Genomic DNA, 72,089 nt, shown 5'->3' on the forward strand with positions numbered 1-72,089 from the left:
AACTTGACACAAAATTTGCATCAAGTTTTGCACCAAATCTTACACCAAGTTTAGCACCAGGTATTGCAATAGGTTTTGCACCACGTTTTGCACCAAATTTTATGCCAAGTTTTGTGTCATCCTTTACACCAGGTTTTGTTCCAGGTTTTGCATCAAGTTTGGCACCTAATTTTGTTTGACATACTTTTTCATCCTCATTTGCATCCACTTTTTGCACCTACACTTGCATCAACTTTTGCATCGACTTTTGCATCCTTTTTTGCATCCTTTTTTAAATCATTTTTTGCATCCATTTTTTCATCCATTTGTGCATCCCTTTTGCGCCAAGTTTTACATCGAGTTTTGTGTCTAGTTTTGCATCTACTTTTGTTGCATCCACTTTTCCATCTTGTTTGGCATCCATATTTACATCCTCTTTTACATATATTATTGTACCCACTATTGCATCTAATATTTTTGTGCCACAATTAGCGCCTAGTTTGGCACCTCCTTTTGCACCCACTTTTGATTATAATTTTGCATCCACGTTTGCATCCTCATTTGCGTCTAGGTTTTCATCAACTACTACATCTATTTTTGCATCCCTTTTTGTATCCAATTTTGGACCAAGATTTGCATCGGTTTTTGTGTCTCGTTTTGCATCTACTTTTGCATCGACTTCTATTGCATCCACTTTTGCACACAATTTTGCATCCACTGTTGCACCCATTTTAAATTTCACTTTTTGCATCCCTTTTTACATCTTCATTTGCATCATACTTTGATTCTTTTTTTGCATCTATCATTACATCCACTTTTGTTATGCCACAATTTGCACCATGTTTTGCACTCACTATTGTATCCACGTTTGCTTCCAATTTTGCATCCATGTTCACATCCTATTTTGCATCAAATATTGCATCTATTTTTGCATCCACTTTTGTGTCAGGTTTATGCATTGGGTTTTGCATCTCGTTTTGTATCTACTTTTGCATCTACTTACATTGTATCCTTTTTTTTCATCCAATTTTGTTTTGCCTGTTGCATCAATGTTTGCTTCCACTTTTACATCCATTTTTGCATCTTATTTTGCATATTTTTTTGTCTATTGTTACATCCACTTTTGTTGCACCATATCTTGCGCCTACTATTGCAACCACATTTGCTTCCACGTTTGCATCCCCTATTGCATCCACTTTTGTTTCATCCATTTTTGCATCTGCTTTTGTGTCCGTCGTTGCATCCACATTTGTTTCACCACAATTTGTGCCAAGTTTTACACCTACCATTGGACCCATGTTTGCTTCCACTTTTGCCTTCATGTTTGCATCCAAGTTTGCATTGACAACTGCATCTACTTTTGCATCCACTTTTGTGTCAGGTTTTTCATGTTGTTGTGCATCTACTTATGTTGTATCCACTTTTCATCCAATTTTACTTCTATTGTTGCCCCCATTTCTATGTTCGCTTTTGCGTCCCTTTTCCAACACTCATCATATTTTTTGCATTGATGATATTCCTTATGGCATTGAAAATTATGAACAATTGATGACAATGTCAATAATATTGACAATGATGAAAATGAAGATGATGGCGATGACATGAATTGTGATTATGATGATAAAGACGATAGTGGTTACAATGACAATGATGATGATGGCAATGATTATGATGATGACGATGCTAATGACATTGGCGAATCTTCCCAATTTTAGATGTTATCATTGTCATAATCATAAGCATTATCTTTGGTGTCATCATCATCATTTTCATCTAGGTCATCATCAAAAACAATAATGGCATGAATGATGATGATGATTACAACAATGTCGATAGAAATTACATTAATGATGATGATGGGGATGATAAAAATGACAATGACGATGATAATGGTGGTGATGATGATCATCATCGATCATCTCTCAAAAATAGAGTTGTTATTTCTCTTACGTATATCAATGTGTCCTAAACAACCCTTTTCTAGCACTGATCACATTTTTTGGGTTGATGATATTTCTTACAACATCTACAATTATGAACAATTGCAAACAATGTCCATAATGATGATGATGATGGCATGAATGGTGATTATGATGATAATGTAATGATGGCAATAACAATGACAAGGATGATGGTGATGATGATGACAATGATTATGATAATGAGAATGACCTTACAATCTTATGGATTCGTGAACAATTACTAGTTTCAATACCATCTTCTGGATACGTATTACTATCATACTTTTTAGATTTTCTGACTCTCTTGAGGTATCTTACTATAATGGTGTTGTCAACACTAGAAAGATATCTTGTTGTAATGGTGGTTCTAATGTTAGCACTAGCAAAGTTTTTGCTAAATTTTGGTTAAAAAAACCCAATTTATGCAATTATTTTGACAATCTATGTAAAAAAGTAAATAACATCCAATTATTTTGACTGTAGTCCCGTTGATTATCATGAATTCACCAGTCTGAACACCATCTTCTACATACATATTATTATTAAACTTTTTGCATTATATCCCTCTTATATCTTGTTGTAATGGAAGTATTAGCACTAGAAAATATCTTGTTGTAATGGTGATGTTAGTATTAGCACCAAAAAAATCACTAAATTTTGGTAAAAAAAAGTTTATCATTTATTTATTTTTAATTTGGGAAATTTTTGTTTTTATATTTTTTGTTTTTAATTCTATTTTTATGCAGTAATATTTTTTTTGGTTGAATTTTGGTAGTAACTAGTTTTTTGTCTAATCATATGTATTAACCATGTTCTTTATGCTACAAGTCTAATTGTTGGGACAAAATTGCTCTTTCAAATAAGTTGCAAAAAGCATATAAATGGCACAGTCCATCCATTGCAAGTCCTAACCTAATACTGCGAGGTTCATCCTTGAATTTTCTTGGCCATTTTTCCTCTATATGTTTCATTGCTTTGGAGTCCATAGGAATTCGCATGAATCCATATTTACTCCTATTCTTTGCATGCCAATCCATCAATTGCGCAAGAGATTTACAACGAAACATCCGTTGTAGTCTAGGAATAATTGGCATGTGTCGTAAAACCTTATTTGGAACTGTAGAACCTTGTACATCCGTACGATATATTTTCTCTTTGCAAACAGGGCATTCTTCATTGTCTTTATATTCATCTCTATATAAGATGCAATCATTTTTACATGCATGAATTTGCTTATATATTTCAATCCCCAACTTGACTAACAATTGACGCGCTTCTCTACAAGTTGATGGCAGCACATTATCTTCAGGGAATATTTTATCCTTTAGAGCCCTGAAAGTTTTTTTTCAAACCTACACGTTAGAAATGTCATTTATAACGTTGTTTATATACCATAATGTAAAATCCACCTCAAATTAAATTAAATGAAGTTATTACTTATATTCTAATTGAGGACACAAATTGACAGTGCAAAACTAGAAAAATAATTCAAATAATTACTTTAGTAAGGTAGTGAAGCTCTTGTCTGACCAACCAAATAATGACTTGATTTCCAATAATATTAATGTGCATGAAAGCTTGGATGTTCTACTTGCACCCGATTTGAAAACCACTGTCTTTGTTGCTTGCTTAATTGATGCATTGATGTTGATATCATCATAATTATGTTGGCGGTAGTTTCCCTCTATATCAGCATCATCATTATTATGCATAGGATCATCACCCTCATCATTGTTTCCATCCCCAAAGAAACTTGTGAGCATTTCGTTCAATCCTTCTTCATGCATTACATTTTCATCGACATCTCTACTCTGAGTAGTGGATGGCATGTCATCAATGTATGCTAATTTCATCAATTCCTCAAATTTTTCACGTGGTAGTGCTCTCTTCAATGCTTCTCTTCTTCTCCTAGTATGGTTTAAAGGATGAATTGGATCATCTCGTTGAATTCTTAATGGTCTAGTTGGATCTTGATCATTAATAGGTGTATCATCAACATCGTTTACCTATAATTAAATGCAACCATTATTTAATGTTAGATAGCAATTACTGTATAGAACATGGATCCATTTCAAAGATATACACAATAAATTACTCAACAAAACAACATTATACATATATACAATAAATTAAAAATATTATTTTTGAACACATTATTTTAAAAACAAGCCACATTAATTTCATATTCTTAGATTTTCTACCCTAGGAGCATCCAAAAACAACAATTGTCTCAAATTATTCATCTATGCATGTAGTATCATCATGACCAACCTCTTGTTCATTATGTTGATTTTCTATTTCATTTACAAACTCCATTGCCATATCCTCTTCCACCCATTTCTTTTTGCATGATTTAATTGTACGGCGTAGGCCACATCCATATGCAGGTATTTGTATTGGTCTATCAAAATGATTAAACTCCTCATTTGTTCTGATTCCGTTGCCAACCTAAAATAATTGATACATGCAGTATTTTTTCCAAGGTTAGAGATTAGACTATATGATGTACTTATATCGTCCATTAATTTATAACTGAACTTATTTATAACACCCACAAAGTATAAAATTGTATCAAAGTATTCATTCCATGTATTATCATCATGACTAACCTCTTGTTCATTGCCACCAATTTCTATTGTATTTGTAGACTCAATTGTCATATCTTCTTCCACCCACTTTCTCATGCGATGTGCTTTAACAGTATGGTGTCCACCCTTGTGTGCATATTTTGGTTGTTTTACAGTAAAAGGGTTCAACTTTGTATTTGTTGAAAACACATTTTCCACCTAAAAGAATCAACGACATGCATTATTTTTTTTCAAGTTTGAATAATAAACTATATAAATTACTAGGTTTAGGAAAACAAGGATCAGGAATTAAATTTCATTTTATTATATTTCATAAATTAATGTAATATTCAAGTACCTGATGCCCTAAATCATGTTGTGTGTCTTCATTGGAAATAAATTCATTTGTTTCCATGGCCTCTCCTAGCACCTGCAATACACAACAATGATAACAATTTTTATTAAAGTCATCTATGGAATTGTTATAGTCTTATTTCTTATTCCATTGTTTCAACCATTCTATTTTTCATGTTAGGTATTTGCATTTTCAATTATGAAATTCTCCACCATTGTTGTGACACTCTTATGATAATGATTGAACCCGAGTTGAAGTCTTAACTTTTCATGCAGATCTACACTTCTGATTATTAGGGTCATATCTATTGAATTTTGGATACTAGTTTTTAACATGGATATCAAGTTGCTTATCTAGTTTGAATGTACATTAGGAACATAGCGTTGTTTGAATCCTATGGAGATTTCAATATTTAGCAAACATTAGATGTTGAACATATTATACTGCCATGTCATACATGTGAAGCATATTTAATATATGTTAGATGATCTAAATTACACCTTTGCATTAATATTAAAACACAAATAATATTTTTTTCTTATTGGAAAAAAAAACACTATGGCATTTCCAACCTAAGTCAATAATGACTAAAAGAATTATTGCATAAATAAATAAATCCTAAAATGATGCCTAAGTGATCTATTCCTCCCAAAGAGACAGGAGTAAAGTATAAATGGTACAACTATGGGCACTACAATGTAAACAACACATGTTCAAACCTTTACAGGGGTAGAGCCTTTATGCACCGTGCATGAGGGAAGGTGTTTGATATCTTATAGTTGGTTTCCCTTCATCACCAAAGTGGATTAGGTTATGAGTAGATTAGCAAAGCAACCCTTATTTGTTCCTTTTAGTTTTTGAGAAATCTCAAGTTCAACTAGTGCTAGTAAATGGTTTCAAAGATGTTTGCTAGGGTTTTTCAACAAGGTCACTAGATCCCAATGTAACATAGATACTTCATATTTGTTGAAAAGTAAAACCCCCACATAGCACTGAATAGGTCATTAATGACTACCTAGAGAACTTAGACTAAATTAATCGTGGAAGTAAAAATTACAACCAAATTAATCATGAAAGTAAGAACTACAATTGAAAAAAAACACACTTGGTAATATACTAGAATTCATCCTCGCCAAATCCAAAGTTGATGAATAATATGTTAAATCTTTAATTGGTTGTTGAGTTAATAGATAGCTAAAAGTATTAACTATTTAATAAATACATAGAAAATATAAATATTAGAAAAAACGTATAATTAACTAGTTATAGAAGTATAACTAACTAATTATAAATATATAAATATATATATATATATATATATATATATATATATATATATATATATATATATATATATATATATATATATATATATATATATATATATATATATATATATATATATAGATATATATATATATTATATGTATATATATAAATATAAAAAGAATTATAAAATTAGTTGTTAAGTTAATAGTTCTTTAAAAAATAAATATAAAAGAATTTTAAAATTGGTTGTTAAGTTAATAGTTCTTTAAAAAAAAATTAGAGATGATGAATATATCTATATATATATATATATTTAATTATTTGATTTATTTATTTCATGTGTAATTGTTAATTGGAGATAATGAATATGTATATATATTTATTTATGTATTTATGACATATTATTGTAATTTCAAGAAATAAATATAGATGGCCAATAAATAGATTATTGTTTTTTGGCTTGCCCTAACTACACTGGAACCTGAACCTATGGCCCTCATTTCCATGTTCAATGGGCTGACCATAGACCGTTCACTCCAGAAAACCCCGATTTCGAATAGGAAAGAAGGCGGAAGGAGGGGAATTGGGAGGATAACCCGAAAAAGAGGCGGTGGGAATGAAAAAAAGGCCAGTGCTGGAACCTATGGATCTCACTCCCATGTTTGATGTGCTGATCATAGATCATTCGCACAAGAAAACCCCGATTCGCTCCAGAAAACCTCGTAGATCATTCGTGCCAGGAAACCTCAATTCGCTCCAGAAAACCTCGATTTTGAATAGGAAAAAAGGCGGAAGGAGGGGAATTGGGAGGATAACCAGAAAAAATGCGGTGGGAACGAAAAAGGGCTAGCGCTGGAACCTATGGATCTCCTCCATCTTCAATATGCTGACCATAGAACATTCGCTCTGGGAAAACCCTGATTTGGAATAGGAAAAAAGGTGGAAGGAGGGGACTTGGGAGGATTACCAAAAACATAAAAGGACGCGATGGGAACGAAAAAGGGCCAGCAATACCAGATCATCGTTAGATTGAAGCTATTGAAGCTATTGGTGGCAGGAGAGAAGGAAAGTGCACGGGTCAGGGAGGCAGTGGGACAAATCTGTGTGGCTTATAAAGATGCAGCACAGAGGTTAGTTGATCCATTTGAACTTACCCTCACCAACTTTGACATTGTCCGCGCTGTTTATACACATTATGTGAACAACTGATGGAATCCCCTAAACTTTCTGTGCTTAGAGTTATTTTTCAGTATTGTTAATGAATGGATTATTATAAGCCCTAACTCTCTATTGCTAGATTAGCATTATTTTATCCTAGGGCAGAGGAATTGTAGACATTCTATTAGCTAGCCACTTCTAACATAAGAAATTTGTGATTATCTGAGACAGTTATTGTATCCTTTAACATTGGAAAATACCTTGGAACCTTTTGCCTCCCATTAGACATAGTTACTGGTTGGTTCTTTAGGCTTTGTCTCTAGAAAATCTATCACAGCTGGCATCATATAGTGAAGGTCAAGCACCTGGGGAATGCAGTGAGGAGAAGCTTAGTTCTAAATGATGTTTAGCAAAGTCACATCTCACTAGTTAATGGTGAAGCTCAAGAAGATGAATTGAGTGATCCCAAAACTAGCGAAGGATTTCATGACTCTGTATATCAAAGGAAGGATCATTATGAACTTGCTTCAATGGCTGAAACTCAGTATTTTGAAGAAACTATATTTCAAAAGCAAAATGATGGCTCTCCTGATGCAGTTTGCATGAAAGTGAGAAATCCTGAATAGGTAGATATGTCCAACGAACTTCAAGGAACATATGAGAACATTCAAGCTTCAGAGGATGAATTGCATCAAGACAACTTTTCAGACAATGGAAATGAGTTTTATAACCTCAATGAGTTGTATGGTTCAACTCCTCAAAAGGAGGAAGATATAATTGAGCAGATCACCAAGAATGTTCAAATTCCCTTAACAGATGGTGATCAAGTAGAACATGGATCTTACAATGTAGCTCTGGAAAAGAATGCAGTTGAAGATGAAGCATATCAAGAAAGCATTAGTATTTTTGATGGCATAACTGATGCAAGTCCAATTAAAAAAAATTGTTTGATATGGACAACCATGGAAAACATGAGGGATTCATTGCCCCAGACAAAATTGAGGGAAAAGAGGATGACGAGGAAGAACAATCTATATAGAATGGAGCTAAAGAGACACAACCCAGCTACTAATGATTTGTTGCAATAATTCTAGAACAAATTAAATGAGCGAAGCTTCCAGATAATAATGATATGTTCCCTTGTTCAGGTATAACTAATTCTATTCTTGAAACAGAAGCAGACATTTCAATCGATTTTGTAGACTGCAAGAATGTGTTATCTCATCAAGATATGTATGATTTTGTTCCAGATAAAAGATGGATTGTCTGGGTAATGATAGTACTGATGTGTTGTTCCCTTTGATGTAATGACTGGTTACAAATTTTGTAGGTTTTTTTACATGACTCTTGCCACAGGAAGTCTCTCGCTCTAAATCTTTATTGTTCTTAAGGGACCTTGTTATTGCTCTCAGTTACAGTCTCCCATCTCTTGTATACTACATTGTACACTGTTCATCCATTCATCAATGATCACATTGACATAGAGACATTGTTCCTCTGCGACATAGTAGGCTTCACTGCACATATGTGTCTCACTATCCTCTGTATATATATAGATGTGTCTTTGGCTCTACACAGTTCATATGGCTCATGATGTATAAGACTTTGTTCCTCTGCATTATGTATAAAATTAACACACAGGTTGATTAACACGTTCCTCTATAACAAAGTCAGTTTGAATGAATCTACATTGCTTCTCTGCGACATATGTTGGCACTGATGCATAGTTAATATGGAATCGATACTCCATATACATGTAATCTAACTAATAGCATCAAATGGTATCATCTTATATGACCATGGAAATAACTCCTAATGAAGACTGTAATCTTACAGAGACCAGCATAAATAAACATGTTGAATTTAAGATCCATAAGGCACTGTTCAGTATTTTTTAAGTGACAAGACACCATTGTTGAGAATTCAATGTTTATATGTAACCTAACCAATAGCATCAAATGGCATCATCTTATATGACCATGGAAAGAACTCCTAATGAAGACTGTAATCATACAGAGACCAGCATAAATAAACTCGTTGAATTTAAGATCCACAAGGCACTGTTGAGTTTCTTTTTAAGTGACATAGAGATCAGTGGTAAGATCGAGTCTGACACCAAAGACGCATTTGTGAGAGGTTCCTAGCCATGTAGTGAAGAAAAACTCCTTGCTACCTCGTGTTGTATGCCCAAATCTGATGGCTTTCATACAAATCCATAAAGAAATCAATGAGTTATTTTGCCATAGTGAAGGATATATATACACGCACACACACATGCTGACTGGGAATGTGAAGAAGGCATGCCATTAATCAATGAGGAGAATGATCCATCGAAAGAAGCTGGAAAATTGAATCCGTCCTAAGAGTATAGAGGACCCCATAAGCACTGTGTGAACCCACAAACTGAGCACTACTTCCTCGCCAAAGGCATCTACATTTTTGGAGAATCTCTTGACCCCCCATTTTTGTCTCTTAGAGCAAGAGGATTAATGGATTTTCTTGTTTGATAAGACTTTTCACTTCTACAATCCTTTTTTAGTCTAATTCCTTATAGTTCTAGGAGATTATCTTCATTATTTACTATGAGATTTGACCCCCCATGAACAAGGGGAGGGCTGCTTCATTTTCAAGTTGTTTTTGTCCCTTTGGAGAAGGAAACATCCATTGTTTGTTGAATCCCTAATTATACGTCCTTGTCTACTCAATCCTTCATCAAATATTTGTTTGATTCCCTTCCAGCTTTCTTAGAAACACAACTTTTTCCTTTCTCTTGTTCACATTCCTCTTCATATCTTTCATCCATAAAACTTGCTAGAAAGGGTCCTTGGTTTGTTTGCTGAGTTTTGGGAGAGATAAATACTTCTTCCTCTTCTGATTCAAGTTCTTCCTCATTTCATTCCTAGGTTGGAATATTGTCTAATAGTGGCATCTCCTCATTTTTTTTTCCATGCTTTTTTTTTAATGAATTCATATAAGTTATCTTGGATGATGACATCTTGAATTTCTCCTTCTTTTACATGCTCTAGAGTCTCATATCGGTTACCAAGTTGGGATGGATTCTTACTTTTACTTGAGGAAGAAGATTGAGCTCCTTTAGGGGAAATGGTCTTTTTGGGGGATTGGGGGGGAGGTGTGGGTGGCAGAATTTTATTCCCCCACTATTTTTCTCTTGGCCTCTAGCTGCTACATTTTGATCACTTTCTCTTCTTCTCTGGTTTTTGCCATTGATCTCCCTCTTTTCCTAGTTCTGTTGCTCCTCAAATTGTTTACACTTCCTCACAAAATGCCCATATTCATGGTAGAGTTTGTTTTCACAAGGCAATAGGTCATAATCCATCTCTTGGATGAAGGGATAATTATCTAAGGATAAAAGAACAATGGAAGGAAAACCTTTATTGAGAGCCACTTCAACGCAAATTGAGCATAGGCTAGCATTCCTTTACATTGTTTAACTTGATATATATAGTTTCCCAACACATTCCCAATAGATTTGAAGGTTCCATTGTTCCAACAATGATGAGGGAGATAAAGAAACTTAACCCAATCTGAAACAATTGAGGGAACACCATTCTATGAATTAAAGTTTGGAATCTAACGATCCAAGTATAAACCTCGAGTGCCCAAGAAGTATGGAAAATTGTAGACTATTAGATCTACCTTATTTTCAAAGAGGAAGATGAAAAATCCATAGCCACAAAATGAGACAGAGAGTTGGCCTTTAATGAGAGGCTTCCAATTTTTGTCGATCCATGAATTTAGTGGTTTGGGGAGGGCCAAATGCCCTTAAACTAGCCAACCAGCCCCTATTTGCCAGTTTGAGATTCACCAAATGCGATTGAGCAATGTGCACTAATATCTTGGGAATTTCTTCAAGCTTTTTGACAAATTGATTGAGCTTAGCCCAATAATCTTGTGAATTGCCCAAAACTAACACATTGAAAGTTGCAATGTCAAGATGCCCTACCAAGCTTGAAGCCAAAAAAAAGTCATATTTGCAACAAATATTTAACAAAGCAACAAACCTTAACACTGAAAGTGCAAATAAATTCCAAAATTAAAATAATTAAAATTTAAACATCACACTTTGTTACACTAAAAAATGTCACCTTGACTACTTACAGTTAGTATGGCTCAAATCAACAGTCATGCTACCCTCTTAGGCAAGTCTCATGCCTCTGTTATCCATCTCAAACTCAAAGAAGAGAGAAAGTCTTGTAAAAACTATGTTTATCTCTGGGGTCGCAGGTTCTCTCTAGCCTTACCTGCGGGGACGCTGACCTTGTTCACAAAATCTGCGTCCATGGACGCTCTGTATGTTAAGGGACAGGTGCGTCCCTCTGTAAAAGGCAAAATGCGCGAGTTTTATCTTGAAAAAGTTACTTGTGGTTACTTCTAGAACATTCTAGAGGTCGGTTTGATGAAATGGATGCGCCTCCAGTTGGTTCATGTATCTCTATTAAGGGGGAACTAATCCCATCAATAAGGGAGCTATCCCACCCATAGAGGGGGATGATCCCATTGATAGTGGACCTGAATAACCTCTTTACAGCACTATAAATAAAGGCATTGAGCCAGAAGGAGAAGAGGTTGGAGCTATACATTTTCTTTGGGTAAATGCTGCAGGATTTAGGTCTTCCATTAGAGCCTTTGTGAGGAGAGATTGTCTTCACTTGATTCTACTTGGGAGAGGGTGAGCTTTGTCAAAGTAGAGGAAAACCCTTGATGGACCCTGGGAGGAACTTGCACAACACCAAGGCCAGGTTGTAAGAGTTTCTTTGTTTCGTTATTAATACAAACTGGTTTATTTTTCTCAATAGCTTGTGTTAATGAGTTATTTCATGTGTTCCTTGGTCTGCATGTTGAATATATGTTTTATTATATGAAATGCAAGTGCTTGGTAATTGTTTGATTGTTTGTGGTTGCAGGAATTGACTTGAAGGAGGAGCTCATCCGGATCGTCAAGAACAGACTTCAACAACAGCGTTTTGGAATAAGGTAAGCCTAAACACTTGTAGTTTTCATGTTGTAAAAGGTGTATTTAGAGAAAGATCACTCCATTTTGTCTTGTTTGTCATTAGAATGTCTTAGACTTCTAGGAAGGTCAGTCGTGTCCGCACCCTTGACAGATTCCGTGTGACAAATTGGCGACTCCACTGGGGATAGATTCCATTGATGAGAAGAGTCTTTTCTTTTGTATGAACTTTGCTTTGAGAAAATTGGTTTATTTTTCTAGTTTTTGGCTCTGTGTTTCTGTGTCTGGGTGGGTTAGCTTAGGATTAGTTTTATTTTGGTTTTTCTTGAGTTTTTCAGAAGGACGCACCCTCTGAGTGCTGCACAGTGCGTCCCTGGACGCACTTTCGCAGTGTGCACAGAGCGGGCCCGCAGCTGGTGTAACTGGTTGCCTGCGTCCCCTGCTAAAATTTAAGAAAATTCCATTTTTTGCATTTTTTCCTCTTAGATTTTGCTTTTTCTTAGTTTTTACTGCCCAGATCCATTAGTCCCTTGCCAAGGATCTTCACCTAAGCTTATTTCATTGGCATTTCTACTCTAAGCTTTCATCAATTGGGTGTTTTGAGTCTCTTTTTTGAGAAATTCTTGATTTGTTTTCCTTTGGTCATTACTTGGAGGTTTGTCTCAGTCCTTTCACAATTTTGCATCTTTTTGCTTTCGTTTTTGCAAAAAAATTTCCCCCTCATTCGCTTGGGGGGGCTAAATTGTGTATGAGTGTTAATCGCCTTTGAGTGTTTTTATTTTTGATCTTTGGAACTCTCACCCAATTTTCTCAATTTGCACTTGATTGGTTCTTAGATCACATTAGAATCGTCTTGTGTTTGAGAATTCTCTTGCATAGATCACATTTGCATAATTAGAATTCTCATTTTCAGAATATGATGTGCATAGATTACATTTGCATACTTTTCAAGTGAATTGTGCATAGATTACAATTGCATAGTTTACATTCTGAAGAAGCAATTGTAGATTTAGATCAGTTTTCTTTGATTTGAATTTACACAAAATAAAAAATAAAAAAATGGTTTGGAATTGATTTGCATTAGTTTTTCTTGATAAAATTAGTGCATTAGAGAATTTGTTATACTTTCTCTTAGTGATCAATTTTTTGCATTGTTGGAAGTGAATGGAAACTCTCTCCTTACTTTAGTTAGGATTCATCGAATTGAAACGATTACATTATCATATTTGATTGCATTCAATTGAGTCGGGTCATAACACCATTGGTTTCATCTCCATTTACCCATTTGAGTAATAACAACCTTAATAACACAACGCTTAATTAAAATTCATCTAGTAATTTTTACATTTCTAGGGCTCTAAAACACCAACATAGCTTAGGCTAGTGTCTTGGAGTAGGTGAGTACTTAACTCTCCAAGACAGTAAAACCAAACAAGTAGCTGATCTTGTGATAGAATCAAATCCAATTGTTACATTTACACTCTGGGAAAGCTCCTCTTAAAGGAGAAGCACGAGCTCGTGTCTGAACCAGTGAGGGGATCATTCCCCCCTCGTTGGGAACGACGCCAGACAGTACGTATTACAAACGGTAAACCTCGGATTAACCATTGTCGAGGAGCCAGGGGTCACTTATCGGTAAACCTTGGATTACTGTCAAGGAGCCGGTAAGGGGATTGAGCTTGCTACTCTGCCCTTGCGTGCTGTCGGAGTTTAGACTGTTCCCCCAGGTGTACTTGTGGCCGTTGGTAACCTTAGTGACCATAATCTTTAGGATTCTACCCAAGGTGACGGTGGAGGGAAGGTCCCACTGTACCTGGAGCAGATGTCGGCTATACTCACTTGGATTTTCTGGGGGGTTCACTTCACTCGAGACGGTTAAAGTGGAGGAACTTGGTCCAGTCTATTCATTAAGCAGGTTGTTGGGGTAACTGTTCCACCCACTATTTCTGTACTGGATTCTGCGAGGTTGGGCTTAATCACCAACTAGTGTTTTCAGTCCGGAAGGCTACTGTTTGTGTGTGGTTTGACTCCTAGATTTGATAGCGCGTGTTAATTTGTTTGTTTTTACTGTTAGAGACCATAGGTGTGAATTGTGAATTTTAGTTGTTAAGTGTGAATTGTGAATTGTTAATTTTAGTTTTAAATTGTTAATAAAATTCACTGAAGTTGAATATAATGGCAAATGTTCCAGAATTTATCAACCTAGGAACCCCTCCTAATGAGAATCCTAGTACTTTTCCTTACTTTGGAAATGTTGGTCCTCCTTATATGGCTACTTTGTCATTACCTGGATTTACAATAGGTTTACCGATATGGTTATTTTCAACTTCGTTGGCCCAAAATACTCCAATTGTTCCATCTCAACCGGATGCTTCACCTCAACAGAGTTCACCATCTCAACATCACCAACCTTCTGTTGACCCTTTACCTTCTTCGCCTAATTTTTCTTCCTCCATTTCTTCCTCTTCGCCTGGTAAAAGCCTTGATGTTAGTAACCAGGAGGCTAAGAAGAAGAAGAAAGGGAAGAAGAAGAAGAAGAAGAAGAAGCAAGATAAGAAAGAAGTCAACCAACCAACCATGGCTGTAAGTGTTAGTTGTGTTGAGGAAAATTCCGACATGCATCGTAAACCCAAGTACCCTTGCAGGCTTTGTAAGGGTGACCACTTCCTTGTCAATTGTCCTGGTATTCCAAAGGTCTTGGAAGTATGGTCAGAAAAATCTCATCAACTTTCCGTTGATCCATCAACCAGTGATAGTCAGGTTCCTGGGAAAAAGGGTAAAGTTAGGTTTCCTTGTAAGTTATGCAAAGGGAGTCATCAAACTCACATTTGCCCTCACATGGATGAAGCCTCAACATCGTTGGAAAAACTTACTGTTCCACAGCAAGAATTTCCAACTGGTTACCGTAAACTTTCTCCCAACCTACCGTCAACTGACGGAGTGATTGATTTAAATTCAAGTACAGTCGATCACACTCTCCCATTGGAGAGTGAAACTCATGTCACTCAGGTTGATGATCCGTTAGTTGATCAAGTGGTCGATTCAATTTCACATTCGGTCGATCACACTCTCCTTTTCGAGAGTAAATTTCATACCGCTGATGTTCTTCTTGTTACATCGGATTCTTCTATGCCGGGGGGCATTTCACCTGTTTCTACAGAACCCCCTCCAAGTACTGAGGTCTTTTCCTTTGATTGGAATAGACTGACAGAACCTCGTCTTCCTTCCTCCATCCCTTTCCAAATCATTGTCAAGGCTGGTGGTAGGGACATACATCGTACTCAGGTAGATGAAGGTGCTTCTGTTAGTATTTTATCCTCAGCTGTTTGGAAAGCTTTGGGTTCCCCTCAGCTTGCGCCTATTACGCAGTATCTGAAAGCTTTTAACAGAACCATTAGTGAACCTTTAGGGATCCTTCCTAAGTTTTCTATTACCTTGGAAGGTAAAACTGTCTGTATTGATCTTATGGTAGTTCGAGGTCCCTTGGATTTCAATTTACTCCTTGGGCGAGACTATGTTTATGCAATGAAAGCTGTCGTATCGACACTCTTTCGCGTGATGTCTTTCCCTCACAATGGCAGTATTGTGACTGTAGACCAGCTTTCGTTCCCTAGTCTTGTCTCAACTACCAATAATATGAAACCCCTAAATGTTCCTGATTCTAAAGTGGTCTCTACCCTGCCACGGGTTAATTATGTGGCAACTGGTCCCATGTTTTCAGTTACCGATGTAAGTGAGCCTCTCACTGTTGATTTAGATCCGGTAATTGACATGGAAAACTCTATGGGATTACTTGAACACGATGTTCTTATCCCTTTTGAGTCCCTTGACATGTGTTCCTTCCCAAGAAGTATTCTTCCTTCGGATGAAGACCTCTTGGAAGCCATGATCAAGGTGTGTCCATTGACATGTGTTTCCTCCAGTTGGAAGCCATGATCAATGCTGCGAGGAAAGTTCCTTTTACTGTGTCAACCTCGTTAAAAAATGAATCAGTGTGTTCGAGGACAGTTCCTTTTCCTGTGCCAACCTCGTTAAAAAATGAAACAGGCTAGCATGAGGATAGTTCTTTTACTGAGTCAACCTCATTAAAAAATGAATCAGCTAGATTTTAGGCTAGGTAGATTATAGAAAGTAGGGTTATGAGGATAGTTCCTGTTACTTAGTCAACCTCGTTAAAAAATGAATCAGGTTTGAGGATAGTTCCTGTTACTGAGTCAACCTCGTTAAAAAATGAATCAGGTATGAGGATAGTTCTTTTCTTGTGTCAACCTCTTTAAAAATGAAACAACTCCCTTTTCAAGTTAAATATTGAAAGTAAACCTTCATTTCATCCAGCTGGTTGAATGCAATGAAGCCTGGGGGGCATGTACCTCGCTTTGCATCATTATGCTGGGGGGCATGCGAACTTTTTGAGCATAGTTCCTTGTCTTGTGTCAGGCTCGTTAAAAAATGAAACAAGGGTAGGTTAAGTAGGTAGATTGTAGAGTAGTTACGAGCATAGTTCCTTATCTTGTGTCAAGCTCGTTTAAAAAATGAAACAACTCCCACAAGTCTTTCCAAGATCTTGAAAGTAAAGCTTCATTCCATCCACCTCATTGAATGCAATGAAGCTTGGGGGGCATGTACCTTGGTTTGCATCTTTATGCTGGGGGCATGTGAACTTATAACAAGCATAGTTTTTCGTTTCAAGCTTGCGTAAACATGAAACCGAATCCGAGCATAGTTCTTTTCCTGTGTCAAGCTCGTTAAAAAATGAAACAAATCCTCCTCTGCTTGAGTCGAGAGATTGACTAGATCTCGTAAAAGTTAAGTTGTATGTTTAGGTTAGTTATTTCAGTTTTTTGCATAATTTTCTTACAGTGTTAGGTCAAGTCTTTCAAATGATCTCGTTCATGAACCTTCATTTCATCCAACTGGTTGAATGAAATGAAGCTGGGGGGCATACGCTCTAGCAGTTACGCTTAGGGGGCATCAAGCACAGTTTTCTCTCTGTTTCAAGCTTGTGTAAAAATGAAACTACTTTGAAGCATAGTTTTTCTCTGTTTCAAGCTTTTGTAAAAATGAAACCTATGTCGAGCCAATTTCAGTTATTTTCAAGACTCGTTAAACTCATGAAAATACCGAGATTATTTTGCTAACTTTCATTCTCGTAAAAAAAAAATGAAAATGCCGAGTTCTTTCCATCTTTTCCTGCTCGTAAATTAAATTGAAAGTCGGCCATATGAGTACATTTTTATCATTTTTTCAAACTCATTAAAACTTACGAAAAAGTGAAACCTCAGAGTCATCTTTTAAGCCCTTTTCTGACTCCTAAAACATGAAAAGATTGCCGAGCTTTTCTTTTACACTCGTTAAAATGGAATTAAAAGACGGTCCCCTTATAGCTCTTTTCTGACCGTAAAGTCAGGAAAAGATTGCCGGGTTTTTGTCGTTTCAAACTCGATACGGAAATAAAACGATGTGTCCTTGATCGCTTTTTACTTTTCAGGTCAGTGGCACTAATTATGAAAGTACTCCTTGGTCGCAAGATCAAGCGGTTCCCCCAGGTATTATTTTATACTTTTTCGGGCTTGGGGGACACAAATTTACGAAAAAGTTCAACTTGGAGTCTTCTTAAGTTTTTCAGACTCTCTAAAATTGAAAAACGCCGAGTTTCTCCTATACTGGGCTCGTTAAACATTTCACAGTAAAGGACCTGTTCAATTACAAATGGGAACGAACCACTCCTTCCTAGGGTTCGAATCAAAACTAGGTTGGACTCATCCGAAGGATGAGCTTATAATCAAGCATATGTTATCCTCCTCAAGCTTGTTAAAAATAAAGAGGTACTTACCAGAAATGGTGGGGGAAAAGAGAGAAGAATGAACCTGTTTGTTACCTTTTGTCTCAGAAGAAACTTTATTACCACTCTTGAACACGACACTTTTCATTCACCTGGGTTGGGAAATCTTTTACCTCACAGTTGATCAAACCACTTTGAAAGTCTTTAGCCGGGTTCCGGGGATTAACTTTGAGTTATTCGTCACCAAGCCATCTGTCGTGTCGTTATGTGTTCAAGAGGTCTGCAAGCAAAACTTTCATCTGCAAAATACTTGTCATCCATTTGACCATCCCTGAGTCAGTCCTTACAGCAACATTTCTTCAACTTGAACAATGATTTCGTGTTGCGGGCTTGCCTGCAACGGGTCGCTTTCTATCGACATCGACACATTATCTAGAAAGATGACTTAGGAATCGATAGTACCTTGAAGTCTGCATGCATCAATGGCAGGTTTCTCGCCTTTGACGTCAGTTTACATCATTGACTTTCGATCAAAGGATTCCGTGAAGTGTTCGACATCAAAACATCTATTCACATTTCACGGGTTGTGCTTGGTACTTTGAGAACCATTGACATTACTAGTGGTCTCTCTCACGCTTGTTAACAGTTTACATCATCGACTGGTAATCAAGTGGTTTCTAACATGTTCGACATCAAATCATTTAATCACATGGCTAGAATCGTACCAATTCGGGAAGTAGAAGTGAAGACCCTGGATCTAGTTTCTACCATCCAGGCTGCGAGGAGTTTTGTATTCATTATCTATGTAGACTAATCATAAACAGATGGCTGCGTCCATACTGTGTCTACAAAAGTCTATAAAAATGATGTACTGCAAGATCATTCCTGTATCAGAGTAGTTAGTCCATTAGTTAAAGTTTTGAATCTGAGTATGGGAATGCCTACCTCAGTGATGATATAATCTTATCCATGTATTTTGTGTTGAAAATTGTAGGTTCCAACCAGGCCATCCACAAGGCAATCCTTGAAATGATAAAGCGCTTCACCCTTCCTAGAATTACAAAACCCTATTCTATTCCAGGCTTCGCACTTTAGGGGGCAATCTGTTACACTAAAAAATGTCACCTTGACTACTTACAGTTAGTATGGCTCAAATCAACAGTCATGCTACCCTCTTAGGCAAGTCTCATGCCTCTGTTATCCATCTCAAACTCAAAGAAGAGAGAAAGTCTTGTAAAAACTATGTTTATCTCTGGGGTCGCAGGTTCTCTCTAGCCTTACCTGCGGGGACGCTGACCTTGTTCACAAAATCTGCGTCCATGGACGCTCTGTATGTTAAGGGACAGGTGCGTCCCTCTGTAAAAGGCAAAATGCGTGAGTTTTATCTTGAAAACGTTACTTGTGGTTACTTCTAGAACATTCTAGAGGTCGGTTTGATGAAATGGATGCGCCTCCAGTTGGTTCATGTATCTCTATTAAGGGGGAACTAATCCCATCAATAAGGGAGCTATCCCACCCATAGAGGGGGATGATCCCATTGATAGTGGACCTGAATAACCTCTTTACAGCACTATAAATAAAGGCATTGAGCCAGAAGGAGAAGAGGTTGGAGCTATACATTTTCTTTGGGTAAATGCTGCAGGATTTAGGTCTTCCATTAGAGCCTTTGTGAGGAGAGATTGTCTTCACTTGATTCTACTTGGGAGAGGGTGAGCTTTGTCAAAGTAGAGGAAAACCCTTGATGGACCCTGGGAGGAACTTGCACAACACCAAGGCCAGGTTGTAAGAGTTTCTTTGTTTCGTTATTAATACAAACTGGTTTATTTTTCTCAATAGCTTGTGTTAATGAGTTATTTCATGTGTTCCTTGGTCTGCATGTTGAATATATGTTTTATTATATGAAATGCAAGTGCTTGGTAATTGTTTGATTGTTTGTGGTTGCAGGAATTGACTTGAAGGAGGAGCTCATCCGGATCGTCAAGAACGGACTTCAACAACAGTGTTTTGGAATAAGGTAAGCCTAAACACTTGTAGTTTTCATGTTGTAAAAGGTGTATTTAGAGAAATATCACTCCATTTTGTCTTGTTTGTCATTAGAATGTCTTAGACTTCTAGGAAGGTCAGTCGTGTCCGCACCTTTGACAGATTCCATGTGACACACTTCTTTTGCTCAATCATTCATATTCAACGTTAGGATTGCATAATCCTAAAGAAAACACACACACACACACACACACATATATATATATATATATATATATATATATATATATATATATATATTTCCTCCTAAAAAGTCACAAGCTCAAAACCAGAAAAAAATAGAATATGTATGTCTTTATAAATTTTTAACTGTGATGTTAAAATTAGATAATGATAATAATAATATATTTAAGGTTATATGATTTTTTCACTACTATTAATTAGTAACCAATATTAATTAGTAATAAGTATAAGAAAGAAACTTTGCCCAGCAATCGGTCGTTGAGTTAGATTTTACCTTTCTTCATAATAAAGAAAGTCCGCCGAGCAATGGTGTATTTTCATTGATCCTTGCCCTGGTTGGGTTGATCCGCGTGTGGGTGTGTTTGTGACGTCGATGGGCTCTTGTGAATCTGACGGCTGAGATTCATTTGGCGCCAAAGTCATAGGAATTTGAATTTTCAGGTGGATGTGTGAGGTGAGCCGGAAGATTTCAAAGCATTACATTGAATTGAATCTGTTGTTGAAGAAGAGGTAAAGAAGAAAAGCAGGAAAGATGTCTGGTCGCGGAAAAGGAGGGAAGGGTTTGGGAAAGGGAGGAGCAAAGAGGCACCGTAAGGTGTTGAGGGATAACATTCAGGGTATCACAAAGCCTGCCATCGGACGACTGGCTAGGAGAGGCGGAGTCAAGTGCATAAGCGGTCTCATCTATGAAGAGATGAGGGGAGTTCTCAAGATCTTTCTCGAGAATGTTATCAGGGATGTCGTCACCTACACTGTACACGCCCGGAGGAAGACAGTGACCGCCATGGATGTCGTTTACTCCTTGAAGAGGCAGGGCAGGACCCTCTACGGCTTCGGCGGTTGATTGAATCAATTTTTCAAATGGATTCATCAACTAAGTCTGTTGATTTCTTTCCTTCTTTCTTTTATGGTGTCTCTTGACACTGCCCCCTCGCGTTTCTGGAATTTGTTTCCTCGTCTGTGAAGAATGCGGTGCAATTAGGGTAAAATGAGCGAAACAATATTTTCTGTTATGTTTTGTGTAGGAATTAAGAATGCTAAGAATGCTAAGCTGTTAAGTTTTAATTTGGTCATTTTCTTGCATTTGTTTTTTGATCCTATTCTTTGTTGGCCTCTTATTCAAGGAGTTTATATCATAATAAGATCCGTGGGAATCCTTCAGATGATCATTTGCTTAGTCTGAGAAATCACATTGAAGAACAAACGATATTAAATGGTGTCTCTTGACACCGCCCCCTCGCGTTTCTGGAATTTATTTCCTCGTCTGTGAAGAATGCGGAGCAATTAGGGTAAAATGAGCGAAACAATATTTTCTGTTATGTTTTGTGTAGGAATTAAGAATGCTAAGAATGCTAAGCTGTTAAATTTTAATTTGGTCGTTTTCTTGCATTTGTTTTTTGATCCTATGCTTTGTTGGCCTCTTATTCAAGGAGTTTATATCATAATAAGATCCGTGGGAATCCTTCAGATGATCATTTGCTTAGTCTGAGAAATCACATTGAAGAACAAACGATATTAAAGGTCTTTAAATATAGATGTGTTACGGTATTGATGTTGCAATTCCACGGCTTATCTGATCATGTTATTCGGGCCATTTTTGGAGCTGGATACCTGTTTCGAGGGTTTATAGGCTACATATGGGCCATTGTGCCTCATTTAATAATTTTATGTTATGTGATTAATACTAACATGTAATATTGATTTTTTTTGTCAGAATGCTATAGGTAATGATTGCCAAGACGATGATCCAAATTATGTTCAACATATATCACGAGATGATGAGGATGATGGTGGTGAAGGAGGAGATGATGATAGTTGCGGTGTTGGTGATGATGTGGATCAGAGTAATGAGGATGGTAAAGATGATCATGAAGATGATCTTGGTGGTGGTAGCTAGGGATGCACATGCATTGTTTTTTATGAAGAAATTATTGTGTAGAATGACATTGTTATGTTTAGATGGGTGTTGTGAATTTACCCTATATCAGTGAGACATTTTGATTTTGTAATCATACGACGAGTTTGATTTATGTATGTTGTTAATTTATCGTAGAATAATGATATTCATGAAATATTTTGATTTGTTAATCATATTTGAATTTTATTTGTTTTGATTAAAAATAATACTGATTTTATTAGTATTATGTTGCTATTTTATACATGTTTTGAAAATTGTTAATGACACATTGTTATTTTTTTGGATGGATGTTGTCAATTTCTCTTAAATTTCTTTACAAATGATTTTGAATTGTGATATCTGCTTTAATGATATTTAGAAACTATCATATATTTCACTATGAATCTATAAAGGGGGTCATATATGTAAAGAAAAATATACTCTATATAAGAAGTCAAATGCGGATGTAACCATGGATGCAAAATTGAAAGTAAAATTGGATGTTAAACTAGGAATTAATACAAAATGCAAACAATTGACATACAAAGTGTTTTAAATTAGAAGTGAAAAATTGTGCAATAGTTGACACAAAGAAGGAAACAAAACATGGCATACAAAAGGATATCAAATTGGGCAAAAACAAGGACACATAAATGGGCACCAAATTAGATGCAAAAAAAGACAACAACTAGATGTAAAATAAGATGCAAAGTTGAGCGTTAAAAAGGAACAAAAAACGTTACAAATTAATATGCCAAATGATGATGCAAATAATGGTGTAAATTTGGGATGCAAACTTGGGCGCAAAAAAGGAAAAAAAAAGATGTAAGAAAAGACACAAAACAAGATGCAAAATGGGGTTGAAAAAAGGTGAAACCAAGGATGCCATATTGGATGTAAAAAAATGATTCCTAATCAAATGCAAATTTAGGCTCAAACTCAGACACAAAATTATATGCAAATGTGGACACAAAATGAGGCAAAAAAAGATGCAAATTTGGATGGTGAAAATGATGTAAAACTAGACACCAAAAAAATGCAAAATTGGATGAAAAAGTGGGTGTAAATAATGGTGCAACATTGGACACAAGTAGACACAAAAAATGGTGCAAAAAGGGGCATAAAATAGCTTAAAATTGGATGCAAAACTTGGTGCAAAAACAAATACAAAAGTAGACGTAAAAAATGGCTCTAAATTGAATGTACCATTAGACACAAAATAAGATGCAAAGGTGGATACAACACATGACTCAACATAAGATGCAAATATAAATGCAAATTTGGATGTTCAAAATGATGTAACATTAGATGCAAGAGATGGTGTTAAAAATGATGCAAAATTGGATGAAACAAATGACGCAAAATATGGTGCAAAATGAGATAGGAAAAATGGAGACAAATCAAACGTAAATGTGGATGTAAAAAATGGTCCAAAAAAAGATGCAAAAATGGGCACAAAAATGGATGCAAAATTTGGTGCTAAATCAAATTCAACAGATGGTGCAAAGATAGGCACCAAAGATGGTGCAAAAATAGAAGCAAAAACTAGTGTAAGCCTAGATACAAGATCTGGCGTAAGACTAGATGCAAAAACTGACACAAAATGGATGCATAAAAAGACGTTAAATTGGATTCAAAATACAGTGTAAACTTGATGCAAATGATGGCGCAAAAATGGAAGCAAAGAATGACACAAAATAGGAAGCAAAAGAGAATGAAAAATAGATGCAAAAAATGACACAAAACTAGAAGCAAAACCTGTCATAAAATAAGATGCAAATATTGGTTCAAAATTTGATGCAAAAAGTGATGCATAGTTTGGTGTAAAAAATGATGCAAAATCTAGCGTGAAAAAGGATGCAAAATCAGGCGCAAAAAAGGACGCTTTAAAAATTGTACAATAGAGCCAGATTTAGCGCCAGGTTGCTCATCACAATTACAAAAAAATTGCACTAAAATCTGGCGCAAAATCTGGCGCAAATCACTGGTTTTGTTGTAGTGAAAATGTGTGCTCTAACCAACTAATCTATGAAAAGGTATGGTGTCTCTCTCTCCATTCAACCATGGTTTCTCCTAAATCTGCAAATTAAAAATATTAGTCCTGGCCGCCATACTGATAGAGAAAAACCCTTGTAAAAGAAATAAAATCTAACTTGGGAAAAAATAGAAGTAAAAAAATCAAAATTTTAGTCCTGACCGCTACCTTGCAACAGAAAAATTTTGACCACAGTCAAGGGCATGCTTTAGCATGCGTGTGAATCACTTGTTAGAGTCAAAATTTATCCCTTGCGTGCATGCAACTGAGGGATTTTTTCCACAAAAAAATTTAAAAATTTCCTACAAATTCACTACATCCATAGAAACTCACGTTTTTATTGCTTAACCGAGGGATGAGATTGACTTACTTGGATGAATATACTCCTTCCTTGGCTCCTCTTGCTCCTCCTTTCCCTAGCATAAAAAAGGTTGGAAGTTATCTCCCTCTATCTTCTCCAAAACAAAATTACTAAATGAGGAGGCATGAGTTTCTTTTATAATAATTTTTGGCATCTTTAAGAATATTCCCTTTTTAATTTTTGGGCATGAGATGGTTTATTTGTTTCTAATTATTTTTCTAGTTCACTTTTGTAGGAGGTTGGAGAGATTTATTTTAGTGTCCCATCTAAAACAATGGGCCTGAGGTATGATTGCTATACTAGCATATAGGGGTAATTTATTATCACTATCATATTATATTTTGCATGTTAGTGTGATATTTATGCCTTAGGTCCAACCTCGTCAAGTTACGACTCTAGCCACTCTTTTTTATGCACATTGTCACTTAGCGGTAGAGTTTACTGGATCATGGATACCGTAGTTAGTGCTAATTTTTAGTCATGGTGTCCATGCAGTTGATTTTATTCCACATTTCAAAATCCCTCCTTCTAACCTGCCATGACCTATAATTTAAGCCTCACGTCCCCTTCTTCGTCATATTTCTAGCTATACCCTAGGAGGATTCCATTATATTTATCCCTTTTGAATGCAAAATTTTATCAACCTATTTTAGTAGAATGAGACTTGGTTTATCTCTCCCATCATCATCATCTGGTTGGCCTACCATCTACTTTCACTTGGTGTTTTACCCTTTCTTAGAGGAGTCGTGAAAATGAGTGGTCCTATTAACCAACCTCTTCTCATCTTTATCATGAATAGTTCCACCATTACTAGAACCCGTTGCTACCTTTTATACCACTCATTTGTCTAGGATGATTTTCCTTTAAGCTCTTTTCAGACTCGTTAACTTAGAAAATATTGTCCAGTGAACTTGTTAAAGTACTTGAAGGGTCATCTACCTAGTATAAGTTTAACCCTTTTCTGAAATGGTATGGACGAGTTACAAAAAAGGAATACCCTATTTTACTATGACTAGGAGGTTCTCCCTGATATAATTTTATCTCTTTTTTGGGCTTCGGAGACAACTTTGTGAAAAATGATCCTATAAAAAGAGAAGGGGGGAAACATTTATTTCCATTAGTCATCAAATGACAACATCCTTTGCATCATCGTTAAACATGACAACTTTATCCTTCATTATCTCACAGTTGGATTTTAGCTTGCCTAGGAGCCATACCATCCAAATGAGCCTCTTTAGTCCTCTGGTTGGTTACTCTTTTAGTCATATGGAGCATGCTGTGAAGCCTCCTGCTTTGTTGCATGATATCACATGGTGCTCATTAGTCATGTCTCCAAGTCACTCTTTTTTCTTTTCATTATTCGTAAAAGGGAAGTATGAACTGGTGTCAGCCATATGTAATATTTCGTTGACCTTTTTGAGTCAGCCATCCCTATGTTAGTTGTACTTCATCACTTCATGACTTCATCCATACATCAGATCATCCTAGTATATTATGTGTTGTTTTCTGGGGGATACATTAAGACCCTCCTTCGACGAATATTCTCTTGTCAAATCCAGCTAATTATCAAGGAGCTTGAGCTAGGAATTTGTAGTACATTGGAGCTTGCAGACCTTCGTGGAAGGCTTCCTTGTGGTTGAAAATGGCTTTATATCATTGTCTCCTAATTTATGAGGTTCATTGGTGTTCAATGTCTGCTCATTTATTCACACTCATGGACTATACTAAGTACCTTGGGTCCATTTTCCTCATTAGTGGATTCCCTCACATCTCTTGTTGGTTTACCTCATTGGTCGTTAATAAGGTGGTTTCTACCATGCTTGACATCAAATCATCCATTTGCATGATGTAGATTCATACCATCATAATTATGTTGAAGACCCTTGGTTAGGAACATTTCACTCTTATATGGAATACTTCCCAAGTTTCTTTGGAGTTACGTATCATTCATGTACTTTGAGGACTATATTAAGAGACTTCTCCTTCCGTCATGTGTCCATAGCCCTACTAATGTATACTGTGACATAGATCCACAATGTATTTGTTGATGGCTATGATTTATTTATCGAGTCACATGGATCCAAAGTGTATGTCTTCATAGTCATGTTCTAGAATTTCATGCCATGGATCCACAGTGTATTTTATAGCTGAAATGTTTAGAATATTCAGGTCATCGAGTATGGGTATGCCCATCTTGGTGATGTTATTATCACATATGAGACTTGAAATCCAATGTCTTCCAATATGAGTCCTTGGCTTTGTCTCCTCGCCCTGTTTTGACCTCTGAGCTCTATCCTAATGTATTTCAGCCATGAGTTTCTCTTCTAACCTGATACATTGGGGGGAATCTATTATCAACCTATATTTCTCCCTAAGGTTACTATTCTTGAGATATTATGTTGTTTTACCTTTTTCTGGGCCTCAGAACTTCTCTTTGTCAGTCACGAAACCTAGTCACATGGATGATGGCTCATTATAGTGTCTGGAACCTTCCAGTCACTTCCAAATTACCTTATGAGAGCGACTACAATATTTTTCTCCCTATTTTGTGCCTGCAAATGGGGGGAATATTTCTAGAGTCTCATGGTTCCTAGGAGATCAGTTTGACTCATCACTTATTCGAGCTAGCCAGGAATTATCATTAACAATATTCCATAACTTCTCGTCATCCTCAATGTCTACATTCATCTTCTTAGGAGCTCTCTTCACCTTATTTATAATGGAACACTTGAGAGGGTGAGGCTATTTAGAGTTTTTTGGATCCAAAGTTCATACTTTAGCATTTGATTTTTGCTGAGAGAGACAGGGTTTGTGAGGCCTATGTTGCTAGAGTATTTGTTATTCATGGATATTTTCCTATTGTAGTCCGGAGTCTCTGTCAGATTTTAGAGTGGTGACCTAGGCGAAGGTATACTTTTATTTTGTTTTGAATTAATAGAAATATATTTTCCTCCCCTATATTTACATGATTGTAGTAGTTACATATATTAATTCTATGATGTTTTGAGCTGATGATCTTCCAAAGAAGATAACTTATTATCCTTGAGTGTTTTTGGCTCTGTGTAGGTGTTGAGATTGAGTGCAAATGAAGCAGGTCATTTGAGTGGAGTGTGAGGATTCTTCTATGAATTCAAAACCCTTCACTGACTTGGGAGGAGGCTAGGTGCACAATCTTTCCTTTATAGCATCTAGAATCGTTTACTTGCTTGATGTTTGAGCATTGGATTAGGATTTGGTTGTCTATATATTACCCATTTCTCTCTTATTGTCCCATGATATTATTCAGGAAGAATATCATAGTGAAATATCTCCTTGCATGTAAATTTCATTGCAACCCTTGGATAAGGACATGCATATTGAAAGTTATACTATAGGTTTGCATAAAATACAGGTGTCAGTTCATCATTTATGGCTTCAAAATTTTGCGAAACTAGGACCAAGTTATAGAGCTCCGCAAGAGATTTATAAGGATGCAAATGGTCCCTCAATCTAAGTCTGTATGAGAAGTTATTAGAGTTTGAAGTTTGTACCAATTGGAAAAAAATTGAAATTCAATGTCAACCTTCTGCCATGTGGTATACCATACATATGAAACGTGGTAGTGAAGTCAACATGCCTAGTGGGACCCATAGAGCTAATGTGGCATCTTAGTCAACAAACCAAGTGGACCCACAAGCAGGTGATGTGGTAGCACCAAAATTCGACACATGGAAATTAGGTGACAAAAGTGGCATATTGTTTTAGTCCATTTTGTCGCATTTGGTTAATAGGATTGCAAACCAAATGAATAAAAAATTGTGAGCATGTTGTCATTAATCCTACACAAATCCATAAGCATGACCTTTCTAAATAACTGATTTTTTGGGTTTAACTACCTCAAATCAAGAATTTTAAGACCGAACATGCCCTACACCTTTAGAGACCTGTGTTCAACAAAATGTTGCTCCCTTCTACACCAATGATGATCGTCAACATCTTTCACCTTGTTGGGGGTCCACTAATTATATAAATTCAGGAAAATTGAAAAGGATCTTGAAGCTTGCTCTTCTAGAAGCTTCCAGGGGTTGTTTTAACTATTTAACTTAGATAAGAAGCTCAAGTCCTATCTGATCCTACCTTGGAGAGTTCACCTCTTATCCCTTGAGCTCATCCTCCCATCTCAAGTGGATCTCAAGCCTAGATTGGTAAATGGATAACAATTCATAAACTACCATCTCTCTCATACAAATTTACTACCATATACAACATCAGGGTTGGATTTTGGAGACTGATCATGCCCTCATGCTACTACCTTCAATCTAAGAGAGACACCATCTTCATGCATTAGGGTGACATTGAGGCATGCTTTGTGACAAGGAAGGACAGGTCAACTTGGGGAGATCTCTACAAAATCAACTACCATTCTAGGTTGTAAAAGCTCTCCTATTTCTATTAATACAAAGAGTATACTATTTTCTTGTATGGGTTATGTTACATTTACATTCATGTGATTCAATGCTTTTCTGATCCATTGAATAGAGTAATTCAATTATGCTACATAGATGTTGTGGATCTCTAGCTTCTTATGAATGTATGCGTAGGTTTTAATTAAAGTAATCAGAGCTATGATTGGAGCTTACAAGTTGGGAGGAAAGTAAATCTTGCAACAGATTCCAAGTAAGATTGTTTCCTATTCCTCAATTTCTCTAAGGAAAACCCTATATTCTTTACTTTTTTTTGTTCTAGACCAGTCCACTAGGTTTAGGGAGGATACTTTTGTCCAAAATTGTAAATTATGCATAACAAATTGGTGACTTTGTTGGGGATTGTTTCTTTCCCTTAGTGGTTTCCTTTACCTTAGCCCTTATTTCACCTCTTGAACAAACCTTCATTGGCTCACTTGTATTTGGATTGAACCTAGGAAGACCTTTCATTGTGCTTGAATTGATATTTTGTGTTAGAATTTTTCCAAATCTTTATCAGCACCCACTCTGGTATGGGGATAGAGTGTTGCAGTGCACCCTAGGCTTCTTTGAACCTATGTTGTAGAGCACTTGTGCCCTTTCAGCAACTGCACTGACCCTTGTTTGATGCAAAAAGTTGTCGTTTTGTGGTTTTCTATCTAACTTTCTTTGTTCCAACTGGTTCTCCTTGTCTCCACGAGTGTGTCTTGGTATCTGAAAAGCCTTCATATTGTTTTCTTTTGCTTTTTATTACCTTTGATAAGAATTTGTTTGGATTTTTCTCTTATCTTTTCAATTAGGTCATTGGAAAACTGATTTCTTTATCATTGATCGTTTTAAAGAATTGGTGTTTCAATCATCGTTTTGAATAATTTCTTTATCAATGATTTAACAAGTATCACAGTCTTCATCTCATTTGAAAATTAAGAGGATCTAAATGAAAAATATCATGCACTTTTCATTGCATTTAGGGTTTTGTGTGTGAAATTGGAATTTGGAACAATTCCATTAGGGGAAATGATTTAAAAATTTTGTTTTTTGCATCTTGTAAGATGTATCAGTCTTTTTTCTCTTACCTCATGTACATAGATTTTCATTGAAAAAAAATATTTCATTTTGTCATGCTAGGTTGCATCTTCAGGATATTCAAGTCAAATTCACAGTGAGCCTTGAAAATTGAAACATAATTCAAGATAAAATTTAAAATTTATTGAATAAATTTTAAGGAGAATTTGAAACATTAACGCAAACATCTAGAGGTCTTGGCTAGAGACATGTTCTAGCATATACAAACATACGAGTTGTTTTTTTTTACCAGCATTGCATTCCGAGGGTGATATCCCATTCCACATATGTGAGTGTATCAGACTATTCTCCATCTACCTCTAAGTATATTGGATGGTTCTCCATGCATGAAAATTATATGGGAATGCTCTCATCGTATGGGTATCCATTAGACAACACTAATGCAGACATCACTTCCATGTACCGTTGAGTATATTTTGGAAGTCCACCATAGGTTTCTATCCTCACCTTAGGTAACCGAGTCGACCACATTATATATTGTGATACACTGAACACATCATTCAGTGAGATTTCCTGCCCATATGTAAATAGTTCCTGAGACTAATGAAAATGGTTCCTGAGTCTACCAATCAAGGAAACCCCTTTGACCACAATCCTAGTCCTTTTCATCATTTTGGAAATATTGGTTCTCCTGATATGACAATGTTGTCCCTTTCCATATTTATCATTGGTTTTTCAGTTTGGTTATTTTCAACCTCTTTAATTATGAATGTCCAAACTTCTTCTCAACCAAGTAATCCTCCACCTGAATGAGATCAAACATAAGTTTATCCTAAAGTTGATATTTTGCCTTCTTCACCTATTGTTTCTTCATCTCTCTCTTCCTCCTCTCCTGGTTAAATTATCGGTTCTAGTAACCAGCAGGCTATGAAGAAGAGAAATGGATGATGAAGAAGAAGTAAGATAAGTAGGGGGGGAACCAAGCAACCATTGACACCAATGTGACTAGTATTGAGAAACCTTCCAATTAGCTTTGTAAAGATAAATTCCCTTGCAAGTTATGTAAGGGTGACCACCTTATTAGAGATTCTGCTCGTATCCCATAAGTATTAGAAGTGTGGTCCACAAGATGACATTGGCCTTTGTCATCATCCTCTGGAGATTATTCTTGTGACAAACCATCAACTAGTGATCATAAGGTCCATGAGAAAAAGGGTAAAGTTAAGTTTTGTTATACTTTATGTGAAGGAAATCATCCTTTTCACCTTTGTCATTAAATGTATGAAGTCTAAAAAGTGTTGGAAAACCTTACAGATTCTCATCCTCGTCTTTCGATTGCTTACCAAAATATTTTTCCCAATCCTCTGCTACTTAATTAAGTGATTGATCAAAATGTGAATCCAATCCATCCCAGTCTCTCTAAATTTGAATCCCATGAGTTCATTCACAACCAGTCATTGGTTGAGAAAATGGTTGAACTGATTCAACCTTCAGTCGATCGTACTTTTCCCATGGATAGTGAGTCTCATATAGCTCAGGATCTTCTGATTTCTTCAGATTCCAATGAACAAGGAGGAAATCCTCTTGTTCCAATGGAACATGGGGACAAGTCTCCCATTCCCATGGCATAGGGGGGAAATCCTCTCGTTCCAATAGCACAGGGTAGTAGTTCTCCTATTCCCATGGCATAAGGGGGGAGTTCTCCCATTCCCACTAGCAGAATATAATCTTCCTCCTTACATGCCCTTACATATATCATAGTACAAGCTTATAATGTTCTTGTACAAGTCACATTTATAGAGAAGGAACATCTATTAGTATTATGTCCTCAACTACTTGGCAAGCTTTTGGATCCCTGCATCTTGTGCCTATTACCCAGAATATGTTGGATTTTAATGGAGGAACTAGTCAACCATTAGGGGTCATTAGTTTCTTATTGTTTTTGGAGGAAGAACTATCTATAAAGATGTGATGGTAGTCCAAGACCCTTTGGATTTTAATTTAATCCTTGCATGTGACTATGTTCGTGACATGGGAGCGCTTGTCTCTTCACTCTTTCATGTGATGTGCTTCCCACATGAAGGAAGAATCATGGCCATTGACTAGATTTTGTTTGTTTCTCCTAATCAACTAGCTTCCCTAAATGCTCCTTATATGCAGGTGGTATCTCCCCCATGACATATACGTTATGTGGAAACTTCCTCCATGCCCACACCTACTGATGATATAGTAGGTGATGTAGTGCATAATTTATTGGGGGCATTGGCATCTGATATTTCCATTAGATCCTTTTATATGTATCCCTTCTAGAATGTTGATCTCCCATCTGATGAGATCCTTTTGAAATCCATGGTATCTAGGGAGCCATGATCAATACACCTATAGATTCCGTAGTAAAGTTTCTTGACTTGTGTCAAGCTCGTTGAAAAATGAAATAGGGTGTTCTAAGTAGAGTTATTTTTCATGTGTCAAGATCATTAAGAAATGAAACAAGGTTCCCATAGCAGATTTCCTTTTGTTTTGTCAATCTCCTTAAAGAATGAATCAAGTCCTATGAGCATAGTTCTTTTAATATGTCAAGCTCATTAAAAAATGAAATAGATCCCCTTCCAATTCGATCCTTTGATTAGGTCTCATAAATTTACAGTCTAGTATTTTAGTTGATCTCATAAATGAACCTTCATTCCATCCACATATTAGTAACCAGTAGTGTACTTAGGTGAATGAAATGAAGCTTGGGGACCAGGTCACTAAAATCACATTATTATCGTGGCGGCATGAAAACTTATATCAAGCATAGTTTTCCTTTATTTCAAGCTTGTGTAAAAATGAAACCAATCTCAAACATAGTTTTTCCTTGTTTGAAGCTTGTGTAAAAAATGAAAGCAGTCTCAAGCATAGTTTCCCATGTTTCAAACTTGCGTAAAAGTGAAACCATTCTCATCCTATCATTTGTGATTTCTATTTTTATTAACCTATCTATGCCAGATGAGCCTTGGTTTTATCTTTCCATCATTACCATCTCCTTGGCCGATCATGCACTTTCACTTAGTTGATTTACCCTTTCCCGAGGAACCGCTGCGATGAGTGGTCTTATTAGCCAACCTCTTTAACTTCGTGGGTTTTGAGGAGTTCCATAATGAAAAGAACTAGTTTCTACCCTTTATACCACTCATTCCTCAATGAGGAGTTCTCTTTTATCTCTTTCTAGAATCCCAAAACATGAAAATATTGTCGATCACTTGTATTTTAAAACTCGCTAAAGTAAATGAGAATACAACTGCCCAATATAAGTTTAACCATTTTCTAGACTGGGATAGACTATTTACCAAAAAGGAATACCTTAATTGAACATGGTTAAGAGGTTTTCCTAAGTATCGTTTTTTTCCTTTTCGGACTCAAGAGACAACTTTAAGAAAACAAACCTTTGGAGTTTTCTTTTTCACCCCTTTTCCAAACTTTCTAAACATGAAAAAGGATCCAAGTTTCACCGTTGCTGGACTCATAAAAACATCAAAAAATGATGAACTCATAAAACATAATAGGATTGAAATAGTTCTCAAGGTTCATTAAAAATACTTAGAGGGATTCATCCAAAGGATGAACTTACAGATCAATCGTATGTTATCCTCCTCAATCTTGTTAAAAAATAAAGAGTTACTGGAAAGAAATGGTTAGGGAAATTAGGAAATAAGGTACTCCACCTATTAATGTTAGCGATTCTCTCTTGAAAATGACACTCTTCCACTCCATCTGTATTCGGCCGCCAAATTAGCATACACTTTCACTCCATTTTCACCTTTATCCTCATTTTGTCACCTCATTTCATCACATTATCATTATATTTCCATTACCATATGGGTTCATATTTTCATTTTGCAAAGTTATTTATTTTATGTATTTAAAGTGAATTTATGATTAAAAGATAGAAAAATAACATGTATTTGCTTACGTAAAGGTGGAATGAGTTTGTTGACATGTGTAGGTGATTTGGAAGATTCCAAGACATTCTTATGTGGCCTCCAGGACTCAAATTCGATTTCTCTTGAATATTTGAAGGAGATTTGGGATAGGGGTCAAGCATATCCCATGGAGAAAAATCATGGATAAAGGAATATGTGTCCCATATTGGTTGTAACCATATGAAGGATTTGTGGATCTATGTTAAGTTATGGTATGTTCTATGCTTATAACAGTTTACATATTTTCCATATTATATTCCACAGATTAGAAATCACATGTACATAAAGTAAAGTGCAGATAGAACATTAAACGATCAACAGAAAACAAGCCAGGACAAGAGACACAAGTTGTGGTAGCTAGCCAGGGACGAACCCCGCAATGTGTGGGGAAACCCTTTGATCAAATCTTCTTTTATCTTCAATAATTCAGCAAAGAGAAATAATACAATAAATCTGATTCATATCAGTAGTAGCAAACCCTAGATCAGCAACATCAACATTAGCGGCTTCATCATCAAACTAGGGCAGATGATATCTCACAAACTGACTGTCGGATAGGCTTGATTCCACCACCAAAAATTGCAACTTCCAGAGGAGGTTCAGATGAACCTACAGTGTAGTTTAGATGAGGAGATATTCTAGTCCATGTAGGTCAAACTTTACTTCTACAGTTGCAGTTTCAGTTTCGGCACCTTCTGGCTTCAAACTAGGGCAGTCGATATCTTGCAAACCATCTGTCGGATTGAATTGATTCCACCACCAAAAGATGTGTCTTTCAGAGGAGGTTCAGATGAATCCTTTGTACAGTTCAGACGAGGAGATATTCTAGTCCACGTAGGTCAATCTTTACTTCTGCAGTTGCAGCTTCAGCTTCAACAACTTCCAGCTTCACATGTGTGAGGGAGACACCCTTTTCTGCGTAGTAGAGAGAGAGAGAGATGTGACGAGATGAGTGAGTCCAAATGAGGAAAGGTCCTCCTATAATTATAAACAACATTGGTGTTTGAATAGATGCGACTGTTGGGCTTTTTAGCCTACATGAGTTGTAGGTCGGCTTGATAATAATTCCATAATCAAAATAAATTCATATCTCCTTGAATAGTTATTAGAATCGGATGATCTTTATATCAATCCTACACCTCTTGATGAGAGGAATCTAATAAAAATGTTATCAGCGATGAATAAGATGACCCACATGAAGTTTGGCCGTAGTTTCCAATTTTAACACTCCCTCTCAACTAGGGAGAACTTCATCTGCAATCTGTCTATTGGTCATTACTATTCATCCATCAAATGCACTACCCTGTACAGCCTGACCCTTGCCCTGCTCTGCTCTATTCTGCCAGTTTTTCTTTGTCCTGTTCTGCCCTGTACTGATCTATACAGCTCTGCTCTGTTATGCACTACTCTGCTTTGTTCTGTTCTTCTCTGCTTTTGTCCGAATTATGAAGAAGAAGAAATGATCGAGGATGTATCATACTGACTGAAAGTCAGTCTCAGAGTATGTACCACTGGTCCCAGACCATTCTCAACCAACCCAAAGTCAGTGTCATAGTGAATACAACTCCATTGGTCCCAGACTGGTATCATCCTCCACTGACTCAAAGTCAGTCTCAGAGTGCGTACCACTAGTCCCAAACCAGTCTCAACCAACCCAAAGTCAGCTTCATAGTAAGTACCACTCCTACCACTAGTCCCATACCAGTATCGTAGTCTCAGAGAGGGTACCACTGGTCCCATACTAGTCTCAAGGTGAAACAACACCCGAGAAGATCCCAAGGTGAAACAACATCTGGAAGTGCTATTACCATCCACCACACTGCCTGCCCAATCAGCATCAGTGTATCCAAGTAGTCTCACATCTTCGGTAATGTATCTTAACCCATTAGTAATTCTGCCACAAAGATATCTTAGAAGATTCTTGGCATCAATCCAGTGAGGCTCAACCAAATATGAGCTCACAATGCTAACTGCAAAACATATGTTCAGACGAAGGTTCACTAATAACCTCAATGCGAATGAGTTTATGAAACTCAAAGGCATTTCCCAAATCTGGTCCGACATCACTACCATATAACTTCTAAAAGTTAAGATCCTCGAGGTAGTCACAGGCTTGCAGTCCATCATACTGAATATTTCCAATATCTTCACCACATAATTTCCTTGAGATAGGAAAATTTCCCTTGGCTTCTGCCACACTTCATGTCCTCGGAAATAATGCATCAGTCCTAGGTCCTTCATTTCAAATTCAAAATCCAACTCCCTCTTACATTTGAGAATGAGAGGGTTTGCACCTATTAGAAAGAGGTCATCCACATACAACACTAGTATGAGAGGATTATCATCTTCAACCTTAAAGTAAAGGTTAGGATCAACTTCACTCCTACTGAATCCCAACTTCATCAAGTAGTTGTCGATCCTCTCATACCATGCTCAGGGTGCTTGCTTCAGCCCATAAAGAGCCTTCTTCAACCTGCATACATGAGATTTTCGATCATAAATCTCAAATCCCTCGGGTTGCTCCACATAGACCTCTTCTTTGATCTAACCATGCAAGAACGCGGTCTTGACATCCATCTGATGTAGGTTCCATCCTTGTGAAGCTGCAAGGGATATGATCGAGTGAGTGGTCGTATATCTGGCAACAGGTGCAAATATCACATCATAGTCTATACCTTCCTTCTGGGAGAAACCATGAGCAACAAAACGTGCCTTATACTTTTCTGTACTTCCATATGCTGCATGCTTTATCTTGTAAAGCCATTTAGAAGTGGCAACTGTCTTGTCGTGGGGTCTGGGAACTACTTCCCAGACATCATTCTCCATAATAGACTCATATTCTTTGGTCATAGCATCCTTCCATACTTGATGCTTGACGACATATGAGAATGATGAAGGCTCATTTTGTATGATCGTGCTCATGATGGTCAGGTATCCTTGATACCTATTAGGTTTTTTACTTTCACAAAAGGTTCCTTGGGGTGTAGCATGTCCTTCAGCATCATCAAGTAGCCCCCTAAGCCATGAAGGCCTCTTCCTAGAAGAGGAAGGCTCAGGTGGATAAATAGGATCCATGGGTTCGTCCACATCAGGAATTGTTACATCATCTACCCATAGAGACAACTTCCACAATCGTACGATTCTTCTTTTCTGCCACACCATTCTGCTAAGGAGTATGTGGTGTAATAATCTCCCTCTTAATGCCGCCTCAGGTATGCCTGAGTGAACCAACTGTAATATATCAGAGGTCTTTCTTTGGCTTGAGGGGAATGGTCCCCTTTTGAGCTTTCCTTCACACATCCTGGACATACACCTTCTTTCTCTACTTGAAATTTGATATCCCTATCACCATTTGTATTACATCGGGTAGAGCTTTGTAATGAAGGTGGGAAAACCTCAGATGCCAAAGTTGGGACTGAAGAGTTCTGTCACAAGACATGACACCTAGCAGACTTCCACCGACCTTGCCATCGCTAAAGGTTACCTTGTAGCCTTTGTCTTCCATTGCCAAGATGGATACCAGGTAACTTTTGAGATTAGGTACATATAATACATCTTGTAAGTGAATCGTATTACCTTGATTCAATTTGAGAGAAACATTGCCTACACCTTTCACGGGGTATTTCATGTCATCTCAAAGGACAATTTCTAGGTTAGTTTCTTTCTCTACCAGATTATGGAGTACTTCTTTGTAACCAGTGAAGTGTCTTGAGGTACCACTATCAATGAGCCAAATTCCCATTGAGTCCAAAGGAGCAGAGGTAGATAGAGCAGCTGGTAGATAATATTCAGCTTGCTTATTGTCAACAGTGTTAGACTCATACCTGGAATTTCTAGCCTTCTTGAATGGTTGCCCTCTTCCTTGATTTCCAACATTCCTTTTAGCTTTGTTATTGAATTTTTCATTCCTTTGATTACCATTAGAGGGATTCTAATCATCGTCATGGTGAGAGTCCTTTCTATCAAGACATTCCCTTGCATAGTGACCTACTTTATTGCAAATGTAACATTGTCCTTTTCTTCCACCATTAGGTCCAGCCTTTCTTTTCGATTTCGATCCAGAATGATTTCTTTTCTTTACATGAGAAGAAAAAGCAGCGGGAGGACCTTTAGGGAAGGGCATTTCTTGCTCTTCTACCCTTGTTTCTTCTTGAATGCATCTAGCCATTAATTCCATGAAACCAGGAATTACATTATTGTTCAGAAGAGTAGTCCTGAACACGTACCATTCGGATGGTAATCCTCCAAGAGTTGTGAGTGCCATTTCTCTATCAGTAATAGTCTCCCCAATAGATAGGAGATTTTTCTTTATCTCTGTGATTCTTAAGAAGTATGCTTGCATACTCTCATCTTTACCCTTCTTGATTTCCCTCTGCTTATTTCTAAGAAACAAAACTTGATTTCCATCATTAACTTTAAATAAACTCACCAATCTATCGTAGATTTCCTTGGAGGTGTCTAGTTCAGAGATGTAGGCCACCAAGCACTTGTCGATAGAGTCCCAGATGATCTTCCTCGCTTTAATTTCTCCATTCTTCCATTTGTTCCTGGCAGTAGGAGGTGCATTTGATGAAGGATCAACAATATTTCCTCTCACATGATCGAACACTACTTGATCCTCAAGGGTTAGATCAATAGACATCTTCCATCCGTGATAGTCAGCTTTCTCATGGAGCTTGTCCTCGGCAGGAAAGAGTGTTGAGGACCCCATCGTTCTCTGAGGATAGCCTTACCAATCTTCTCTTTGGTGATTGCTCCTGCTCCTGCTCGGGCTTTGTCTTCACCACAGCTCTAATTCCATGTTAAGTTATGGTATGTTCTATGCTTATAACACTTTACTTCTTTTCAATATTATATTCCACAGATTAGCAATCACATGTACATAAAGTAAAGTGCAGATAGAACATTAAACGATTGATAGAAAACAAGCCAAGATAAGAGACACAAGATGTGTCGACTAGCCAGGGACAAACCCCACAATGTGTGGGGAAACCATTTGATCAAATGCTCTTTTATCTTCAATGGTTCAGCAGAGAGAAATAGTACAATAAATCTTATTCATATCAGTAGTAGCAAACCCTAGATCAGCAGCATCAGCATTAGCGGCTTCATCATCAAACTAGGGCAGATGATATCTCACAAACCGACCGTCGGATCGGCTTGATTCCACCACTAAAAGTTGTAACTTCCAGAGGAGGTTCAGATAAACCTACAGCATAGTTTAGATGAGGAGATCTTATAGTCCACGTAGGTCAAACTTTACTTCTACAGTTGCAGTTTCAGTTTCGGTAGCTTCCGGCTTTAAACTAGGGCAGTCGATATCTTGCAAACCGTCTGTTGGATTGACTTGATTCCACCACCAAAAGTTGCGGCTTTTAGAGGAGGTTCAGATGAACCTACAACACAATTCAGATGAGGAGATATTCTAGTCCATGTAGTTCAATCTTTACTTCTGCAGTTGCAGCTTTAGTTTCAACAGCTTCTAGCTTCACATGTGTGAGGGAGAGACCCTTTTTTGTGCAGTAGAGAAGAGACTCTTTTCTGTGCAGTAGAGAGAGAGAGAGAGATGTGATGAGATGAGTGAGTCCAAGTGAGGAAAATTCCTCTTATATTTATACACAACATTGGTGTTTGAATAGATGCGACTGTTGGGCTTCTAAGCCTACATGAGTTGTAGGTCAGCTTGATAATAATTTCATAATCAAAATAAATTCATATCTCCATGAATACTTATCAAAATCGGATGATCGTTATATCAATCCTACACCTCTTGATGAGAGGAATCTAATAAAAATATCATCAGCCATGAATAAGATGACCCACATGCAGTTTGGCCCTATTTTCCAATTTTAACAATCTAGGAGGGGTTAGTGGATCTCCATTAACGAGTTAGTTGCTTACGTTTTTGTATAAATAGGAGTACCTCCTCCTTTCCAAAAGGAGGACTCTTGGAGCATGTATCCTAACTTATGATGGAATAGAATGATGTTTTCTTTCTATAGTTTTAGATATAAATTGTCTTAATGTAGTATATGAATTTATGGAATAGTTTGTCACTTTGTTCTTAAGAGAATTGAGCTCACTCTAAATGGACCAAAGAAACATTTTATTTCATTATAGATTTTATTTTCATTTAATTACTTAGATGTTTGAAGATTTTTCATTATTAATGAATGAATTTTAGTTTAAATATTATTAGCATATGAACGGACAAACAAGGGTTTACGTTAGGCTCTCTTCCATTTGATATGAATAATAATTGAAATTCATTCTCCTTTTGTAGTTTCAAGTGATTTTCTGAATTTTGAGTTTTCCAACAATGGAATTAATGATGAATGAATTTGTAATGAAGAACAGTAAGGACCTACTTAGTTAGGAGTCTCTTCTATTATTTGTTTATGCATCTTAAGCTATTGTCCATTAGTGGTTTTTTATTTATGTTCATGAAGTAGTATTCTTGAAGAAGGACAAATCTGGTTCTCCTAAGTTAGGAGCCACTTCTCCTGCTTATTACATAATGAATTAGAAATTACTTATATAAATTTAATATTTGTAATATGCGTTTCTAATTAGTTTATAATTGCATTCCCTTCAGTTTCCATAACTTATCTTCTAAAGTTGATTAGAGTTGCATCTGAGGGCCCATATATTTTGGTTTTCTTCTAAGTTTTACGAAACCCACGGGTTGACAATTAAATAATAGGGATTTAACAGATAATTAAACCACTCAACAATCTCCATGGCTGCTGGGTTGGGAAATATGCTTGTCTTGTTGGTTCATCAAACCATATCAAATTCATCACTTTCAATTTTGGGTCAGTGTTACCAAATCCATTCAGTGTCACTGATATGTTCAAGATAAGTCTTTTAGTTGATCTTTTATATGATACTCCCAAGCCTTTATTCATGTTTGTTATTCCTAAACCAATTCTACATCATCATCATTCTCTCTTTAATGTTGATACCCGTTTTTTTTCATTGATGTGGGATACCTGAAGGCCCCTGTGCTATGGGTCACTTCTCGTCAGCATCAACGCATTATCGAGGAAATTGACTTATAATCTCCCTTTGATACCTTGGGGCTTGCATACATGAACCACAAGTTTCCTCATTCTCAGTGACAAGTTTTCATCATTGGCCTTCGACTGATAGATTATGTGTCATGTTCGAATTCAACTCATTCATTCACACCATATGGATTGTACTGTTGTACCTTGAGAGCCATTAACATCATCGTTGGTTTATCTCGTGTTTGTTAATGACTTATATCATTGGCTGGTTAGACTCATATATTTAACAATTGAGTGAATGAGATAGAAGACCCCATATGTAGTTCCATCCATCTGGGCTTCACTCTCAAGATTAATGCAAGATTGCAAAGCATGATGGGTATGTTCATACAAGATAGTCATCCATGCATGGGTTCACTCTCTGTTATGAGTTGACAAACTTCCTAATAATTGTAGATGTAATGTTAGTTGGTGTGCTAAGAATGGGCATGCCTCCCTCAGTGAAATATATCATGATGAAAATGTATTGCAACAGATGATGATATCAACTAGTTGTTCTTGATCCAAACTTGTCATAAGATAAAGCACTTCAATCATCAGCCACCGTTTCTAACTTTGTGATTCAGGGGGTCATCTTTTATAGGTCACTTTGTCACATTTGGTCAATAGGCCTACAAACTGGATCAATCACCATCCGTGAACATGTTGTCATCATCCCTACACAAAGACCTAAGCATGAAATTTCTAAATAACTGAGTTTCTAGGTCTAACTACTTCAAATAAGAGATTTTAAGCCCTAGTGCACCCTTTTCCTTTAGAGACCTATGTTACACAATAGGTTTATCCTTTCTATACCAATCTTAATCAATGACAACTTTCTCCTTGCTAAGGGTGTGTTGATTCCAGAAATTTAGGAAAATTAAAACGGATCCTGAAGCTTCCTCTTCCAGAAGCTTCCAGGGTTTTTTTTAATCATTGACCTTGGATAAGAAGCTCAAGTTGTTGGAAATAATACTGAGAGGTGGGGTGAATCAATAATAGCACATCAATATGTTTTTCATTTCCATAATCAGATTTATATATGGTACTTCAATGAAGGGAACTCGCGTGTGCACACAACTGTTCTTAAGGCAACCAACGTATATCTAGTGAACTTATGATTCAGTTAATTCATCATATGTTGTTCTTTAATCTATGCATTAGTACATTATTAGACATTAAACAATAACCATGTGTAGTTAATAAAAAAATGAACCATCACACATAAGAAGCACACATGAACAACAAGATTTAAGGTGGAAACCCAATGTGGGTGAAAACGACCTGTTGCTGTCGTCTCTATATTCTTTTAATAATAATAAAATCTGTTTACAACATTGTACTAGTGCATACTCATACCAATACGCAGGCTTCTACCTGCAGAATTTTACAACCTTATCCCGTTCTCCAACATCTACTAGAAGGGAGCTATAACCTCCTAGCTCTTGTACTAGCAGATATGTTTAGTAGTATGTAGGCACCGACCTACAGAAGGCTATGACCTTCTTTCTTCCTCCAGGGACCACGTTTCATTAATCTTCAGACTAGATACTCTTCATAAGGTATACACTACTTCCATGTGTTGAACCAGCGTGCATACGCACCTTTACCAATGGGAACCAGCGTACAAATCTGCAAATTCAAATTTTTGATGTCTACGCTACTTTGATATGCTGAACCAGCGTGTATATGCTCTTTTACTAAAGCGAACCTGCGTACAGATCTGTAAATTCTAACTTAAAACATTCACAACTATTCCAGACTTCAGTCATACCCATATCATCACATTTACATAATAAAACATGCATTAGTATTCAGATATAGACTATTGAAGATCAAACCACATAATGATAATACTCTTAAGCCTTTATGATCCCAGTCCATCAACCTTTATCAGCCATATAAGTGCATCCTTAGATTGGATATAGAAACCCATCATAATCTCATTAACCTGCATATATGATCCAACACTTCATAAGATATTCAAATCCTTGCACACCTTGGCCTAATGATCTTCTCCTCCTTATATAGTTTTAGGCCTCTCTTAATACCATGGACCAAAACTACTTAGGACCAATACCTTGGACTAAATACCTAGGGTCAATACCTCAGACCAATTACCTTGGGTCAAATACCTTGGACCAAGAAATACCTTAGACAAAAAAACTTTGTTTTTCCAAGATATACGTGCTTTTCCTTCTATGAAAGTGTGTGTGTATGTATATGCTCCTTTTGTCCAGTAAACCTACGTGTATATGTAGCTTAGACAAGGTGAAATTGTGTATACCTCTCTTTCTTCATTCTTTGTAGTTTGATCTGTAATCCTTTGCTGTTAACTTGTTGTGCTGTGAACTATCATCTGAGAGAGTTTCCATTGTACATTACTTCTGAACTGATTTCTTTGAATTGCCCTGCATTTTTTCACATCTGTAAACACAACTGCCATGCATTCTGTGACATCTAATATCTCTTTTATAGATTCATCCAGTTACCATATACAAGTGAGTTGTTTCACTACAAGTGGGTTGCCATCAAGTACAACACATGCATCATAATGCCAACAATCACCCCCTTTGGACTTGATGGCAACCATGTTGGTGTTGATTACCGCAAGCTGTAGAAATTGTTAGAGATAACTAGCAACACTGAAATACTCTCCCTCTTTAACATCAAGGGCAAAGGGCAGACCAAGATATTCTCCCCCTTTGATATCAAGGGCAAAGGGCTGACCAAAAAGAATACTTTCATATCTGAACAATTGAATATAAACATTGATCATGCTCCCCCTAAGAACATGCTGAATTATCTGATTAAACTCCCCCTTTGTACATGATGAGATGCACTATATCATCCATGCTCTCCCTGAGCATATGCAAAGTCTGCAAATATTTTACAAAAGAATAACATGACTCTATATCTCAACTAAGTGACTTTTATCTTCCTATCACAAATGATTCATACATATATCAATCTCCCAACTAAGTGGGGATATACCAATTGTTTATACATGACATAAATATAATTACATCATCCATCCCATGCAAGGTGGGGATACAAATTACATCATATGACCAAAAAGGACTCATCAAAAGACAAATTATTACATCATGGGTCTTTATATGACCTTTACATCGAATGATATACATGACATTTATAACAGAGACCAAATGTCTAAACAAGGCCATGATAGTCATCAAAAACTATCATACACCATGTATGATCTACACCATAAGCATCTGTCAACAGCATCCAGACTTGTAACTTGTATATGTCCATCATCAGTTCCGAAGATATGACAAAGTAAATATCATCAACCTGTGAATAAGTATGTCATATATAGATATCAACTCATCCTCTTGATCTCATCAAGATCAAATTGCTTCGTTTCCTTAGTAGAAAGAGCCTTATCATAACCTTCCATGAATCAACTAACCATATGTCATATCTCCAAGCAGTAACACAAAATCATTCACATCATATCATATGTGAGAACACCATAGTCATCACATCATCATCAAGAACTACATGATCTTTCACATGAACCCTTAATATATCAACCATGTTTCATCACTAGGGAACATCCCACATCTGATAAGCATCAACCATGATAATCAATATATGTGAGTATCAATCTATCATCATAAGGTAAGAACTCATCATAATTATGTGTCTAAGTAAGCCATGCCTTTGAATATCCATGTCTTCAAGTAGCTATGCCTTCATGTGACTTGAAATAACACCATTCTCTTAGCCAGCCAACAATATTTATCAATATGCAACTTAAGTAATCATCCATGTATCCAGCATATTGTATATCCATCAAAGAGATAGCAATGTGTATCATGAGCTCATGATTATTTGTCAAGATTTCTTCATATCATCAATAGAAACAATCGTCAACCATGTGAGAGCCAAGAACTATAGGAATCTTGCATCATAACTGCACCATATGAACTTTATCCATATTTGAAGGCATGATGACGGTAGCATAAAATAAATGAGTGGTTCATCATCAAATAATGAAGTTGTGTACTCAATATTTGTAATTCTTCTTGTCCTTATGAAGATCACCATGTAAGCAACATATATGTACTATATGCATCATCAAAAAGTCATTCACAATCATCCATAAATCTGATCTGAATACCAACTATGTGACCCCAAGTATCATCTGAGATTTTATCATGGGAAACTCATAATCATAACATAGCAAGATGTATCATTTAACAACATAACCATCATCATCATTGATTAGGTACCAAAGACTTCTAAACATAATGCAACAATGCTTTATTAGAAGCACAACATGTTCTTGCCTTGAACTTGTTCCTCCTATTCACTGTCAGATCTGATCATTGCATATATCAGTAAGAAGTACCAAGGCATTCCTTTGTTATATGTCCAAACTTGCTACATGCATAACATCTTACATGTTTCATATTTCTTCCATAGTAGTCAATGGCTTTGTGACCAAACATGTTGCAAGAAAAACAATATCCCTTAAAGTACCTGGAAGCTGATGACCTTTCTGTGTCATAGTCTTGAACCATTCTACTTCCGCATCTTGCTGTAACATGTCCAAGATTATGACATAAAACCTTCAACATTATTCATTTGAGGAAATAACAGACTATCACTTCCACAGTTAGGAGTAAAATATTTTCTTTGAAGAATTTGTTTCCTTGGTTGTTGATGGGGTTGATCTCTAATCTCCTTGTTGAGAATTTTACAGTTTGGATTATATTTCCTTGCCTCAGCTTGTGAGCTAGATTCACCTTTAGTAGATTCATGAAATCCAAGACTAGATTTGATGGCAAGAGACATTTGACTACTAAGAATATCATCCAAAATCTTAATACTATCTTGAAATCGTAAAAGCTTATCCTTTTATTCTAATTTACCTTTTAGTATATTTACCTCAACCTGATATTGCTCTTCCTTTTCAAGATACTGCTTCTTCATGATTTCTTCATTTTTTCTTCCTTCTTCCACTTGTTGCCTTAATTCGAGAACTTCATTTTCTTGTTCCTCAAGATCTTGGAGTAGTTCTTCATTCTACTTATTTGATTTTTCAATATCTTCTTTAGGAGAGAGGATCTTAGCTTCGAGACCCTCATAGTAACTGGAACTATATTTAGGTTTCTTGATTGTTGTGCTCCTTTTATTTACTTCATTTCTTAATCATGTCACTTCATCCTGTAGCTTTTGACATTGATCTTTCTTTTCTTTGTACTGCTTCCTTACTTTGTTTCCTTCCTCCAGTTGAGCTCTTATTCTGGTAGCTTCTTCTTTGGAGGCACACTCCCTTTTATCCAATAGATCTTATTGATCTGTAATCTTGCCTATGAGTTTTTTAAATTCTGCCTCTATTTGATATCTTTCTCTTTCACCCATAAGAGAAAATTTAGTTGTTTTACTGTCACTTTCATCATCTTCAAATGGACAGAGAAATGTATCACCAGAGGATAACAAATTCATACTCGATAGTTATTTTGCTTGTTCATCTTCATTCTAACATGATTCTAAATCTGAAGAGTTGATTCTACATAATCACCAATCTAATCTCCCATTGTCATAGTTCCTTTGAGATGCCTTCTTCTTTTGAGGTGCTTTCTTCTTTCCCATTGGTTCTACAGATCCCCTTCAAGCGATCAAGCTTCTATCAAAGGACCTGCTTTGATTGGAAATAATATTGAGAGGGGGGGTGAATCAGTATTATCACATCAATATGTTTTTCATTTCCATAATCAGATTTATATATACTACATCAGTGAAGGGAATTCGCATGTGCGCACAACTGTCCTTAAGGGAACTAGTGTATATCTAGTGAACTTATGATTCAACTAATTCATCATATGTTGATATTTAATCTGTGCATCAGTACTTTATTAAACATTAAATAGTAACCATGTGCAGTTAATAACAAAATTAACCATCACATATAGGAAACACACATGAACACCAAGATTTAAGGTGGAAACCCAATGTGGGTGAAAACCACTTGCTGTTGTCATCTCTGTCTTCTTTTAATAATAAGAAAATCTGTTTACAACATTGTAATGGTGTAAACTGATACCAGTATGCAAGCTTCTACTACAAAAGGTTACAACCTTCTCTCATTCTCCAGCTTCTATTGGAAGGGAGCTACAACCCCTAGCTCTTGTACTAGCCGATATGTTTACTAATATGTAGGAACTAACCTACAGAAGGCTACGAACTTCTTTCTTCCTTGAGGGACCACATTTCATCAATTTTTAGACTAAATACTCTTCATAAGGTATACACTACTTCCATGTGTCGAACCAGCGTGCATACAGACTTTTACCAAAGGGAACCAGCGTACAGATCTGCAAATTCAAATTTATGATGTATACGCTACTTTGATATCATGAACCAATGTCTATATTCTCTTTTACTAAAGCAAACCTGTGTACAGATTTGTAAATTCCAACTTAAAACATCACAACTATGCCAGACTTTAGTCATACCCAGATCATCACATTTATAGAATAAAACACATGTCAGTATTCAGATGTAGAGTGTTCAAGATCAAACGACATAATGATAATACTCTTAAGCCTTTATGATCTCAATCCATAAACCTTTATCAACCATATAGGTGCATCCTTAGATTAGATCTAATAACCCATCAGAAACTCATTAACCTGCATATATGATCCAACACTTCATAAGATTTTCAAATCCTTGCACACCTTGCCCTAATGATATTCTCCTCCTTATATAATTTTAGGCCTTTCTCAATACCATGGACCAAAACTACTTAGCCTCGGACCAAATACCTAGGGACAATACCTTGGACCAATTACCTTGGGTCAAATACCTTGGACCAAAAACTTTGTTTTTCCAAGATATACATGCTTTTCTTTTTGTGAAAGTGCGTGTGTACATATACACTCCTTTTGTTGAGTAAACCTTTGTTTATATTCAACTTGGACAAGGTGAACCTATGCATACCTCTCTTTCTTCATTTCTTGTAGTCTGATCTGTAATCCTTTGCTGTTAACTTGCTACACTATGAACTGTCATCTAAGAGCGTTGCCATTGTACATTACTTTTGAACTTATTCCTTTGAACTGCCCTGCATTTTGTCACATCTGTAAACACAACTGCTATGCATTCTGTCACATCTGAGATCTATTTTGTAGATTCATCTAGTTACCATATACAAGTGAGTTGTTTTTCTACAAGTGGGTTGCCATCAAGTACAACACATGCATCATAATGCCAACACAAGTCTTTTCTGATCCTACCTTGGATACATCACCTCTTATCCTTTGAGCTCATGCTCCCATCTTAAGTAGATCTCAAGCCTATATTGGTAAATGGATAACAATTCCTAAACTACCATTTTTCTCCTATAAATTTATTGCTAGCTACAACAAAGGTTGGCTACCTTGAATCTAATGAGTCATCATCTTCATGCATTAGGGTGACATTGAGGTGTTCTTTGTGACAAGGAAGGATAAGTCATCTTGGGATATTTCTACAAGATCAACTACTATTCTTGGTTGTAACCTCTCTCTTATTTCTATTAATATAAACGGTATATTGTTTTCCTATATATGTTATGTTACATTTACATTCATGTATTCCAATGCTTCGTTGATCCATTGAATACAGTGATTAAAATATGCTACATAGATTTTGTGGATCTTTGGCTTTTTCTGAATGTAGGTACAGGTTCTAATTATATAAATTGGAAATATGATTGGAGGTTACTATCCAGGAGGTAAGTAAAGCTTGTGACAGATTCCAAGTAAGCCTCTTTCCCATTCTCCAATTCTCTAAGGGAAACTACATATTCTTTGCTTTCTATTGTTCTAGACCAATCTACTAGGTTTAGGGAATATAATTTTGTGTGAAATCATAAATTACACATAGCACATATGGTATTGACCAATGAGAGCCAACTACATGGCCCAATCACACAGTACCATATGGCACCTCAACTTAGGCCCAAGTAGCCTTGGCATATGCAACCTCCAATTTTTTCTTATTCTCATGTGTTTGGGGAGTCGTTACAATATGGACATACACTTACCATCATATATTATATTATGTGAAAACTATGTTAAAAAAAAATTGGGCTTTAAAACCATATTAAAACAAAAATGTGAGTCCACGGGTTTTGAACCCAAAACCTCCCCAACAATAGGTAGCTTAATATGACTAAGACAACCATTGTGCCAACCACACAATTTATCTTATTCACCCTCACACTTTGTTATAAAATGCAATTCAAATGGTTCAAATGGAACCATGCCGAATACATAAGAGATAATGGTATAGGTAGGCCAATGAGGAAATGAATCTCAAGAATATTCTAGGAATACTATCAATGCATATGTTAGGGAATATTCTATGAAGAATCTTTAAGGTTCCTCGGGGGAATTTTTACAATGTCAAAAACATGTCAAGTTTATACTCATCTGAGTAAACATTTCACTAGAAGTCTAGTGGTGTAGTCCATTTCTTCATTTGAGTAGTGGATTTTTCACCTGTGTCTAGAAAAGAATATTTTGGGGAATCTTATAGATTCTCAAGGAACCCAAATTTGACTGAGATAAAAAGGGTTCATGTTTATACTCAAATTTCATAGTTTTTTGCAAGGAACATGATGGCTCAGGATGCCTTTTCATCTGACTAGCCTATTTTCAGGTATTCCCCAGATTTGGAGGTATAAGGTGTGTTTTTTCCATGTCTTCATTTGATTTTGTTGAGATCGTGATTTGAATATGAGATCCATGTATGCTACCTTGTGATAGGATCATTGTATGCCACTTTATATGAGATATTGTTCCTTTGTCATGCTAAAGGAAAGCATCTTGTGAGTGAGAGTTCTCTTGATAGGAGAAAGTCTCTTGGGAGAGATATGCTACTCTTGATAAGGGGGTTTATTGTTGTATTGACAAATATTGCATCTGTACTCATCATCTCCTTACAATGACTAATGAAGTGGCCTCTCCACTCTTCACACCGGACCACAAGACATATTTCACACTATATGAACTTTGTTTTCATACCATGTGTTTATGTGTGCTTCCCTATTATTTCTTCTTGTTTCATGTTGATGGTTCTCTGAGTTGTTGTTTAATCATTCACATTTCTTATGATTTCACTTAAAAATATGCATTAGTAAAAGGTCCCATATAAAGGGGATTTTTGTTTTAAAGAACTCACAAAAATTTCCTGGATCATACAAGAAAGGCGAAAATATTTTCATAATGACATAGTTCACCCTACTTCTATTCACACATAAAGGGTGATTTTGACAGATACCAGGAGAAATTTAATGATAGTTGTAGTAGAAAATATGGCCTTTCCATTAACTACAAAAGTGAATACAAATTTCTTTATGGAGGAGAATAAGAAAATGGCACAGGATCTGCTACTGCAAGACAACAAATTGATCATCTCCAAGTTGAGAACCAAAGGGTATCTTCCATTGATTCTCACTTGCAGGAGCTACGCGTAGTGATATATGATGAAATCAATCATTTGGAAACACCATGAGATAAATGTATGAACAGATGCACACTTGATATAAGGGGGTAATACCCTTACATGGCATACAAAAGAGATTAATATAAAATGTAAAAGTTATGAAGCTAGTTCAAGTGGCTATTAGCATGATTTAGGAATGGGGCACTAAGTATAGGAATGCACCATAAAATTTGGGTAGGAAAACATGAAGGAAATTGGAATTGGAAAAACATAAGGTTAGAATTCTTTTACGAAGTAAAAAGAAACTTGGTACATATGTGGCCAACATTATAACTGCTTATGAAATGATATCTCACATTTTGGATTCCTTAGTCAAAGCACACAAGATTCCTTATACTAGAGCATTTGAAGAGACAAAGGAAAAAAAATGTTATCAGGTAGGAAATGCAAGAATACTTGAACAAATTGAAGCAGGGTATTACCAAAAATGGCTTGCACATTACAAGGAAAAATATGTAGATATATATAATGAGACTTACTAAGGTAAATGTGAAGCTTTTCTTATTATGGAATGAAGCTTAGTTTAGTTCCAAAACTATCTACCTAGATGTTATGGAGGCAAGAGTATGATATAAGTAAGATTTCCCATATAAGTTTGAGGATATAGAAACATAATATAAATCTTGGTACCAATATGTTACAACAAAGTTAGAAGTCGAATTTTCCAAGCTAGAGTTTCCTAAAGCTCAAGAATGATGTATAAAGTTTTGTCTTATTAGGATCTAGCCCATTTTTGTCTTATGTGGGGAGTTTTGTCTTATTGTATTTAGAAAATAATAAAAGTCTAAATTTAAGTGGATGTCCAAGAGTTAAATGTGGAATATGAAGAGTCATTAGTTAGAGTAAAGATGAAAGGAGTTCAGGAGTCATGAGGGAAACTCAAAGTTCACAAAGGGAGATGAAAGGTCATCCAATTTGTTATAATAAGCTCTCATAACTCAAACAAAGGGCTTGGCACTGGAGATTGGTAGCCTTGCATTCTATAGTCTAGTATAGGAGTGAGTATCATTCTTGGGAGAAGAAACTAGAAACTTCATATTGCATTGTTGGGGCTACTGTGATATCATTGTATTGTATACTTGGAAATTTGACTTAATGATTAGAATCTCTCAGAGCCAAAACACTTTCATGAATGTATCATGGATATAGTAAGACTATTCTTTAAATGTTTACGGTATATGCTATTTCATTCATGCTATGTAAATGAACTACTTTGTTAACTTAGTATGTTTCTTATTAGATGTGTTGTAGTTGATTTCATGATCATTTCTATCATGTGAACTAATTTGCAGGTTAAATAATGATTATTTATATGTTCATATGTCTCTTATTGGATGGTACTATTAATTTTATTTTAGAGCCTCACTTCTTTCCCTTTGCATGAAAGAACCTCTTATGCATTACAACTGATATTACACAAATGTTTCTTATTTGCTATTACCAAAGATATGTGTATATCTTCTTATGTGTTTATTGTAGACAAAGCACATCTTTGAGATCACACTTATGGAAACCAACCATAATTCCTATTGGGGTTCCTACTGCAAATGGTGTGAGGTTTAATTGGGATTTAATATGAGGGAGATCCCTCTCGTTGACATAATTCCAACATAGTCAACAATTGTCGCCAGAAGGAGGGCCATATGACAAGAAGAGCTTGTCAAGTTTGGTTTCATTTTTTCATCTTGAATGGTTTCCTCCCAAATCATAACCCCAAGATTGTAGGATTTTTTTCTAAAGTTGTAAATCTGAAATTTTCAACGTGGATAATTCATAACCTATCAAATTTGAAATTTAATGGTGAGGGTGAAATAACCATTCTTGAGAACACACTCCTCTTTATTGAATTTCGTGATTCTTTTGAGGTTAATTATGAGGATGTTTCTTGCAAGTTGTTCATTCTCAATTTTGAAGGTCATGTTGAAAAATGGTGTTATTCGTTACCAATGCCTTCTATTCACTCTTAGAACACTTTTTCATGGAGCTTCACCAAGACTTTGATAGGTATATCTATGAAAATGTATATAAGAAAATCACTCACCTTAGAGTGAAATCTGTTGAATCTTTAGAAGCTTTTCTCGATGACCTTCTTCACTTTTGTTACGAATTTGATGAGAAAGACATAGATTGAGATTTTATGAAAGATAAGTTTCACTATCTCGTACATATTTCTTTGAATCCTCTTGAATATAAGTCTCTTGCAACTCTCCCATATTTTATTGGTCATGGAGCACTTAATTTTTCAAAGGAAGAATCTAATTTTTCTATTAACTCTTCGTCCTCTCTCATGTGTTTCTCAAATGAAGCAACTCCATGTACCAATGTTGAGGTTGGAAAGCTTGAAGATAATATTGTTAAACTAAACTTGTGTTCATCTTCACCCCATAATCAAAATTTGGGTCTATGATTAAATGTTGAATATGATCTCATTAATGATATTGTTTCTTGAGACATATCTCATGTTATTCATCAACTACTCCCTTTGATCCTCTTTATCTTGATTCACCTGATAAACCTTTTTTATCAACCTCTCTTAAGCCTCATGAGGATGAAGTTCAAAATGATGTAGTTGAAGAAAAATATATTCTTAATAACTTTTATGAAGATTATGTGTGGGCCTTAGATTGAGAACAAGAATTAGCTATAGTAGATGATTTATTACTTGATCTTTCCTCTTCTTCTTCATCATTGACTCACTTTCATGGCATGTTTAAGGAATTTGTTACCTCAATTCCGTCTCCTCATGATTCTAATCTCAATATTAGTAGCTTTGGTTATAGCCAGGAATGGTGGGATGCATATTTTAAATTGAAAGAATAAAGGATTAAAACCACTGCTCATGATTTGTCTTAATCTTGACCTTTAGTGCACGAAGAATCAATGTTTCCAACTTCGGGTATTTAAGCAAAGCCTTCTTTTGATTCATCCGATCTTTTGAATGCCAAATTTGATCTAGTTATTTCTTGATATGTTCATCAATGCATCTATTGATGATTTTGTATCTTCATTTGTCAATATTTCCAAGCCATTGGATTTCGATGATTCACGATTCGATAGATTAGAAATTTACCAAGAAGTCAAGGAACTTCAGCATTGGCTGATGGTTTGTTAGGTCCCTCTAATACTAGTGATTCCCCCATTACTATTGTCATTGTAGCCCTTATTGTTATTATTGTGCCCGTATTGTCCCCATATTGTTATTAGTGTGCCCCATAGAAACTCACTATTGTTATTATTGTGCCCTTATGTTATTATTGTTATGTTGACTTTGATTATATTGTGACACCTTAGAGTCCTATATATAGAAAGGAGGTTTAGTCATTTGTATCATCCAAGAATTGTTCATTTGTGTAATGTAAAGGAGGTTTCCCCCTCGAAGAGGATTATTTTGAAGGTGTTCATCTATCTTTTCTTCTATTTTGTGAGTTGGTTGCATAACATTTGGTATCAGAGCCAAGTTTCTAGGGTTTCATACTCCAAATAGGTCATCATGGAATTTTCGCTATAAATTTTGTTCTGTGATGTTTCAGATGCTAAAAAAAACCTGTTTGAGCAGAAATTAGTCTACACATTGTGTCGAAAGAGTAGATGTTTTTTCGCTATATTTTCGAATATATGATCCAAGGAAGTTTGTTAGGTCCCTATACTACTAATGTAACCCCTTATTGTTATTAGTACAACCCCATTATTATATTGTTGTGCCCATGTAGTCCCCATATTGTTATTATTGTGCCCCATAGAAGCCCACTATTGTTGTTATTGTGCCCTTACATTATTATTGTTATGTTGGCTCTGATTATATTATGACCCCTTAGACTCCTATATATAGAAAGGAGGTCTTGTCATTTGTATCATCTAAGAATTGTTCTTTTGTGTAATGTAAAGGAGGTTGTCCCCTCAAAGAGGCTTATTTCTAAGGCGTTGATCTATCTTTTCTATCTTTTTGTGAGCTGGTTTCATAACATTTGGTATTAGAGCTTTGGATTCTAGGGTTTTGCTGCTCCAAAGAGGTCATCGTGGTATTGTCACCATAAATTTGTTTCTGTGATGTTTTAGAAGCTACAAAGAAAACCCATTTGAGAAGAAATCTTGCTAAATTGTGCATCCAAATTTCAGATCTTGTCTCGCTATATTTTCAGAGAAATGATCTGAGGACGTTAGGGTTTCGGCAAGCTCCAGAATTTCATCTAAAACAGGTCATTGTGTTATTTTAGCTATAACCTTTTCGCTACGAAGTTTCAGAAGCTAAAGAAAGAACCCATTTGAGAATAATTTGTTCTAAATCTCAGGTCTGAATTTCAAATCTTGTCTCGCTACAGTTTCAGATATATGATTTGAGGAAGTCAGGGTTTTTGAAGACTCTCGAATTACATCCTAAATAGGTGGCCTTGGAAAATCATCATAACTTTCTCTCTGAGCAAAGAATTGGAATTTCGTAAGAACTTACAGAAAGAGGATGGATTTTCATTTTCTAGGCATAGTTTTCAGATCCAAAGGTCGAAACAATGACACGTGGTACCTCATACAAGTTCGCTTTACTGAAACATTATATAATCTGGTCATCACAGGGGATTGGGCATAACTCTTTTTGGAGAATCAAATTCTGATCATACTTGCGCGGTTAGAAATAGGACTCAGAGGGATAGTTTAGGAGATAATTTTAGAACTTTAAGATCTGAAAGTACAGAGTTACAGTCATTTCAAGATCGAGCTCCTGAAATCAAGAAAAGACGATATGAGGAAGTTTGATGGAAAGGATCCAGTAAATTGGATACTACAGATGGAGCGATATTTTGATCTACATGGTGTACCACTGTTACAAAAGATATGTATTTCATATTCATATTTAGAACTAGATCATTTTTTATGGTATAAATGCCTTTGTTCTCATAAAAAACTTGTTATGTGGTCAATTTTCACGGAGGAAATGATAACACATTATGAGGATACAAAGAGCAACACCTTCTTTAGAGCAACACCACAACAATTGGAATAAAAAAGAGAAAAAGGGCTTTGTTACAAAGTGGAAAGAAAAATTATGACAACAAGGAAGTCTACCCCTCACAATTATAAAGATGGAAGTGTTATTTCTCCGAGCCTTCCACAACCTACGAGGGTTACATTACAACAAATGGAAGTAAAAAGAGAAAAAGGGCTTTGTTACAATTGTGATAACAAATACATTAAAGGTCATAAGTGTGTTGAGAAGAAATTATTTTACATTGATTGTGGAGGGGAGGAAGAAAATGATTAAGGAATGTCAAAAGAAGAGTATGTAAACCAAGAACCAACTACAAATAAAGAAGTAATGAATCTGACCATATCTTGTAAAGCATTGGAAACAATTACCACTCCTAAAACTCTCAAGATAGAAGGACATATCAAGAAGAAAAAGGTTGAAGAAGTGAAATATCACATTGAGAAAGAAGAGATGAATCCTACCATATCTTGTAATGCATTGGACAGAATTACCACTCCTCAAACTACCAATATAGAAGGACATATCAAGAAGAAAAATGTTCCAGAATTGAAAGATCATATCGAGTCTCAAGAAATGAATCCGACCATCTCTTGTAATGCATGGGAAAAAATTACCACTCCTCAAACTATCAAGATAGAAGGACATATCACGAAGAATAAGGTAAGAGTGTTGATTGATTTGGGAAGTACCCATAATTTTATGTATTGTGAGATAACCAAGGAATTGAATTGCTTCATATATCCAACACCGAAGTGTCAAGTGATGGTTGCAAGTGGAGGAACAATAAATTGCTCTGGAAAGTGCCATAATATCAAGCTATCCATGGGAGAATATGTATTGAATAGCCTAATGCTTTCCATTTCAATTGGCGGTGCTGATGTTTTACTAGGAGTCTAATGGCTACAATCTTTGGGTACGATAGCTTTTAATTTTCAAGAACTTTTCTTGAAATTTATTTAGGAAGGAAAGGAGGTTGAATTGAGGGGTATTGAAGGAAAACCTAGAAAGATAATCAACTCTAACAACATGAAAAAGCTTCTAAATAAAGAACAATGGGGTGTAATTGCACAATTATGTTCACTAGAGGATCCCACATCGAAATCATGCATTTATCCAGATCTCCAAAACATTTTGGACAATAATGCTATTCATTTGATTCCATGAAGTGTTCCTAAAAACATCAGGCCTTACATATATCCATATGCCCAAAGGAGTGGGAAGTCATTCAAAATTTGTAGAAGATCCCAGTCCAAACAATATTGCAAGAACCTGAAAAGGAAGGAAAAATGATATTGGAACCTGAAGTAGTCATAGAACTGAGAAATCAAAAGCTAAGAAATAGATCAAATTCAGAGTATCTCATCAAGTGGAAGAACTTACCTGCTGAAGATTCCACATGGAAGGACAAGAATTTATCTAGAAGCATCAAGAACTACTCAAGCGTTGAGGACAACACTTTTTGAAGGAGAGGGTCATGTTAGGTCCATATACTAGTAGCGTAACCCCTTAGTGTTATTATTACAACCCCCTTATTATATTGTTGTGCCCTTGTTGTCCCCATATAGTTATTATTATGCCCCATAGAAGCCCACTATTGTTATTATTGTGCCCTTACATTATTATTGTTATGTCGGCTCTGATTATATTATGACCTGTTAGACTCCTATATATAGAAAGGAGGTCTTGTCATTTGTATCATCTAAGACTTGTTCATTTGTGTAATGTAAAGGAGGTTACCCCCTCAAAGAGGCTTATTTCTAAGGCATTGATCTATCTTTTCTATCTTTTTGTGAGTTGGTTTCATAACAAAGTTAGGGTTTTTGCATGATCCCGAGTTATATCTTAAATAGGTGACCTAGGGAAAATAGTAATAACTTTTGTTCTAAGCATCAAATTGACATTTTGTCAGAAGTTTCAGAAAGAGGACAGCTTGTAGTTTTTTATTTATCAGTTTCAGGTACTAAGGTTTAAACAGTGACACGTGGCACGTGATACAAGTTAGCTCTATTGAACTAGTCTATAATCAGGACATCATGAGAGATTTGGCATGACTCTTTCTTGGAGAATCCAATATTGATCAGACTTGCGAGGTTAGAAAGAAGACTTATAGTGATACTGCACAACCCCATTTCATATATTGGAGATCCATAATTACAGAGATACGGAAGATTCAATATCAAGCTCTTATAAAGTGAAAAAATGTGTGGTTTTTTTTTTTTAATTCTGCATAAGATTGGTACTATGGCATACAAATTGGAGCTTCCTGCAACTTCCTGAGTGCACCCAGTTTTCCATGTTTCATGTTTAAAGAAGGTTATAGGTGACAATCTCCCAGTTCAAACAATATTTCCAGAACTTGACGAGGAAGGAAAAATGATATTGGAACCTGAAGCAGTCAGAGAAAGAAGAACTTGATAGCTACAAAATCGATCAATTTCAGAGTATGTCATCAAGTGGAAGAACTTATCCGCTAAAGATTCCACATGGGAGGATGAGAATTTTATACAAAAGCATCTAGAACTACTTAAGTGTTGAGGACATTACTTTTCTGAAGGAGAGGGACATGTTAGGTCCCTATAATACTAGTGATTCCCCATTACGATTGTCATTGTAGCCCTTATTGTTATTATTGTGCCCCTATTGTCCCCATATTGTTATTAGTGTGCCTCATAGAAAGCCACTATTGTTATTGTTGTGATTTTATGTTATTACTGTTATTTGTGATTTGATTATAGTGTGACCCCTTAGACTCCTATATATAGAAAGGAGGTTTAGTCATTTGTATCATCCAAGAATTGTTCATTTGTGTAATATAAAGGAGGTTGCCCCCTCGAAGAGGCTGATTTTGAAGGCGTTCATCCATCTTTTCTTCTATTTTGTGAGCTGGTTGCATAACATGGTCATGTCAGGGTATTATAATATTGTTGAGTGTTTCAAACATGATTAGATCAATATTTCGTCACAAGAAAATATGCATGCATAAATTGAGCATGTTGAAAATAATCTATCTTTCGGTTTGATGATTGTTCACCTTTTTTATCATGATCTAATTGTTGAATGGTTAGAAGAGTCTTACTTGGCAAGTCCATTTTATTTTAACAATATTCAATCTTTCTCGATGTTTTCCAAGATTGAAATTTCAAATAAATCTACTTCTCGAAGAAGCTATCATAGTGTGTGTGACCATTAAGACATAACGATTTTTTTTTTAGCACAAGCTTTCTTATCATACTTCTTGCTAATGTTTTAGGCCTTCAAGTCTTGGATCATGTTATATTGATTAATCTTTCTCTTCACATACTTTTTTGGATGATATTTATTATTTTCCTATCCCTCACCTATACAGGTCAGAGATTCTTGAATGGTTGCATTAGAAATTTAGTTTCATGTAAGCTTGACCTCTCACCGCCTATTTTAGGAGTAGGTTTGGTAATGTCTTTTGCTTGTTTGTTTTTATTCCTGCTTGTTCTTTTTTATTTTTGTTTAACATTTTTATTTTGCATTTATTCATAATAAGCCTTGTATGAGACTTGCGTGTTTTGGTTCTGCACAAGCATTGAAATGTTCAAAGAGAACATTTTGTAATTATTAATACTTGGTTAACTGTCTATCCCCTTCCCTACATGGGCTTTATATCTACCAGCGAATGATACTTAAATGACAAATATGTTTTTTTCTCAAAGAAAACCTTAGTATATCTACAATGACCATATCTGTAATAGGGTATTTTGTTTTATTTGACCTTTTATATTTGGTTAGTTTTAATTACTCAACTTGCTCGAGTAAAAAAGGGAAAGGAGGAAACCTAAGTGAGAAAAATTTATTTTATAGGTAAATATAAGAGTTGTTGAAGGAACAACCTCTCTCGTTATAAATAATTTGGGATTCCTCTCCTTCTCATGGAAACACAAACATTGATAATGTGCCAATGAGCATAATTTTATAAAATAAATAATGGATGAAAGAAGACAAAGAATTCCTGCACAGAGGGTTGAGGCAAGCAACTTCACCAGGGTAGAGAACATGTTTGCCAATAGTGAAGCAATTTTTTTGTTCTTGCAGTGATTCTGTGAGGGTACTCAATAATAATGTTGTTAGTGAAGCAACACTAGAGACGATTCTATAACTCTGAATTCTTTCACTCCAGTTTTTATACTCCTAACCCCTGATTGAAACAATTGAGATTTGACTTTCTCTTGAAATTGTTTGGTTGATGAATTGAATAGGAGAAACTATATATTTAATTAATTTAAGTAAGGAAGATATAGTGATCGACAGGGTGAAACCATACTTCTTGAAAAGATAGACTTGATGTGTAAGTGATAGTTTACCAGTGTGTCACCAAGTGTTGTAGCTACCATAATCCCCCTCGAAAATTTTTCCTATGCTTTGATTTTGTATCCTACCTTTGATCATAAGAATTATCGTTTTAACTGGTTTCAAAAAACCACAATGGATTATTCTTTCATGTTAGGATTGTGATGTATTAACTATTTTTTCATGTTGACAATTAGTTCTTCTAGACAATAGTTGCAAAACTTATGAAGACGATTAAGCACTTCTCAAACACAACATGTAGTATCCCTTCTTGATGAGATAACTTTGATGACACTTGGAGAGGGTGACTTTGATGCAGTGATATAGATATTATGCAGGCCAAGCTTATGTATATGCTTGTATGTTATAGACCTAGTTTAGGTCACATAGTTGCTACGTGCCAATGATAAAGATTGATTTTGGTTAAGTGCATATTATCGATGTTTTCTCTTTTGGTATCCTAGTTTGGACATAGGTGTATGACATGGATGGTGATCCAGGATTGAGATACATAGATCCATGGACGATCATGATTGTGTGGAACATATGGTTAATTATGATTTATCAATGATACATGATTTGTTTGAATATATATGGTTAATCTTCTACTGAGCAAGATGTGGTAGGGGGTCTAGTTATTTGAAGATATGGATGCTAAAACTATAAATGATTGTAGAAGTCATGTGGAAGTCATGATACATGCTTTGTATAAAAATATATGCTTTATATTGTATTGAAAATGATGTGATAGGGGACATGGTTATTTACAAACAAGGATGTTCAAATTATAAATGAGCGTGGGTCATTTCTTAAAGAAAAAATGAATGTGCAAGTCATGCACAATTCTTGGTCTTGGAACAAGACCTTACCAATGAACCATCAAATGGGTATGAGCTCACAATCAGTACCTTAAGATGAAGCACACATTTTCAAATAATAATATATGACAAGCCATGAAAATTAGGTCACGGAGTCCTAAATCCATGAAAGATAAAGACGTGGAGTCTCGAATCTCTAATAAAAGGATTAAGGAGTGAAGTGATGAATATTTAAAAGATCAAGATGTGGAATCTTGGATCCTTGGAGTAGACCAGGATGCAGAGTCCTAAATCTAATAAGGCGCAAAGATTCATGTGATAGGGATGTGGAATCCCTATTCTCCGGAAGAAAAAGACCACTCATGGGTAGATCAGGTATGAATTTCCTTAATAAATTCTCATTTCAACAATTCTAGAGTGACTTTCTACAAATATAAAGTCATGTTTATCATCTCAAGTATGACTTTCAAAAAATAGTAAATCACCTTGCATCAATTGGTAAACAGGTATAGTTGAAGGAAAATCACTTAATTTATCTATAATGAGTCCTAATAGTTCAATAATGAATTAATAATAATAATAATAATAATAATAATAATAATAATTATTATTATTATTATTATTATCTTTTATGAGAATATGATATTATTATTAAAAGGAATTAAAAGGCACCTTCATCACCACAATCACTTCACACCTCTCTCCTTGATCAATCTCATGGCTCTACATAACTCTCTCTTACACACTCATCAAGACATGGCATATTCCTCGTACACTCATTAAAAGTATCTCATAAAATATTCCTCTTACGCTCTCTTTAATGCATATGTTACACTCTCCTTAACTAAGGCATGCATACCTCTCCTTAATGGCATCAGTTACACTCCTCTAAATGGAATATGTTAATTTTTCGCAAGGCATGCATATTACTCCTCCTTTATGACAATAATTTTTTGCTCTTCCTATATATGTGTCTCATGTCTTATCACCTAGGATAGAGAGAGAGGTGCATGGTGGTACCAAGAGTTTGAAATATTTGAAGAAGATTGTGAGAATAAGAGATTTGGACAGTAGTCAAATGCTAATCTAAATTACTAAGAAGCTCTACTCAATGGAGTGTTATTGATAGGAGGTGAAACTTATTTTCCTCAAATTACATTGTATATCTCTCTATTTCTAAATTTTGGTATTGTTTGTGAGCTTATATAGCTTGGGGATTGCAGGGGGAAAGTTCTCCTTGGATATGGGTGGGTGGAATACCAAATGGTTCAAATGAGTTGGTTAAGGAATTAGAGATGGATCATATTCTCAGTGATTTGAGTTGAATACCTGATCAGGTATAATCATATTTTTGGAAAAACTGTAGTATAGAATTAGCATAAAATAAAAAGTATATATTTAAACTATTGTAAGAATTTAATTTTGGTTTAAGCTTATATTATCAGGAGTATTTTTGGCTAGTTGAAAATGAAGACTAACAATGGTCTATATCTATGTATGTTTAGATCTCAATATTGGAATTATTATTGGTGTAGTGTATGGTAGTAACTTTGGTATTGTAGCATTTAAGAAAGGAAGGCCAAATATTGTTGAAGGTGATTGCGATAAAGAATTTTGCAAAGGACTTGGGTAATAGTTTTATGAGTTACGGTTTTGTTTCATTTTAACTGAAATAGGTAATTAGAGGCATCTTTTAGAAAGGATTTAAACATATGTTTCAAAGTGTTTGTAAAAATATCTGAATGGGAAATGCTATTATTATTATTATTTAAAATTATTATGCATGAATAAGTGTCAACTTGCAGCCTACCAAAGAAGTGGGAAGTGGATGCATACCCAAAATATATTCAGAGGAATTACATGATCAACCCTTAAAGGAAAATGCAAAAACAATGGCATCCAAAATATGGTTTGGAAAATCAAAGTCTTGAGGTATGTTGAAGTAATTTTCAGTCATTTCATAGTATATGTTTCATATTCTTATTAATAGGTCAATCTATTTGTGATTCAAGTTTTGGTATATTTCTGTTAGCTTACATGAATACAAACTATTTATAGAAATTATTAATGGTTGTGACATTCAGGGTTAACATGTGTTTTCTAAATCATAGAAGTGGTTGGAATAAGGTTGTGAATATATGTAAGGGGAAGTATATTTTTTGGTTGTAAATTGCTTGATTAAATACATGTATCAAGAATTCATATAATGAACTTAGAATTTTTTAAACAGAATGAGCAATTCATAGTAGCATAATTTTGAGTTGTCTTTCTTCATGTAGAGTTGTAGAGGAAAGTTGGCATTCTATGTGTTTGACAAAAGTGGTAAGTGAGATCCAAAGTATTGATTTTTTAAGGAATTGCATCCCTCGGATGTTTGGTTGCAATTCAAGTCAACATTGGGGGGTATTCATAACTTGCAACCATGTAACCCAAATTTTATTCCAAAAAAATGCTTTTATGACCTTGAATCATAAATCAAAGAAATTTTTCAAATTGCTACTGCCAACAGTGTTTTCCTTGTAACAACCCTGGTAAAAATTCCATGTAAAATATGTAAGACCACGGTTGATGGGACACATATTCCAAGCTGAATGTCAGGAAAGACATCCTAGGGGTGTTCATTTGGTTTATTATGGCTAAGGAAATGGCTAAGGATTTAGAGAGGCATGAGGCATTTTATTGGCATTTTATTTATGAAGATAATGGAAATTAGGAGAAAAGAAAGGTCAAAGGTCACAGGTTGCATGAGAGGAGGGAATTGAATGAAAATGATGGAAAATGAAGAAAATATAGGCCTCATTGATAAAAATGCTTTTGACAATCAATTGGCAAGCTTGATCATTTTATCATTCCAGCTATCTCATTATTCTCTCTCTCTATCACTCTTGGACACTTTGAGTTTTCTTGGAGCACTTTGGCATTGGAGAAAGAAAGGAAAAGAAGGCAAAAGGAAGCAAAGATCAATTAGGGAAAGGTTAGATGAAGCAGCTACAACAACCTTCATTGCAGGTATCAACTTGCATGTGTATTTTCCTTGGTAGATTTGGCATGCACAGAATTGCATGTGGTTATTTTATATCATGGCATGGGTTTTGCTAGGTGTAACAATGTTTTTCAACCTAGACTTTCCATTTCCGGATATCCATGGTGTGATGGGGTTCTCATGCTTTGGTTGAGCTGGATTGCCTGATGACTTCAAAGCTAAGTCAGGTGGATCTCTGAATTTGAGAGAAAATGGCCTAGTGGTCCTTGAACTAGACTATGGATCATGGTAAAGCCACTAACCTAGTGTTGGCATTATGATTCAAGTGTTGTCCTTGATGGCAACTCACTCAGAGGATGGTACAGGTGCTCAGAGGTTGGTACAGGTGATGGAAACTTAATCAGAAGACAGATCTTAGTACAGCATGCCAAGGAAGTTCATATACGCATGTTCGTTAAGCCCAAGTCGCGTGTACACGCTAGTTGGATTCAGAAAAAGCGCGTGTATGTGGAAAAGTATCTTTGGTCCATGGTGGTTAGTCCTTGGAAGTTGTGCCTTTGATTTCGGACCATTGTGTCTCGACGGGCGTGTCGATCCCTAGTTTTGAAGTTGATGGTATTGTGTTACTATGGTTTTGGCTCTTGGTATTGAGCTAGGCCTAGGACTATATAAGGAGAAGAAGATCATTAGACAATCTCATCTTTTCGACAAGGCTTGAATATCTAAGAGAGAAAGAGATCTGATATGCAGGTTCTGGGTTGCTTGATCTAAGCCAAGGAGAGATCACATCGGTTGATGGAAGACTAGATCTAAGGATAGATCGGGATCTAATGGTTTGAAATACACTATCATGATATGGTTGATTATGCGTATTTCTAGATCTGCATATTGTCGCAATGTTATGTTCTGGGTCTAACTAATGTCTGGTACAGCTGCAAATTGAGAAAGTTTATTTTTAGATCTGTACGCAGGTTGGATTCGGTAAAAGCGCGTGTATACGCGGGTTTTGCTCATTGAAGTAGCGTATATCTTTTGAAGCTTGATTTTGGGTTTACAGTGGGGTCTGACTGTTATTGCAGAGTTCTGAAGTCTGCTCTGTGTTCTGGTAACTGGTGATTGACAGGGTTCAGTGGTTCAGTGATTCAAAGTTTGGTTGTTTTATGCTTCAATGATCTATTGTGGAAATTGAATGAATTGTGGTCTTCAGATTGTAATGTTGTGCTTCAGGAATATCCAAGTCTGAAAATGTATGAAAAGTGATACCTGAAAGAAGGAAGATTGTAGGTCAGCACCTACGTACTAGTATCTTGGCTAGTACAAGAGCAAAGGGGGTTGGAGCTCCCTTCCAAGGAAGTTTGGAGAACGAGAGAAGGTTGTAGCCTTCTGCAGGTTGTAGCCTGCGTACTGGTATAAGGCTGCACCAGTACAAAAGATTGTAAACTGAAGTTTCATATTAAAGAAAGATAGAGACAACTTGCAGTAGGTGGTTTTCACCCACATTGGGTTTCCACCTTATATCTTGGTGTTCATGTGTGTGGCTTTTTATCTGTTCTGTTATACTGCACATGTTTACTGTTAATGTGGTGAATAATGTCCTGATGCACTTAACTGAAGAATAAGCTAACTAAATTGTGAGTTTTCTTCTTATACGCTGTTTTACTTCGTCACAGTAGCGTGTACACGCTGGTTCACTTAACTGAAGTAGTGTATATGTTTCTGAGCATTTAAAAAGTTTGATTGATCTGATAATACTGATTCACCCCCCCTCTCAGTATTATTTCCAACAATTGGTATCAGAGCAGGTCCTTCAGAGAAGCTTGATCGCTTGAAGGTAGATCATTCATCATGAGCAACTACGAGAAAGAAGCATCAATCAGGCCACCGGTTTTTGATGGAACAAATTTCAATTATTGGAAGGTAAGAGTTACTGCATATCTTCAATCTCTTGGTACAGAAGTTTGGAACATTGTAGAAACAGGCTATGCTTTTCCTTCAGCTACTCCTACAGATCCAGCTGAGAAAAAGGCATATGAAACAAATGCAAAAGCAGTCAGTACTCTATTAGGAAGTATATCTCAAACAGAATTCATGAAGGTCATGCACTTCAAATCAGCAAAAGAGATATGGGACAAAATGATCACTAGCTATGAAGGAGATGAACAGGTAAAGCAAGCTAAACTTCAAACTCTCAGGATTCAATATGAGACTCTCAAGATGTATAATGATGAAAGTGTGGCTAATTATTTTCTTCGGGTAGATGAGATTGTTAATTGTATGAAAAATTTGGGTGAAGAAATAAAAGAGACTATAGTAGTTCAAAAGATTCTAAGATCATTATCCCCCAAGTTTGAATCTAAAGTATCTGCAATAGAAGAAAAGGAAAATCTCAAAGTTCTCACTATGTCTCAGCTACATGGAATTCTAACTGCTTATGAAATGAGAAAGGGAGGTCCATCAGACAGAAGGGAAGCTGCTTTTAAGGCATCAAGAAAAGAAGATTACTATGAAGCAAGCCATGTTCCAGAAGAAGAGGAAGAAGAATCAAATTTTGTCAGAAATCTTCAAAGGGGTGCTGGAAGGTTCAGAGGTAAGCTACCTTTCAAATGCTTTGCTTGTGGAAGAGTAGGTCATTATGCTGCAAAATGTCCTTATAAGGATAAAGGAAAAGAACCTGCTAGATGGAACAAGAAACAAAGTGCAAATAAGAAAAGCTACTACACCCATGAAGATAGTGATGGCTTATCAAACAGTGATGAAGATGAACAAGGTAATAAATATAAGCTGTTAATGGCATTTGAAGATGATGATTATGAGGATGCTGTAGATGTGGATAATCTCTATAATGAAATTACTAGACTCAAGAGATGCATAGAAGAAAAGAGTGTGATCATTGATACTTTGCAATTTCAAATTGATGAAAAGGAAAAACATCTTGAAAAACTAGAAGGTGAAATTGTTGGTCTCAGAAAAGAAATTGAGAAAACAAAAGCTATTAATCTTAAGTTTGTCAAAGGATCTGAAACTTTGGATGAGATTATCAATGTGCAGCGGTCTCCTCTAAACAAGACAGGTTTGGGCTATAATGGAGAAACCTCTCAAGCATCCACCTCAAAAAGTTATCTTGATGCAGCAAGAAGAAATGAGCAGAAGAACAATGAAGATAATCAGGTAAAGCAGGGACGAATTACAAACAGAAACTATCAGGGACAATCCTTCTTAAGGGTGAACAAAAGCTACAACCAACCACAGGTAAAATCTTCTCAGTTTGGCACAAGAATAGATGAAAATAGAAATTACAATCAGTTGGCTGGTAGATTCAATAACCGCAGAAGCTTCTTCAATGGACAATGCTTTTCTTGCCATAACTTTGGTCACAAAGCAGCTCAATGTGTTGCATATAAAACAATCATGACTAGGGAAGCTCAAAAACAAAGAAGTATGACAGGGATTACAAAGAGGACCTATAACAACTTTTCGGTTCTTGAAAATGAAGTTGAATGTTCTATTTGCAATAATTTTGGTCATAAAGAATCTGAATGCAGGAGCAGGTTTCAGGAGAAAAAGGAACAAGCCACGAGCACCAAAAAATGGAGAATAAAGGAACCTCAGACAGAAAGATGTGGGATAGCGTTTTATGCAGAAGGACAGGAAAATCTATGGTACATTGACAGTGGATGTTCGAAACATATGACAGGTGATAAAGAAAAACTTGAATCTTATTCTACCTTAGAAAAGGGAAAGAAAGTTTCTTTTGGAAATGATACTCCTGCAACTATAAAAGGAAAAGGTATTGCTCCTTTCAAAGAAAAGGTCAAGGCTGGAAATGTTTTGTATGTTGATGGATTGAAGCATAATCTACTAAGTGTCAGCCAGATGTGTGATCAAAAAACCGAGGTTATTTTCAGATCGAATGGATGTCTTGTTCGTGATCTTGATACAGGTAAAACAGTTCTCAAAGGCAAAAGAACTCCAAATAATCTGTACATATTTGAAGAAGGACAACAACAATGCTATCTTAGCAAGGATGAAGAGCACTGGTTATGGCATCGAAGGTTGGGACATCTAAGCTTCTCACAAATAAGAAAAGCATGCAAATATCAGGCAGTTCGCGATCTTCCAGATATCAAAATTCCAGACAACACCATATGCAAATCTTGTCAGTTTGGAAAGCAAACCAGAACTAACTTTCCAGAGAAGGAAGGATCAGCTAGCTTGCCTCTTGAGCTAGTCCATACAGATGTATGTGGTCCATTTAGGAAAAGGACACCTCGAGGAGAAGAATATCTGATATTATTCATTGATGATTTCTCAAGGTTTGTTTGGTTAGGGCTTATGAAGCACAAAGATGAAGCATTCGAAAAATTCAAATCCTTCAAAGCATTGGCTGAAAATGAATCAGGACACAAAATTAAGTGCCTCAGATCTGACAGAGGTGGGGAGTTCACATCAAATGAATTTTTCGATTTCTGCGATGAACATGGGATAAGAAGAGAATTCTCTACAGCTAGAACTCCTCAGCAAAATGGGGTTGTGGAAAGAATGAACAGAACTATCCAACAAATGGCTCGTGCTATGCTCGATGAATCAGGTACTCCTGCAACCTTCTGGGGTGAAGCTGCACATGCTGCTGTTATCATTCTTAACAAAACAAATGTCCGAGTAAACAGCACTCAAACACCTCATGAGCTTTGGAGTGGTAAAACTCCTTCCGTGAAGCATTTCAAAATCTTTGGGAGCAAATGTTATATTAAGAATACTGATGAGCAACTTGGCAAACTTGAACCTAGAGCAGATGAGGGCATTCTTCTTGGTTATTCTCCACATAGCAAAGCATACAAGTGCTACAATAAAAGACTTGGCAGAATTGTTGACAGTATTGATATAGTGGTTGATGAGAAGGGATATATTCCTAGGCAAGTTCATCATGAAGACATTGAAGAAGATGAAGGTTACTCTCAAAGGCAAAATGATGAAGAAGAAGAACCTCAAGAAGAAGAAGAATCTCAAGAAGAACCAGAGGAGCAGACAAGAATAGAAGAGAAGACTCCATCCAGATATGTCCAAAAGAATCATCCAGAAACTCAGATTGTGGGGCAGAAAGAAGCAGGAGTACAAACAAGAAGGACACTTGCAGAAGCTTCAAGCTACTTGGCACTACTCTCCTCCATTGAACCACAAAATGTGAAAGAGGCATGCAAAGATGAATGTTGGGTCAAAGCAATGGATGAAGAACTTGAGCAAATCGAAAAGAACAACACTTGGGAATTAGTTCCTAGACCAAAAGATAAGAATGTAATAGGAACAAAATGGGTCTTCAAGAATAAATTAAATGAAAATGGAGAAGTAATTAGAAACAAGGCCAGACTTGTTTGTAAAGGGTATGCACAGCAAGAAGGAATAGATTTTGAAGAGACCTTTGCTCCTGTGGCAAGACTAGAGGCCATCCGAATGTTCCTTGCTCTCTCAAGCTTTCAAAATTTCAAGGTATTTCAAATGGACGTGAAATCAGCCTTCCTGAATGGAGACTTAGAAGAAGAAGTATATATTGAGCAGCCAGATGGTTTCATTCTTGGGAATGACCCAAACCTTGTATGTAGATTGAAAAAGGCACTCTATGGACTCAAACAAGCTCCAAGGGCTTGGTACTATCGGTTGGACAAATATCTTCACCAACAAGGCTTTTCAAAAGGATCAGCAGATAGCAATCTCTATATAAAAGTTGAAAATAACAAATTGCTAATTCTTGTTGTTTATGTAGATGATATTATTTTTGGCAGCAATGAAGAGACTATGAGTCAAAACTTTGCCTTGGTTATGCAGAAAGAATTCGAAATGTCACTTCTTGGAGAATTGACATATTTTCTTGGATTGCAAATCCAACAAAATGAAGGAGGTATCTTCTTGTCTCAAACCAAATACCTCAAGCAGATCTTGAAGAAGTATGGCATGGAAGAGTCAAAGCCAGTATGTACACCCATGGTTACAGGATGCAGCCTCAGTGCAAATGATGAATCAGCAGCAGTTCACCAACCCACTTATAGATCCATGATTGGGAGTTTGCTTTATTTGACAGGTACTCGACCAGATATTACACATGCAGTAGGAATGGTTGGAAGATTTCAAGCCAACCCAAAGGAAACTCATCTTCAGGCAGTCAAAAGAATCTTCAAATATCTTCAAGGGACCCAAAACTATGGCTTATGGTATCCTAGAAATACAGATCTCACTCTTCATGCTTACACAGATGCAGATTGGGCTGGAAGTGTGGATGATAGGAAAAGCACAAGTGGAGGTGCTTTCTTCATGGGTTCCAGATTAGTATCTTGGTTCAGCAAGAAACAAAGTTCGATTGCCTTATCTACAGCTGAAGCGGAATATGTGGCTGCAGCATCTTGTTGCACACAACTTCTTTGGATGATGCAGACCTTGCAGGACTTTCAAATCACTTGCACTCCACCTGTCTCTATCTTATGTGATAATACAAGTGCAATCAGCATTTCAAAGAATCCAGTCATGCACTCAAAGACCAAGCACATACCAATCAAGTACCATTTTCTTCGGGAACAAGTGCTTGAGCAGAAGGTCAAGTTGGAGTATGTTCCTTCTAAGGAGCAAGTTGCTGATATTCTCACAAAACCACTGCCCAGGGAAACTTTTGAATATCTCAAACAAAAGCTGGGAGTAGTTGATGCTTCATCCTGTTGTTGAAGTTTGTTTGTTCTACAGAAAAGTTGGTATACGCAGGTTACGGAAGGGATATGCGCGTATACACGCGGTTTCATGATGGGTAAGTCGCGTGTATATTGGACGCTTGTTGCAGAAAGTATATCCGCGTACATACGCTGTTTTATACAAGAAAAATCGCGTATATGAAGTTCTGAACAGCAAGGGAAAACTCTGGAGTTCTGAACAGCAATGGGAATGTCAGAATTCTTCAGGCACAGTTTCAGGGAGTGCAACAGGCACAGGTTCAGGGGGAGCAGCTTAAAAGTCTCATAAAGCATTGTTGGCATTCAGATGTTTTGGTTGTTGGTTTCAGGAGAAGGAGCTCAGAAAGAAATCCTGGTTGCTGATCTAACAAGATGTTTATCAGATGCTGCTGGTGCCTTTCCTAAGTCTTGGTCTAGATCTGTTGTCTCTATGTCATGTATCTCTCTTATCATATCTCTTTTATGGTGTCAAGGTCATGTAACGGCCTATGTTGGTTTCCCCACTATGCCTGGGATGAATGCTGTAATATAATTGGTTGTTTCTGATATGTCCCCTCTTGGTAGGGAGTATGGATGTATGTATTGAGTCTTTTGGTGATAGGACGGTCCCTTATGGTGTATAAGTCTTGGTTCTTGCTGAAGAACATCTTTTGCAGATCTGGCCTACTGTCAGGGGGAGCACGAGTCAGCACAGCCAAGCAGAGGTATCAGCATGTCCTCAGGGGGAGCACAGCCCTTTGCCCTTGATGTCAAAGGGGGAGAGTGACTTGGTGTGGTGGTTGCCATCAAGTCCAAAGGGGGAGATTGTTGGCATTATGATTCAAGTGTTGTCCTTGATGGCAACTCACTCAGAGGATGGTACAGGTGCTCAGAGGTTGGTACAGGTGATGGCAACTTAATCAGAAGACAGATCTTAGTACAGCATGCCAAGGAAGTTCATATACGCATGTTCGTTAAGCCCAAGTCGCGTGTACACGCTAGTTGGATTCAGAAAAAGCGCGTGTATGTGGAAAAGTATCTTTGGTCCATGGTGGTTAGTCCTTGGAAGTTGTGCCTTTGATTTCGGACCATTGTGTCTCGACGGGCGTGTCGATCCCTAGTTTTGAAGTTGATGGTATTGTGTTACTATGGTTTTGGCTCTTGGTATTGAGCTAGGCCTAAGACTATATAAGGAGAAGAAGATCATTAGACAATCTCATCTTTTCGACAAGGCTTGAATATCTAAGAGAGAAAGAGATCTGATATGCAGGTTCTGGGTTGCTTGATCTAAGCCAAGGATAGATCACATCGGTTGATGGAAGACTAGATCTAAGGATAGATCGGGATCTAATGGTTTGAAATACACTATCATGATATGGTTGATTATGCGTATTTCTAGATCTGCATATTGTCGCAATGTTATGTTCTGGGTCTAACTAATGTCTGGTACAGCTGCAAATTGAGAAAGTTTATTTTTAGATCTGTACGCAGGTTGGATTCGGTAAAAGCGCGTGTATACGCGGGTTTTGCTCATTGAAGTAGCGTATATCTTTTGAAGCTTGATTTTGGGTTTACAGTGGGGTCTGACTGTTATTGCAGAGTTCTGAAGTCTGCTCTGTGTTCTGGTAACTGGTGATTGACAGGGTTCAGTGGTTCAGTGATTCAAAGTTTGGTTGTTTTATGCTTCAATGATCTATTGTGGAAATTGAATGAATTGTGGTCTTCAGATTGTAAT

The 72,089-nt window shown here is 36.3% G+C and overlaps 1 protein-coding gene across 1 annotated transcript; it reads left to right on the top strand.

The window, feature by feature from the left end:
• The first annotated feature begins 20,801 nt into the window (after window positions 1-20,801).
• LOC149241768 (histone H4-like) lies at window positions 20,802-21,113 on the top strand. Its single transcript, XM_089367586.1, has one exon. It carries the CDS (start codon window positions 20,802-20,804, stop codon window positions 21,111-21,113), a length of 312 nt encoding a protein of 103 aa, XP_089223712.1.
• Window positions 21,114-72,089: the final 50,976 nt, after the last annotated feature.

Source organism: Pinus tabuliformis, chromosome 8 (genome assembly GCF_031772625.1).
Source record: "Pinus tabuliformis cultivar Carrire ecotype Pingquan chromosome 8, CPIR1, whole genome shotgun sequence".
NCBI lineage: Eukaryota > Viridiplantae > Streptophyta > Pinopsida > Pinales > Pinaceae > Pinus > Pinus tabuliformis.

Bases quoted from the DNA above. Each gene is read 5' to 3' on its own strand.
- LOC149241768 (XM_089367586.1), top strand. From the start codon at position 20,802: ATGTCTGGTCGCGGAAAAGGAGGGAAGGGTTTGGGAAAGGGAGGAGCA.